The sequence below is a fragment of the Gossypium hirsutum genome, chromosome D05 (genome assembly GCF_007990345.1).
Source record: "Gossypium hirsutum isolate 1008001.06 chromosome D05, Gossypium_hirsutum_v2.1, whole genome shotgun sequence".
Lineage (NCBI taxonomy): Eukaryota > Viridiplantae > Streptophyta > Magnoliopsida > Malvales > Malvaceae > Gossypium > Gossypium hirsutum.
In genome coordinates this window covers 46,683,891-46,755,979 of record NC_053441.1, presented here as the reverse complement: position 1 = coordinate 46,755,979, position 72,089 = coordinate 46,683,891, and the positions used below count along the sequence as shown (strand labels likewise).

The following is a 72,089-nucleotide window of genomic DNA, read 5'->3' as shown; positions in this document are numbered from 1 at the left end:
ATATTGTTCAAATGAGGAGAAAGAGAGGATTTTTGCAAAAATGAAAGACAAATATGTGTGCATAGCCTTCAAGGGTTGGACAACTACCTAGTCAACACTCTACTTTTTGGAATGAGAATGAGACAAAAAGAGTAGAAAGGGGAATGGAAAATATGAAAGAAAAACAATGAATGTGGATGGTTTCATGTGCTAGGGGTGGCATACATTAGTTCAAAGGCAAGTGAGGAAAATATGGAAAAGAAAAGGAAATAAGGGAACACATGGAGTTAAAAAGGGGGCAAAAGATGGTAGGTTAACTAGTTAAAGTAGGAAAGCAACCATTACCTATAAGACAATGTTGTGGACAGTTTTTGGGGTGCTTACCATGGTTTTATGAGCAAAAATTAAATAAAAATCATAAGGATGTTGAGAATTGAACATGAGACCTAATGGAAACTAATTAAGCTCTTAATCATTAGAGTAACTCACTTACTTGTTAACACTCCTACAACATTTATTTTAAAAATATGGTGTGACCTTTGCTAAGGTTTGAAGCAAAACTCCACCACATAGAAAATATTGTGAGGGAAGAGATTCGAACAAAAATCATCAAGGACATCTCCATCACCACTTAATCACTAGACTTTATACTTATTTATTATCAAATGAGCAAAAATTCATCTAAAAAAATTTAGACACGACCACTCTCTGTTTATTAACCCAACTTCTACTAACCCAATTTTTGGGATGTGACAAGGAACGTAGAAATAAAAAAAAGATTGGCCAAAATAGAAATTTGTAATTCAAGTAGAATTAAATTCACTTTCTAAACGTGAGGTTTTTGGACCTATAGTCCAAACACCTAAAGATGTAAAGTCGGTAGCATATAAATGGATATTTGTGCGAAAACGAAATGAGAAAATAAAATCATAACACATAAACCACGACTTGTAGCACAAGAATATTCTCCTATGGTGGAGGCAATCACGTTTAGATACCTTATTAGTCGGGTAATACATGAAAAACTTGAGATGCGTCTAATGGATGTTGTTCCGGATGTCTTTCCTAATAAGCTATCGCGTTTACCTCTGAATCGTAAAGTGGAGTTTGGGATAGAGCTTCTTCCTGGTACAGCTCCGGTGTCCATCGCTCCTTATAGAAAGGCACCGAAGGAGCTTGTGGAGCTTAAGACTCAGATTCAAGAGCTTTTAGATCGTGGGTTCATCAGCCCTAGTGTGTCTCCGTGGGGAGCATCGATTTTGTTTGTAAAGAAAAAGGATGGATCCATGCGTATGTGCATCAACTACAATAGCATAGATGATCTGTTTGACCAGTTCTGAGGAGGCAAACAGTTCTGAGGAGCTTCGATTTTCTCTATGATTGACCTTCGATCTGGATATTGTTAGAATTAAGTGACCCGAATCCTTATTTAAATAAAATACTGTGGTAAAATAAAATAAAAGTAAAATCCCTATAGAATTACACTTCTTTTATTTTATTTTAGAATAAGGTTTTTTAAACCTTATTAAACTCCATCTATTTGATATTGATTAGAATAAGGAGTTTCACTCCTATTAGAATATAGTTTTACAAGCCTATAATAGACATAGTCTACTCCTCTTCTAATTATTCGACTTCGACATAGTGAATTTTCTCTCCTCTGCCGTGGTTTTTCCTGAAAAGGTTTCCACGTAAAATCTGTGTGTTCTTTATTTTTATTTCTATTTCTATTTCAATTTTCTTTGTAATATATTGTCATTACTGATATTCTATTTTTACAAATTTGTATCAGAGTTTCTAGGTTATTCATCTCAATCACAGTAATGACGTCTTTGAAGTATGAAATTTTGCTGTTGGATCGAAACACCAGATTTATGTTGTGGCAGCAAAAGATGTAGGCAGTTCTTGCACAGATGGACTTAGAGGAAGCCCTACTAGGGGTAGATAAGATGCCTTCAACATTGACGGAGGAATAGAATAAGCGCAAGGATTGAAAGGTGTTAACACAGTTTTATCTGCTTTTGTCTAATGAAATTTTACAAGATGTGATGAAGGAGAATACCGCCTCTGGATTATGAAAAAGGTTGGAATAAATATGTATGTCGAAAACTCTAACTAGCAAGCTGCATATGAAGCAGCGTCTTTATGCTCATCGTTTGGAGGAAGGTGCATCTGTCCACGAACATTTAACAGTGTTTAAAGAAATTCTCTCAAACTTGGAGGCCATGGAGGTTCAGTGTGATAAGGAAGATCTAGGGTTGATTCTACTTTGTTTGTTGCCCCGTCTTATTCAACCTTTAGAGATACGATTTTATATAGTCACGAGTCTCTCACAGTTGATGAGGTTTATGATTCTTTAACCTCGTATGATAAGATGAAGCATATTGTGGTTAAAACTGACTCTCAAAGAGAGGGTCTTATTGTTCGTGGGAGACAAGATCGGAATGCTGATGATGATCGTGGAAGGACACAGGAACAAAATCCTCGCAGTAAATCTAAGGGTAGATCGAAGTCTTCAAACAGAAGTAAAACTTGTAACTTCTGCAAGAAGAAAGGACACATTAAATCTGAGTGCTCTAAGCTACAGAACAAGATCAAAAGGGAGGCTGTGAATCAAAATGGAAAACAACTACAAAATTCTGGTAAAGCTGATGTTGTAGAAAACTACAACGATGGTGAACTTTTTGTCGTTTCTGTCAACAATTCTAAAGCGAGCGAGGAGTGGATCCTTGATTCGGGTTGCACCTTCCACATGAGTCCCAATCGGGATTGGTTTATAATTTACGAAACAGTGTCTGAAGGTACTATTTTGATAGGAAATAATGCTTCATGTAAAATTGCAGGTGTTGGAACAATTAAAGTTAAGATGTTTGATGGAGTTGTCAGAACACTTAGTGACGTACGACATGTTCCAGAATCAAAGAGAAATTTAATTTCATTGTGTAATCTTGATTCAAAAGGGTACAAATACACAGCTGAAAGTGGGGTTTTGAAGATCTCAAAAGGTTCCCTTGTTGTGATGAAAGGGTAGAGAAAGACTACTAAGTTATATGTTTTGCAGGGTTCTACTGTTACTGGTGATGTAGCTGTTGCATCCTCTTCCTTTTCAAACGATGATATTACTAAACTTTGGCATATGCACCTAGGGCATATGCGTGAGAATGGCATGGCGGAATTGAGCAAAAGAGGACTTCTTGATGGGTAAGGAATTTACAAACTGAAGTTCTATGAGCACTGCATTTTTAGGAAGTAAAAGAGAGTTCGATTCACCATAGGAATCCATAACACAAAAGGAACATTGGAGTATATTCATTCTAATCTGTAGGGGTTATCCAGAGTGCCTTCGAGAGGTGGAGCTAATTATATGTTAACTTTTATTGATGATTTTTCTAGAAAAGTGTGGGCATTCTTCCTGAAGTAGAAAAGTGATGTGTTTTCCGCACTTAAGTCTTGGAAAACCATGATTAAAAAACAAATAGGAAAGTAAATAAAATATCTCCACACAGACAATGGCTTAGAGTTTTATTCTGATGAGTTTAATAAACTATGCAAGTTAGAAGGGATCGTGAGACACTTGACAGTTTGTTATACTCCACAGCAAAATGGCGTTGCAGAACGATCATGGAGAAGGTTCGGTGTATGTTGTCAAATACCAATTTACCAAAGTCATTTTGGGTCAAAGCAGCCTCTACTGCATGTTTTTTGATCAACCGATCTCTATCTGTTCCCATTGAGAAAAAGGCTCTACAAGAGGTATGGTCTGGTAATCCTACTGACTATTCTGATTTAAAGATCTTTGGTTGTCATGCGTATGCTCATGTTGATAATGAAAAATTGGAACCGACATCCATTAAATGTGCTTTTCTTGGTTATAAAGCTGGTGTAAAAGGGTACAAGTTATAGTGTCCTGAAAATAGAAAATTTGTGATTAGCAGAGATGTTGTTTTTTATGAAACTGCTATGCTACCTAACTTATCTGTTAAAGAATCTTCTAATAAAGAAAATCAAAAGTAGGTAGAGCATCAGATTAATATAGAATCTACAACAGATTCGACTACTAAAGCCAGAAAAAATTCAAAATAGAGTTGCTTCTTCACCATAATACTCTATCGCCAAAAACAGAACTAGAAGAGAAATTAAATCTCCAAAGAAGTATGTCGAGGCTAATCTAGTTGCTTATGCTTTAAATGTGGCTGAAGATATAGATGCAAATCAAGAACCATCTAATTATTCTGAAGCAGTTAGTTGTGAAGACTCAGAAAAGTAGATCTTAGCTATGCAAGAGGAGATGGAATCATTACACAAAAATAAAACATGGGATCTTGTGAAACTTCCTAAAGGTAAAAAGGTTGTTCGTTGTAAATGTGTGTTTAAGAAAAAAGAAGGGACTCCAAGAGTTGAAGAACCCAGATATAAAGCAAGGCCTGTTGCAAAGGGTTACAGTCAAATTCCAGGAGTAGACTTCACAGATGTGTTCTCTCTAGCTGTGAAGTATAGTTCAATTCGAGCTTTGCTTGGTATTGTGGTCATGCATGATTTGGAGCTTGAGCAGTTAGATGTAAAAACTGCATTTTTGCATGGAGAGCTTGATGAGGATATTTACATGCAACAGCCAGAGGGTTTTACAGTCTCAGAAAAAGAGGACTATGTTTGCTTGCTGAAAAAGTTAATTTACGATTTGAAACAGTCACCAAGATAGTGGTATAAGAGGTTTGATTCCTTTATGACTTCTCATGATTCTAAAAGAAGTAACTTTGACAGTTGTGTTTACTTTAAGAAAAACAATGATAGTTCTTTTGTGTATCTACTCCTTGATGTTGATGACATGTTGATAGCAACGAAAGATAAAGGAGAGATAAGAAAGGTTAAAGCCCAACTAAGTGAAGAATTTGAGATGAAAGATTTGGGACCAGCAAAGAAAATACTTGGTATGGAGATTCTCAGAGATGGAAAAGCAAGTAAATTGTACCTAATTCAGAAGGGGTACATTGAGAAAGTTCTTTGCAGATTCAATATGCAAAATGCTAAGCCTGTTAGTATTCCTTTAGCAGCCCATTTCAGACTTTCATCAGCTTTGTCTCCACAATCAAATGATGAGATTGAGTACATGTCACAAGTTTCATACTCTAGTGCAGTGGGATCTCTCATGTATGCCATGGCCAGATTTATCATATGCAGTTAGTGCAGTTAGCAGATACATGGCGAATCCCGGTAAAGAACATTTGAAAGTAGTTCAGTGGGTTTTAAGATACTTACGAGGTACTACCGATGTTTGTTTACAGTTTGGAAGAACTAGAGATGGAGTCATTGGGTATGTTGATGCTGATTTTGCTGGAGACCTCGATAGAAGAATATCTCTCACAAGTTATTTCTTTACAATCGGAGGTTGTGCAATCAGTTGGTAAGCCACTTTGCAAACTACAATCGCTTTCTCTACCACAGAAGCTGACTACATGGCGATTACTGAAGCTTGTAAAGAAGCTATTTGGTTGAAGGGACTCTTTAGTGAACTCAATGAAGACCTTCAAATCAATATAATATTTTGTGACAGTCAGAGTGCCATCTTCCTTACAAAAGATCAAATGTTTCTTGAGAAAACAAAACACATTGATGTTCGGTATCATTTTGTTCGTGATATTATTCCTCGTGGTGATATTGTTGTGAGCAAAATTAGTACTCATGAAAATCCTACAGATATGATGACTAAGTCACTTCCTATAACCAAGTTTGAGCATTGCTTACACTTGGTTGGTGTTCATTGTTGAAGATAAACCCTTAAGGGGTTTTATGGAAGAGGTGGAGAACTTGTTCATTAAGAATTTGTATCAAGGTGGAGATTGTTAGAATTAAGTGACTTGAATCCTTATTTAAATAAAATACTGTGGTAAAATAAAATAAAAGTACAATCTCTATAGAATCATACTTCTTTTACTTTATTTTAGAATAAGGTTTTTTAAACCTTATTACACTCCATCTATTTTATATTGATTACAATAAGGTGTTTCACTCCTATTAGAATATGGTTTTACAAGCCTATAAATAAACATAGTCTACTCCTCTTGTAATTATTCGAATTCGACATAGTGAATTTTCTTCTCCTCTACCCGTGGTTTTTCCCGAAAGGGTTTCCACGTAAAATCTGTGTGTTCTTTATTTCTATTTCTATTTCTATTTTCTTTCCGATATATTGTCTGTAATACCCAATTTTAGCCCAGGCTCACAAAAAAATAATAAACCCAAAATAATAAAACAAATTCTAAGTCCTGTAATATCATTTGGCCCTATCGAAATGGCCCATTACTTGAAAAGGTTGAAGGTCCATCTACAAGCTTATGGAAACATAATCTTCAAGGATATGCAATCTTAGATATGACATGCAATCTTAGATATGATATATGCAATCTTAGATATGATATGCAATCTTAAAAGATATGATTTTGTAATCTAAGAGATTTAATTTGTAGATACCCTTTAATCTTAGCCGTTGATGTAATTGATCTGTACCGTTGGATTTGGGGAGGCTCAACTATAAATAGAGGCATCTCCCTTCATTGTAAGGGACTAGAGTTGGGAGTAATAATAATTCTTAAGAGTATTCACTTAAATTTCCCTCTCTCTTGCGTTCTTATATTCTGTGGCTTGTTCTTATTTTGTTGATTTGTGTATAATTTATTTATTGATTTGAATATTATTGATTTCAAATCTCTTTTTCCCTTTTTATTCATTTTCAAATTCATTATTTTCAAATTTGTTTACATTTTATTTTGCCTTATATATTTTTTTATACTCTTTGTTTTAAATTCATTAGTCTTTTCTTATTGATGCTATTTAATCCTCTATTTGTTATTTTAGTTTTTTTATTATTAAATTAATTATTTTAACTATTATGTGGCATCATTAATCTTGTATCATTATTATTTACTTTTTTATGCCTTTAAATTTCAAATTTTGTTATATATATGCATGTATACATACATACGTTTTATAATATATACATATACGTACACATTTTTTAATTTTTTATAAATATATATATACACATACTTTAATATATTTTCTATGTTTCATAATTTTATATACATACTTATATTTTTTTACATATTAAAATATGTATATTTATATATTTTTTTATTTTTTCTATAATTCACATACATATATATTTTTCTTATACGTACATATATATATTTTTATATTTTATAATTTTTATCTATTTTCTTTGTTATTACTATTGCTTTACTTGATGTTTATTTATTTATTTATTCACATGATCATTATTATCATTATTATATTCTTTAAATGTTTCGGTTTTATTTGTCTATTTACTTGATATTGAGTATACATGATTGATTTTTTTATTTATCTTTTCATTATTATTATTATTACTATTATTATTATTATTATTATTATTATTATTGTTCTTGATCATGCTATTTATATTTACATTATCACAATTGTTACTCTATTATATAATTGTTACCCAAATTCGTATAAATAGAAAATTTTGAAAAATAAAGGCAATACTCGGTATTTGGAATCTTCGAGAGGATTGAGCCCTAACGTATTGGGTTCCAACTCTTTCGTTGAATCTAAATAATCGAGAATGCTCTTTAATCAAAACATAAATAAAAAGCTCATTATCGAGAATTCAATACGTTGTGTCCTAATGCATTGGATATGACATGTTGTTTTCTCGAGATGAGGATTTTTTCTAAAAATAATAAAGGTAATATTCAATATTTAGAATTTTGAGAAATTGTGCCCTAACGTATTGGGCTGCGATTTCTTCATCTGACTTAAACAATTGAATATCCTTTTAAATTTTATTGCACGAGTTTTTTTTTTGGACAAGCTCGTTTTTGAGGAAGCGAAATATCATGCCCTAACTCATTGGGTGTGGCATTTTCTCTTTTTGAAATGAGAGGGTCTTATCGAGTAACTTGTTTTATATAAGTTTTTTAAACAAACAAAAGATCATATTTTAAATCTCTTCAAAGTTTTCAATTTTCGACATTAAGACATTAATTAATTAACTAGGTACCAATTTTTGGGCGTTACGAATGTGTTAATCCTTCCTCGTACGTAACCGACTCCCGAATCCGTTTTTCTGAATTTCGTGGACCAAAATCATTTTTTTAATAAAGCCAATTTGCTTATTAAAAATAACCACTCTTTGAGGTGACCCGATCACACCTAAATAAAAGGATCGGTGGCGACTCCCATTTTCATTAAATAAAAGGATCGGTGGCGACTCCCATTTTCATTTTTTTTCAAAATCCAAGTCATCCCCGTTTTTCAAAATAAAAAAGGTGTCAACAGCTTGGCAACTCTGCTGGGGACATTTAGAGAGTCAAGCTGCAAAATTAATTGTTTTTTGTCTTATTGTCGAAAATTGAAAATTTGATTTGAAAAATTACGATCCTCTCTTTGCACTTGTTTGTATGATTACTGTAAATCAAGTTTTATATCTTGGCATCATATTGCATAAAGATTGTTTAGTCTTACCCTTTTAACTGGGAGTGAGAAGCTACTCCTTCGTGAGGTTTTCACCTCCGTGCAGGATAGTGGATCACTTTTGGGATACATCCGTACCTATGTCTTCGTGAGATATTCATCTCCGTACAGCCATAGGGAAATGTATTCCCCTGAACCAAACTCAGTCTGTATGAGCCTATAATGGGTGACGATCGAGGAATCTACTAGTTCGGGTACCTTGACTTTAGAGTCAAACCACATGTAGAAGACTTTAGGAACCCATCATAGGTAGAGCCACTCCAAACCCCTAGTGCTTACCCGACTAAGTATTCTTTTTGTTTGCTTTTGTTTTGTACTAACTCGTTTTTTTTTTTGTTTTGATTATGATTGCATTGCATTTGCATCTTAGAAAAGAGATGTTGATTCAAGTTCGATTACTAACTTAGAAAGCTTGTCATGGAATACAAATTTCTTGATAAAATGGAAAATAATACGGCTGCCTGAATATATTCTGAGAAACACAAGAAGGGTGATGGAAGAGTTCGTGACTTTACTTCGTGGCCCAAGGATTTAAGATGATTTTCTAAGAGCTTTTGATGTTCCAATTCCCTTAAAGAAGCTGATGAGCATTACGAGGATAGGAAAACGATGGATCATGACCAGGATCAAGAAAAAGGGAGCTAGCAGTGGCATCTATTGGAAATTTGAGGGATTTATCTTAAACATGTGGATGAAGGAAAATATCGATGTTGTCTCTTAAAATATAAGGGCGAGGCCGTACATGCATCTGCTTTATGTAAAGAAATTCACCTTTTAGTAAAGTTTTCTAAATGTAATTGAATCAAAATCAAAGTCTCTTTAGGAATTTATTTCATGCATCTGCATTACATGACATCATATGCATTAAAATCCATTGAAAGAGTCTAATTGAGTAAATTTATTTCAACTAATCTGGAAAACCAACCAACCAAACACTCTTACGGTACTCGTCGCAAAACTAAGGAAATGGATCAAAGATTAAAGAAACTAGAGCAAATGCAAAAAGAAATGCAAGACCAGCTACAGATGCAAATGAAGGAGCAATTGGAAAAAATTCAACAAGATATGACAGAAAGGATGCTGAAGTCTCAAAAGGATATGATGGCTAAGTTGACGCAATTACTGACTAGGAGAGTAAATAAGGGGAAGGGCCCTATGGTTAATGATGAAGTAGGAGACAATGATGGACCTTTATATCCTCCAGGTTTTACTCCTCTGCATGTGCAAACTCAAGCTAAGGTGCATCCGCGCAGATCTTCTGTTACAATTAGGCCTCAACAGTTTCAGGCTGCTATCCTTGATTTCTATGAAGTAGCTGAGAAAGATAAAGCAAAGGAAGAATTGTCAAAATAGTTTGAGGAAAGGTGGAAATGGATAGAAGAGAAATTCAGGGCAATGGAGAGCACTGAAAGTTATCGTGGAATGGATGCAATATATGAAGAGGTGTTGGGAAGTGTTCACATCAATGACATATAAGAAGACACAAATGAAAAGGGACCTTGTTAGATATGCGCCCTTATAAACTTGGGAGTGTTCTAAATAACTAGACTGCAGAAAAAATCCCTGTAGTTTTTAGAGCTTATTTTGAGTATTGTTCAGAACATTTTTGTTGTTTTTAGCCTAAAAATGATAGAAATTCCTTTGTGAAATAAGCTCATGTCTGAACGTCATTATTCTAATGAAATACATCTTTGCATTCATTTTTTAGTCAATATTCTTTCATTCTTTTCGAATAATTATTCTTTCATTCTTTTGGATTTTCTTCCACATCATTCTTTCATTCATAATCATATTGTACAAATAATTATTCATAAATTCATACGTTCTTTTGTATATTATTTGGCACTTCCTATGACATGAGTGACACTGCTACAGACTCAGAATCCCCTTTTGAGCAAGACACGTATTTAGAGGGATCTCATGACTTTGAAGATGACATAGATTGTAACTTATCTCCAGACTTGTTGATGATGGTAGAACAAGAGGAGCCCTACTTCATAAGGAATCATTAGAAATTGTGAGCTTGGTGAAGATTAGAATTGACATGACAGCAAATACGAAGTGAGACCTCATTGAGTTACTCCAAGAATTCAAAGATGTCTTCGTATGGTCATACCACGATATGCTCAGGTTAAGCACTGACCATGTGGTGCACCGTCTTCCTGAAAAGAAGATTGTAAGACAGTTCAGCAGAAGCTCAAGAGAATAAGGCCCGCCCGATATCGTGCTAAGGATAAAAGAAAAAGTTAAAAAGTAACTTGATGCTGGGTTTGGGTAGCCAACATTGTACTAGTCCTTGAAAAAAGATGGGAAAATACGAATGTATATGGATTACAGGGATTTGAACAAAGCCAGTCCCAAAACTCATTACTTTTCACACTTTAGTGGATAACATGGCAGGCCACTCACTATTTTCCTTCACGGACAGCTTATCTGGATACAATCAGATAAAGATGCACCCTGAAGATATGGGAAGGACTACATTCATCATCTTGTGGGGAACATTTTGCTATAAAGTATGGCCATTCGGGTCAAAGAATGCAGGGAGTGCCTTTTTCTTTGATTTGTCATAGCTTTGCCTATTTAAGTCAATTGCTCCGCAATTTTGTTGGGTTTCATCCTAATTGAAGAGGAAGATCCAAAGTTTATGTCATAGTTAAATTTCACCCTAAAAGGCTCTATGAAAGAAATTTTGCATACAAGATAAAAGTGGAAGATCTTATGTGGGAGACTTTATCGAGAAAAACATTAGTTCTGATAAAAAGGGATAACAAGGACTTGCCTAATCCTATAAGTTCAAGATCCAGTTCAAAAAAAACCTAAAAAAAACAAAAAAAAATCAAAATCACAATTAAAAAATGAAAATGACAAAAAGAAAAGGAAAAATTAGAGGCCAAGGTGAAAACCCGCAAAAGGCGCATTGAGACCAAAGGGGATTTGAGTTGAAAACCCGAAAAGGGTGGCTCAAATATTGATCAGAATGGGGCATGAGGTGATCAGAGCAGTTCAAATTTTGATCAAATTGGGGCATATGATGATTTTGCTATACTTGAATCAACAAGAAAGGGTAGGCGACATCTTAGGGCATCGACAAAGCACTGTAGATATCCTAAACACATGTCAAACTCAAAATGGTCTTCAGAAAGTTTGTACAGAGAAGCTCAAGCTGCGATATCTGGGGCACCCAATTTTCATACTATTTATATTAAATTTGTTGTTCTTGGAATACTTCATTCTTTTCCAAGATATACATTCCCAATCAATTTCTTTGTTATCCTTCTTTACTATTTTTGATAATTTATTCCTTTCGAGCTATGCTCAGAACTAACTTTATTCTTATCCATTGTTATGACCTTTTTGCAAGCATGTTGCATTGGAATAATGATTAATGGACTAATAAAACTTTCACAATGGAGGTTTTGCATATTACTCTAGAAGTTTCTAAATAATACAGGAACCTGAAACAGGACTATTGTTTAGAACGCACAATGTTTAAAGGTTGGAAATCTGAAAAGAAAGAGTCTAAATTAGGACTTTCTCTTTGGATTTTGTTGTCAAAACATTGATTGAACAAAATGACAAGATGTCGTGTTGAGGACAAAGCTTAAATAAACAAGAAAGCAATGATCACCAGACAATAGAAAGAGGTTTCCTCGGAGAAGAAAGCTTTCATTTGTGCATGAGCCTTTGGTATGACACCCTAGGAATGGCGTAAGGGACCAGAGAGATTTAGATCCTGTATCCTTGAATTGTGATAGGAGGGGATTGAGGAAAAGCCATATATTTCTCCTCTTGGGTTACAGTGGGAGAATGATAATACAAATTTTGCGTCCCAGTGGATTAAACTTTGAGGTTTATAGTGGGATTGAACTTTGCGTCCCAGTCCTATCTCCCTGGTCAGCAGTGGAATAGGTTGAAGATTGTAAGTCCTATCTCCCTGATCAGCAGTGGAATAGGTGAGTCCTATCTCCCTAGTCAGCAGTGGAATAGGTGAGTCCTATCTCCCTAGTCAGCAGTGGAATAGGTTGAAGATTGTGAGTCCTATCTCCCTAGTCAGCAGTGGAATAGGTTGAAGATTGTGAGTCCTATCTCCCTGGTCAGTAATGGAATAGGTTGAAGATTGTAAGTCCTATCTCCCTGGTCAGCAATGGAATAGATGAATCCTATCTCCCTGGTTAGCAGTGGAATAGGTTGAAGATTGTGAGTCCTATCTCCCTGGTCAGCAGTCGAATAGGTTGAAGATTGTGAGCCTTATCTCCCTAGTCAGCAGTGGAATAGGTTGAAGATTGTAAGTCCTATCTCCCTGGTCAACAGTGGAATAGGTGAATCCTATCTCCCTGGTCAGCAGTGGAATAGGTTGAAGATTGTGAATCATATCTCCCTGAGCAACAGTGGAGTAGGTTCAAAATTACAGATCTTATCTCCCTAAGCAGTAGTGGAGCAGATCGAAGACGGTAAATCTTATCTTCCCAAGGTAGTAGGGAAGCAGATTTAAGCCACTAGCCTTATCTCTCTGAGCAGTAGTAGGTTGCAAATTACAGATTTTATCTCCCTAAGTTGCAGTGGAGCAGATTGAAGCTAGTAATCCTATCTCCTTGAAGTTGCTGTGGAGCAGATTAAAATAATAGATCTTATCTCTCTGAAGTTGCAGTAGAGTAGATCGTATCAGGTCTTATCTCCCTGAGGTTGTAGCGGAGCAGACTGAGAAAGCAAGTCTTATCCCCCTAAAGTTGCAATGAGGCAGACTGAGAATAGCAAATCTTACTTCCCTGGCGGTGTAGTGGGACAGATTGAAGCTACAACAGTGAATCGTAATTCCCCCATATCACAGTTAAGCAGATTAAAAGTTACGAGTCACCAATCCTATCTCCCCGACGTTGCGGTGGAGTGGATCGAGACACCAATTCCTATACCTCTGAAGATGCAGTAGGACGGAATGTGGCTGCTTGAAGAAGAAGAGCACCAAGATCCAGCGTGACCGGGCAAAAATTTGTCATTTCTAAAGTCTTTGCTCCGTTCCTGTTACACGACAACGAGCAAAGAGGGGCAATTGTAATACCCAATTTTAGCTCGGGCTCACAAAAAAATAATAAACCCAAAATAATAAAACAAAGTCTAAGTCCTGTAATATCATTTGGCCCTATCGAAATGGCCCATTACTTGAAAAGGTTGAAGGTCCATCTACAAGCTTATGGAAACATAATCTTGAAGGATATACAATCTTAGATATGATATGCAATCTTAGATATGATATGCAATCTTAGAAGATATGATTTTGTAATCTTAGAGATTTAATTTGTAGGTACCCTTTAATCTTAGCCATTGATGTAATTGATCTGTACCGTTGGATTTGGGGAGGCTCAACTATAAATAGAGGCCTCTACCTTCATTGTAAGGGACTGGAGTTGGGAGTAATAATAATTCTTAAGAGTATTCACTCAAATTTCCCTCTCTCTTGCGTTCTTATTTTCTGTGGCTTGTTCTTATTTTGTTGATTTGTGTATAATTTATTTATTGATTTGTATATTGTTGATTTCAAATCTCTTTTTCCCTTTTTATTCATTTTCAAATTCATTATTTTCAAATTTGTTTACATTTTATTTTGTCTTATATTTTTTTATACTCTTTGTTTTAAATTCATTGGTCTTTTATTACTGATGCTATTTAACCCTCTATTTGTTATTTTAGTTTTTTTATTAAATTAATTGTTTTAACTATTATGTGGCATCATTAATCTTCTATCATTATTATTTACTTTTTTATGCCTTTAAATTTCAAATTTTGCTATATATATGCATGTATACATACATACGTTTTATAATATATACATATACGTATACATTTTTTAATTTTTTATAAATATATATATACACATACTTTTATATATTTTCTATGTTTCATAATTTTATATACATACTTATATTTTTCTACATATTAAAATATGTATATTTATATATATTTTTATAATTCACATACATATATATTTTTCTTATTTGTACATATATATATTTTTATATTTTATAATTTTTATCTATTTTCTTTGTTATTAGTATTGCTTTACTTGATGTTTATTTATTTATTTATTCACATGACCATTATTATCATTATTATATTCTTTAAATGTTTCGGTTTTATTTGTCTATTTATTTCATATTGAGTATACATGATTGATTTTTTTTTATCATTTCATTATTATTATTATTATTATTATTATTATTGTTCTTGATCATGCTATTTATATTTACATTATCACAATTGTTACTCTATTATATAATTGTTACCCAAATTAGTATAATTAGAAAATTTTGAAAAATAAAGGCAATACTCGGTATTTGGAATCTTCGAGAGGATTGAGCCCTAACGTATTAGATTCCAACTCTTTCGTTGAATCTAAATAATCGAGAATGCTCTTTAATCAAAACATAAATAAAAAGCTCATTATCGAGAATTCAATACGTTGTGTCCTAACGCATTGGATATGACATGTTTTTTCTCGAGATGAGGATTTTTTCTAAAAATAATAAAGGTAATATTCAATGTTTAGAATTTTGAAAAATTGTGCCCTACCGTATTGGGCTGCGGTTTCTTCATCTAACTTAAACAATTGAATATCCTTTTAAATTTTATTGCACGAGTTTTTTTTGGACATGCTCGTTTTTTAGGAAGCGAAATATCATGCCCTAACTCATTAGGTGTGGCATTTTCTCTTTTCGAAATGAGAGGGTCTTATCGAGTAACTTGTTTTATATAAGTTTTAAAAAAACAAAAGAATGTATTTTAAATCTCTTCAAAGTTTTCAATTTTCGACATTAAGACATTAATTAATTAACTAGGTACCAGTTTTTGGGCGTTACGAGGGTGCTAATCCTTACTCGTACGTAATCGACTCCTGAACCCGTTTTTCTGAATTTCGTGGACCAAAATCGTTGTTTTAATAAAGTCAAATTGGTTATTAAAAATAACCATTTTTTTGAGGTGACCCGATCACACCTAAATAAAAGGATCGGTGGTGACTCCCATTTTCATTTTTTTTCAAAATCCAAGTCGACCTCGTTTTTCAAAATTAAAATGGTGTCAATATTGTCATTACCGATATTCTATTTTTACAGATATTATCAATTAAGGGTTAAGGAGGCTGATGTTCATAAGACGGTATTTAGGACTCGTTATGGTCACTACGTGTTTCTAATGATGCCATTCGAACTGACTAATGCACCGGCAAATTTCATAGATTTAATGAATCAAGTGTTCCAACCTTTTCTGGATTTGTTTGTGGTGGTATTCATCGACGACATGCTGGTTTACTCGATGACTGAGGATGAGCATGACGAGCACTTTCGAGTCGTTCTTCAGACTTTGAAGGAAAAATAGCTCTATGCTAAGTTTAGCAAGTACGAGTTTCCTGGTCATGTAGTTTAGTAAGGAAAAATAGCTCTACGTGAGAAGACATTTCCTGGTCAAGTAGTTTCAACTAAGGGGATTCAAGTTGATCCTCGAAAGATTGAGGCTGTGTTGGAGTGAAAGCAGCCTAGGAACATGTCTGAGATCCACAGTTTTCTGAGATTGATGCACAGCAAGGAAGGGTTTTTTCATTGATTGTAGCACCTTTAACTAAGCTGCTACGTAAGGGTGTGCTGTTTAACTGGACTGATGCACAGCAAGAGAGCTTTGAGAAGCTTAAGACTGTACTAACTGATGCCCCTGTTCTAATACAGCCGGAGCCTGGAAAGGAGTTTACTGTTTATAGTGATGCATCACATGTCAATTTGGGATGTGTGTTGATGTAGGATAGTAAGGTGGTAGCCTATGCATCTCGTCAGCTTAAGACCCATAAGACAAATTATCTGATGCATGACTTGGAGTTGGCCGCTGTGGTATCCGCACTAAAAATCTGGAGGTATTATTTGTATGGTGAGAAATGTATCATCTACATTGATCATAAGAGCCTCAAGTTTCTCTCACTTAGAAGGAGCTTAATCTTAGGCAACGCAGAAGGATTGAGCTGCTTAAAGACTATGACTACACCATTGAGTACCACCTTGGTAAGGCCAATGTGGTGGTTGATGCACTGAGCCGTAGGGCTATGACTGATTTGAGGGCGATATTTGCTCGCCTAAGTTTATTTGATGAATGGTAGTTTATTAGCCGAGCTTCAAGTTAAGCCGTCATGGATTGAGCAGATTAAGGGTAAGCAGTTGGAGGATGAAACGTTGGGTCTTCACTTCCGGCAGATTGAGGGTGGTAGTACTACGGATTTTGGACTAAACAGTAATGAGGTACTCTATTTCCGTAAGAGAATCTGTGTTGCAAATGATAGTGATTTGAGACAAGCAGTACTGAGAGAGGCGCATAGTAGCCCTTATGTTATGCATACTGGCAGAAATAAGATGTGCCGAGACCTCCATGAGTTATATTGGTAACCAAGGTTGAAACGTGAGGTTACTGATTTTGTAAACAGATGTCTGACTTACCAGTAAGTTAAGGCTGAGCATCAATTACCTTTGGGTTTGCTGCAGCCGATTAAGATTCCTCTTTGGAAATGAGAGCGTGTAACTATGGATTTCATTAATGGGTTGCCTCTAACACCCACTAAGAAGGATTCAATATGAGTTATCGTAGATCGATTGACCAAGTCTGCCCACTCTATACCGGTTCGTACTGATTATTCTCTGCACAAGCTGGCGAAGCTTTATATTTCTGAGATAATGAGACTGCATGGAGTACCAGTTTTGATCACCTCTGATAGGGATCCTCGTTTCGCTTCCCGATTTTGGAGAAAGTTACATGAAGCTCTGGGTTCAAGGTTGAACTTCAGTACTGGATTCTATCCTCAGACCGATGGTCTGTCTGAGAGGGTGATTCAGATACTGGAGGATAAGTTGAGGCGCTACCGCTCTGGTCCTACTTATATTGTCCCTGCTGAAGAGATCGAGGATAGGCCAGATTTGACCTTTGAGGAAAAGCCGGTTCAAATTCTGGATTGCAACGTTAAGGTTTTGAGAAGGAAATCCATTCTACTGGTAAAGATTCTATGGCGTAATCATAACACTAAGCAGGCCACATGGGAGCCTGAGTATGCGATGTGTTAGCAATGTCCTCATCTTTTCTGATCAGGTAAATTTTGATGACAAAATTTTTTTTAGGGGATAGAATTGTAATGCCCCAAAATTTTAATTTTGGGTATTGTGAATGTGTGACACAAACATCTGTCAGCTTTAGTGGTTATGTGTTCTAGAAGTGTTTGGGAGGTCTTAAGTTCAAACCGGGACTTGGGTAAATTTTGGTATTTTATCTTTGGTCAGTAGGCTTTTAAGTAAAAGTTGGCAAATAATTAACAGAATGGGCTTGCTGGTCTGGTGGATAAGTGGAGTGTTAGTGTGAAGGAGGTCATGGGTTCAAATCTTTGAGACGGAAAAGGTTGTATTTTTGCTCCTAATTTCGGCAAGAATTGTACTGAACTAGGTTTTTGAGTGGTGGATGTGTAGTGGGAAGTGAGGGGGCGGTTTTAGGAGTGAATTAGGGGATTATGGGAGAGAATATCCAAAATCTAATCACTTTTTCCTTTTTCGAAAAAAAAGTCATTTTTCTCTCTATTTTTCTAACATTTTCTCTCCCTCATCTCTACCAAATTTTTTTCTTCCTTGCTGCTTACTCGACTATCTTTTCTTTTCTTTCACTTACTGCCGAAATTCCCTTGTTCCCCCTAAACCATTCTTTCCTCTTGATTTCTTAGCGTTAAGCAACACTTGTGTGAATTCAGTAAGTTATTGGGTATCGTTTTAAGAGATTATTTTGTGTTCAATATTCTAATTCCGGGGTGTTGGCAGCAGCATTTCACGAGGATTAAGGCTCTCCTTGTGATTTTCATAAACGTACCGATTTGAAGTTTTTGCAGTAAGTGTTCATCGTTTTATGAGTAAGTATTTTGGTTTCAGAATTTTGATTAATCATGAGGTAAGACTGATTATGGTGTTATTAGTTCAATTATAGGTTTTGGAGTGCTCAGGGACTGTTTTAGCATTAAACAAAATCAGGTGTGTACCCGAAACACAAAAATAAGGGATTCGGCGAAAAGCCAAATTGCTTGCTGTTTGGACAGCAACAGTAGGCTAACTTTTCAAAATCACCATAAATTTTGGAAATCGAATTAGAGGATGATAAAAATATGGGATTAAAGATATTTGAGTCTAGTTTCTCATAGAGGAAACGAAGTAAGCAAAAGAATTTCATATTATGAGATATTTGAATTTTAGTGAGACAGGGTTAGAATGATTTTAGAATCCCCTGTTCTAATTTTGGAAAATTATTAAAAATTGTATAAAAATAATTATGGGTTAGAATCTATATGTTTAAAATCCAGAATGAGTATACAATAAAAACAAGCGGGAACATCATCCGAATTTTGTATGAGAAGATAATTAATTTTTAGTACAGAATGGTCGAAAGTGTCAGACAGTAGAACAGGGGAAACTTTAAAGAATAAACTGTACTTATTGGCTAAACCAATAATTCTAAAAATTTTATGGTAAGAATATATGTGAGTCTGGTTTCAAGAAAAATTTTTGGATCTTAATTCAGAATTCTGTAGCTTAAGATACAAATAATTTAGTAACAGTGACTCAAGTAGACAGTTTTGAAGGATCATATGAGTAAATAGTGGAAACACATATGAATAATTAACTAGCACGGGTTACATTAAAATGGATCATGAGGCCAAGGCCAATTTGGGTCATGTGGGCCACACGGGCATGTGGGCCTACACGGGCGAACATCATGAGCTTGTAGGCCCATTTTCACTGTTTGACTGATAAGGTTGCACAAGTCCAGTCGACTGTGAACCTACTGTAGGGTCGGTAAGCTTACCTAAACCCCTAATTGACTGAAATAATTGTATGACTGATATGATTAAGCCTGATGATGTCCCACTAATTTGATACTGTATGCCCTGTTTACATGCATGATATTATCTTATAGCATGTCATATATGTATATTGCATTGCATTAGGTTGGGGGATTATAATGTTCAGAGGAAGTTTACTGAAAGGCCTCGAGCCTAATTTACTGGCAACTCAGCTGCAAACTACTGTCTAGTGCCGCATTCAGTACTACTTGGAGTAGGTATAAGTGAATTGATAATATCCTCACATGGAGTGTAGGGTTGGACGGAGATGATGTGCAGAGGCTGGATGGGTAGGATTTTTGTGACTGCATATTTGTTACTGCTACTGATACTGTGATGGGCTAAAGCCCTTCTGCATGACTGTTTTTGTACTGAGATGGGCTAAGACCCAAATTGGACTGATACTGAAAAGGGTTTAAGCCCAAACTGTAATTATCCGTTTACTGTATATTCATTTGTATGGGGATTACACACTGAGTTTACGTAAACTCACCCCTTTTGTTTAATTTGTACAGGTAATCCCCAGATTTAGGCAGATCGGTGCGGCGGAGGACTCAGTGGTGGCCACATGACTTCTTTTACACTGTTTATTACCTATTTATGATTTTACTTTTATTTGGAAGTATTTTGCTGTAATTATGGCCTTAATGGATTTTGGTTTAAATTTGGTTTTTATACGATTTTATGATTTAAATCTGCTAGTGTTAGGTAAAACTCGAGTTTTTAAATGAAATTAATGTTTTATCAAAAATACCACGAATACGCAAACTATTTAAAGCTTCCACAATAAGAAAACATTTTGAAATTGAATAACGATTTGTAAATGAATAATGTTTTGGAAATGAACGACACGATTTGAAATTAACATAAGATAATGAAAAAAAATGGTTAAATAGAAAAGGGGATTTAGCAACGACATATTTTTCGAAAAGCACTACCTTGTGACATCGTCAGATTCAGCCATAACATCTAGGCCGGGTCTGGGGTGTTACAGTAATCATTACTATTTATGTTAATGATCTAAATATTATTGGAACTCTTGAATAGCTTCAAAATGAAGTAAATAATTTAAAGAAAAAATTTGAGATGAAAGATCTTAGAAAAACAAAGTTTTTGTTTTGGTCTGTAGATCAAGCATTTAAAAGATGAAATTCATGTCCATCAATCAACTTATATAGAAAAGATCTTAAAGAAATTTTACATGGATAAAGCACATCTATTGAGTACCCCGATGGTTGTACGATCGTTAGATGTGAATAAAGATCAATTTCGTCCTTGCGAGAATGATGATGAGTTTCTTAGCCCTAAAGTATCATATCTAAGTACCATAAGAGCATTGATGTATCTTGCAAACAACAAAAAACCTGATATAACTTTTGATGTAAACTTCTTAGCAAGATTTAGTTCTTCTCCAACACGTAGACATTGGAATGGAATTAAACATGTATTTAGATATCTTAGAGGGACCATTGATATGGGGTTATTTTATTCAAATGATTCAAAATCCTTATTAGTCGACTATGCTGATGCTGGATATTTATCGAATTCACATAAAGGTCAATCTCCAACGGTATATTTATTTACATGTAGAGGTATCGTCATATCATGGCGTGTAGTTGTTGCCTTTTCAAATCTGCTGAAATAATTGTAATGCATGAGGCAAGCCAAGAGTGTGTTTGGCTAAGGTTATTAACCCAACATATCCAGAAGATATGCAATTTGTCTTTACAGGAAAATATGTCAACTATTTTATACAAAGGTAATGCAACATGTACAGCTCAATTGAAGGGTGGTTACATCAAAGGTGACAGAACAAAACATATTTCACTAAAATTATTCTTCACTTATGATTTTGAGAAGAAATGTGACATATAAGTTCAACAAATTCGTTCTAGTGATAATTTAGTAGATCCTTTTACTAAGGCATTGCCAACTTCAATGTTTGAAAGACCACTGCACAAAATTAGAATGCGTCAACTGAAAGATGTAATGTGATATTGTCATTAGGGAGAGTCAAAAACACGTTGCACTCTTTTCTTTTAACTAAGGTTTTGTCCCATTAGGTTTTCCTAGTAAAGGTTTTTAACGAGGCAACTTGTAATAATAGATTATGTATTCTTTTTCCTTTATTAGGTTTTTATCTCATATGGTTTTTCCTAATAAAGGTTTTAATGAGACACATTTTTATTTAAAAGACATCCAAGGGGAAGTGTTGTAAATACATTAATAATGGATGTCTATAACCCCTTTAAACCCTTATTAAAGTAATGAGATAAAACCCCCTAGTTCATTTATGACCATGAGAGTAAATTAGATGTTTCAATTAAAAAATTAAAAAGGCTTCATTTACATATACTTCATTGAATGTAAATGAGCTTATAAATAAAGTCCCTTGAAGTGAAAGTGGAATAAGAGAAAATTCTCTGTTGATTTGATATATTATTTATTTAAGTGTTCTTTTATTTGATTATTTTATAATAATATATAAATATTGCATATATTATTAATTATTATATTATAATAACAAAAGTAATCTAAACGGGTTTTTAACTTTCACGTTTCTTTTCAAATAAATATAATAATATATTATTAATAATAAATAAAAATAAAAATAATTATTTAATTAATAGTGTTTTAAATAAAATATAAAATAAATAATATTATTATCAGATTTTGGATTCATATTAAAATTATATTTATTATTATAAATTGTTATCAGATTTTGGATTCATATTAAAATTATATTTATTATTATAAATTGGTTATCATTTGATTATTATTATTGTTATATACAAGTTAAAATTAAGATTTAGCATTATAAATACTATTTTCAATCAAGATAATCACAAGATATATAGTTTTTAGTATTATTTGAATGTTTTGTTTTCATCATAAAAAATTTGTTTGATTTTCATTACTATTTGATATAGTTAGTTTTTATCATGATTTATTATTTGATATTTATTAATACTTTTATTATTTAATATTAACAGTTTTTTTTTTTGTGTGTGTGGGTGTAAAATTGAATGAAGGGACGGAAGTCATAATGCAGTTGATTGCTTTAAAAATTAAATAACCTAACAAACAAGAATCGCTTATGATGGAGAGAATGATAATTGAAGATCAAGATTGAGAACAAAAACATGTCATTGTAATATTTTTAATATTTTTAAATTAATCTTTATTATAATTGTTTTGAGGAAGTTGAATATTTTAATTTGTCTTAATATAATTTTTTTTATAATTTTGAATTGTTAATAAATTTATTACTTTTTATTTAATTACATTTTAATTTTTTTTAACTTAATTATGGTTTTACATTGAATTTAAAAATGTTAATCACCTTACCACCACCTCTCTTTTTCTTGCCAAGGAAGAATCTAATCCAACCAACAATAATGATTTTGTTTTAAAGCTGACGCACTAAATTTGATCTAAAGTCGGTCCATTCCCAAACCAAAATTTAACCAAAAAGTTAAAAGTTCATTAATTGAGTATTTTCCGGCTAAGTTAAAGGCTTGTCAACCTTAAACCCAGTGGTGGAGCCAAGGGATCGCAGGGACTTCCACCGAAATAGAAAATTTTTTATTTAGGTCCTTTATAATTTTATAAAATTTTAAATTAATAATGATAAAATTATATTTTGATCCTTAAAAATGATAAAAATTTAATTTAATTCTTTAAAAATTATAAAAATATAGGCTATTAAAATTATGAAAAATACATTTTTACTATTAAAAAATATACAATTTAATTCTGCTCTCAAAAAAATTTCTAACTCCGCCACTGCCTAAACCTAAAAGTCATCTTTCATATAAAATTAACCATTAAATCTCATTAATTAATATAAAAGTTTGTATATATATAAATTTAAAGTACACCAATTTTTATGGGTCCACTTTGGGTTTTTTCCACATTCATCCAAACCTAATATATATATATATATACACACAAGTAATGTTAGAACACAAAAAAGGAAATTACAGTTTTTGTTAGTATAATTCTCTTCTTGCCAAAGATGACACATGTGATGGAAATCCTTAACCAATTTGTTAAACGTATTTAATTCAGAATTTTCTAAACATAATTAATTATCAATAATTATTAAATAAATGTTAACGTTATTAATCATGAGATTAAGCATTAATTTATGATCTCATATTGACATAAATGAGAATAGATTGTCCTTATTCAGACTAAAAAAATTAGGATATGATTTTGTTGGAAATAAAATATTCTAAAATATATTTTATATTTTACCTTCTAAAAATTATTTAAGTTAAATTAAAATATCTAATTATTAATTTAATTAAAAATTTCAATCTGAATAAAAACAAATCTAAAAATTTTCTTTTAATTTTTAGTTTTTTTTCCAAAAAGGCTCAAAAAGCAAAGGCATTTTAAACCAAAAATATATATATATATATATTTAATTTTTATTGATGCGCTGGATCAATGGTGGAGCGAAGGATGAGAATGAGTGATTTTATTTTTAAGGAGCAGAAAGCCAGAAACAGAGGGGAAGCGGATCCCCATTTCCGTGTTACTATTGAATGTATTAGAAACCTATTTTAACACTGCTCAAATCAGTGTTAATTCAATTACATGTATTATCACATCAAATACCACATTTTTAAATTAAACAATTTTAATAAAATATATTTGTCTTATCGATTAAGTCTTAACTCAATTGGTTTGAGTATTGTTGTCAATACAGGATTATGTGGGTTCGAGCGTGCTGAAGTGTATTATCCTTTTATTTATGAGTTGGAGAATATGTAAAAAAAACATATATGATGAAAACTTATAATAAAATTGTTCAATATATTTATATATTTGTCTTAATATTTGAATAAAAACAATTATTTTTTTTGGTAGTACAATACGGAGAACATTTTTTCAGCCCCACTTAAAAATATATTAGAAATGAACCGATAATGGTTTTTATCTTTTATTCAACAATTTAATACCCCACTTTTAACTTATTTGGTTTTATTAAAATATATTAGTCTAATTATGATTTATTCTTTTTTGGTCAATTACAATAACATGTTAAAGTCGGAATAACCAATACAATTAGCACGATTTGAACCTAAGCCACACCTAGAACGCTAAACACCTTTAAACATCAAGTCATTACATGAGTTTAATCTAATTATGATTTTTTTTCTTTGTAGAGTGAAAAATTACATTATTAAAAATTAAGAATTTTAAATTAGGGAAATCGAATTTCAAATCACATCATATTAATTTGATACAATATTGTCTGCAATTGAATTTAAGCAATGCGTCTAAACATGGTAAAAAATACATTAATTATTAAAGTAATATATGTTGAATTAAATTTTTTAAAAGGTATTAGTAAAAAAACTTTAATTAAGATGTAATTATGGTAAAATACCATATTTTCATTAACATTTTCTATGAGATTTTTTTTTTGGTGAAAAGAAATGATACTCAAACTAGTTACAAAAATTAACTTGTCCCCCCAAGCGGGGAGACCTCATACAAACACACATCATATTAACTATGGTGAGCAAGTTTAACTAGCCTATCCGCATCTTGGTTTCCCTATCTAGAGATGTGACGAATATGCTAGTGACTAAAGTACTCCAACAATTGATGAATTCTTTGAACCAATGCAAAATTAGAACCTTTAGGCGTCTTCTCTTGAATAGCTTGTACCCCCTCAAGATTATCAAATATGAATAAAACTCTATCATAACCTCGGTCAAATAAGAGAGCCAATCCATCTCAAATGCCCCACAGTTCAACATCAAAAACAGAGCAAATACCCAAATATCTATTGTAGCCGAGAATCCATGAGAATTTGTTATTCCCCCTGCCGCAGCAAAACTTCCATCATTCTAAACGGATCCATCCGTATACAAGCACACCCAGTTACCATCAACGGGCAACCATAAATTTGAATCTTGGGAATTAATCGCAGAGTTTCTATTGAGAGAAATATATTGCTTAGCCAACTATACGATACCTTAATAATGTCATTTCCATTCTAGGTAGCATGCTGAAAAATGAAAAGGCTGTGGTTCTTCCAAAGGCACCATGTGATAACCTCGAAAAGATTTTGCCACTTCAAGTCTCCCAAGTGCAACTTCTGTTGGTTTTGCAAGTTTAAAACTAGTTAATCTTGCAAATTATTGACGTAGAACCTGATATGCCACTCAACATGAATTAAACGATCCCAAATACTTTTAGCAGCAGTACAATCCTTAAGAACATGAAGAATATCCTCAGAAATGTGGCCACAAACATGAAGAATACCACTACGAACTATTTCCTCCTTGGTGCGTAACCGATGCTTGAATACAAGCCAAATGAAGAACTTAACCCTTTGGGGACCTTGAAATTTTAATGGAATGTTCCACATTGGTTCTTTCGGATTCCACAAATCTTCCCTAAGTTTCCTATATGCACTCTTAAGCGAAAAAAACTAATCTCGTTACCCCCAAATGATCTTATCAATCCTAGTTGATGAATAATGAGGGGGAATCCCTACAATCCTTTAGATTACCTCTTCAGGTAACTAAATTCGAAAAAGGTCAAGGTTCCACCTACCAACGCTTAGAACCATATCACTCAGCAGACAATCCATGTTGAGAGAAGAAAGACTTGGAATTAAGTTTGCCAACACCCCCACATTTGGAATCCATCACCTACTGACCAAATTAAATTTACTTTAATAAGTGGCCATGTCTTGGCTAGGGCTTTCCACAAAATGGAACATTTTCCTTGCGATATCGTTTCTGACATTCCACTTGGAGTTCCATACTTAGTCTTAAGGACCTAGACCCAAAGACTTTTAGAATTTGTTGCAATCTGGAAACCCAATTTCATCATGAAAGAAGTGTTGTGGTCTTGTAGCTTCTGAAGGCCTAATCCACTATGCTCCCTTGGTTGGCAAACAGTGTCCCAATTAACTAGAGCCAGTTTCCTTCCCCCACTAGAAGTACCCCAAATGAACTGTCTAACCATATGCTCAATTTCCTTGCAGAGCCTTTTAGGAATCATCATTGACTACATGAAGTAACTAGGAATCTGATGTGGAAACCCGGATCTAAACACAAGAGAAACACAAATTGGAAATAAAACGAGAATAAATAAATTAGTTAATTAATAATAATAATAATAAGAAAAAAATAGATTTGCCCTATGGAACCCTTGGTTAACTTGTAACCAAAAACACCAATGATTGAGCGGCTCCCTACGAAACCCCTAGAAGAAGAACCTCTAGAAACACCGATGAACGGGAAAGAAATTTGAATATTTGTAACTCCGAAATACCCTCGAAAGTAACAAACTCCAAACTAAATAGCAAGAGAAGAATCACTCTACTCTCAAAAATTTGCCTCACACAAATTTGGAAGAAAACAAATACTCTCTTTTTATTCAACCTCCCCCAATGTGTAGAAAGCAAGCCTATTTATAGGCAAAATACAAGAGTAATTGAACCCTAATAAAACTCTTTAAAATTATCTAAGAAAATAAATAAATAATAACCTAACCAATAAAATTACTTAACTCATAAGTGATGTGTCCCAACCAATGAGAATTAAGTAAATAATAATAATAAGATACATAAAAGATTAATCCACCAATTTATGGGCTTGCACTATTCCAAGATTGGTCCAGTGAATTGCATTCCCATATTTGTCAACGTCACGAACATGATGAATTAAATTTGTAGCAACAAAGTCTTGGACAAAAGTATTCATCTTTGATTTTAATTGTCGTGCCTTGCTTCGAGTGATTGGACCACTAGGAAAAACAACCTCTTGAGTGTCACCTCCTTGGCTCGTATCATTCTCCCCCTCTACAAGAAGATTCGTCCTCAAATTTGAACCTACATCAAATTCAAAAGGAGAAAGATCAGAAACATTGAAAGTAGCACTAACACTATACTCACCAGGAAGATCAATGCGATAAGCATTGTCATTTATTTTCTCGAGTACTTGGAATGGTCTATCTCTTCGTGCATCAAGTTTATTCTTTCTCTTAGAAGGAAATCGTTCCTTCCTCATATGCACCCATACCCAATCTCCAGGTTCAAACAAGACTTGCTTTCGCCCTTTATTAGCTCGATGTGCATTGGACTCATTCTTTTTCTCAATGGCTTTACGAGCCTTCTCATGGATCTCTTTCACTAAATCAGCTTTCCTTTCACCATCTAAATTAGCAATCTCATTCAAAGGTAAAGGAAGCAAATCTAAAACAGTAAGTGGATTAAAGCCATATACAATCTCAAAAGGAGTAAAACATGTGGAAGAATGAACAGAACGATTATAAGCAAACTTAACATAGGGTATCCATTCTTCCCAAGATTTAACATTCTTACCTATTATGGCTCTAAGCAAAGATCCCAAAACTCGATTTGACCATCAGTTTGAAGGTGGCATGTAGTAAAGTAAAGTAGTTTAATACCTAACTTACCTCATAACACCTTCCAAAAGTGACTAAGAAATTTTGCATCTCTATCGGAAACGATAGTCCTTGGGATTCCATGTAATCTCACAACTTCACGGAAAAATAGATCGGCAACATGGGTTGCATCATCAGTCTTATGGCATGGAATGAAATGAGCCATTTTAGAAAATCGATCCACAACCACAAAGATGCTATCTCGTCTACGCTTTGTCCTTGGTAAACCTATTACAAAATCCATTGAAATGTCAGTCCAAGGTGAACTAGGAACAGGAAGAGGAGTATATAGACCATGAGGCATCACAGTGGATTTAGCTTGTTTACAAGTAATGCAAGTAGAGAAAATTTTCTCAACAAGTTTTCACATGTTAGGCCAATAAAAATGCTCATGTAAAACATCATAAGTCTTAGTGACTCCAAAATGACCCATAAAACCACCACTATGAGCCTCTTGAACCAAAAATTCTCGCATTGAACACTTTGGTAAACATAGTCTATTATTTTGAAAAAGATAGCCATCATGCTTATAAAATTTGTGAAATGCACCATGTTCACATGCGTCATAAATGCTTGCAAAATCAGAATCAGTGGCATATAAATCTTTGAGATACTCAAAACCTAATAACTTAGTATGCAAAGTACTAAGTAAAGTGTACCACCTTGATAGAGCATCAGCCACAATATTATCTTTACATTTCTTATACCTTATAACATAAGGAAAAGATTCAATGAATTCAACCCACCTCGCATGTCGCTTGTTCAACTTACTTTGTCCCTTTAAGTGCTTAAGTGATTCATGGTCAGTGTGAATCACAAACTCCTTTGGTAAAAGGTAATGTTGCCAAACTTCTAATGCCCTTACCAAGGCACACAACTCTTTATCATAGGTCAAATAGTTCAAATGTGCTCCACCAAGTTTCTCACTAAAGTAGGCTAGTGGTTTACTATCTTGCATGAGGACGGCACCTATACCTACACCAGAAGCCTCACATTCAATCTCAAAGGTCTTTTCAAAATTAGGTAAAACAAGAATAGGAGCATTACACAATTTATCTTTAAGTTCATTAAATGCTAATTCTTGCTTATCTGTCCAATAAAAAGATACATCATTTTTAATAAGTGCAGTCAAAGGCGAAGCAATTGTGGAAAAGTTACGAACAAACCTACGGTAGAAACCGGATAACCCAAGGAAAGACCTTACCTCAGAAGCAGTTTTAGGGATAGGTCATTCTTTAATTGCCTTTACCTTCTCCTCATCCACATGGATTCCTGTAGAACTTATGACAAAACCCAAAAAAACAAGCTTATCCATACAAAATGTGCATTTTCCAAGATTAGCAAAGAGTCGTTCATGCCTTAACACATCCAATACTAATTTAACATGCCCAACATGATCATTCAAAGTTTTGCTATAAATCAGTATGTCATCAAAATACACAACGACAAATTTTCCTAAAAAAGGTCTAAGTATGTGGTTCATTAATCTCATGAATGTGCTAGGAGCATTAGTTAAGCCAAATGGCATGACTAACCACTCATACAGGCCATACTTAGTCTTAAAAGCAGTTTTCCATTCATCACCTTGTTTCATTCTTATTTGATGGTAACCACTTTTTAAGTCAATTTTAGAGAAAATACATGCACCATTAAGCTCATCCAACATATCATCTAATCGAGGAATTGGATATCGATACTTTATCGTAATCTTGTTGACAGAATGACAATCAATACACATTCTCCAAGAACTATCTTTTTTGGGACAAGAAGTACAGGGACCGCACAAGGGCTTAGACTCTCACGAATCAACCCTTTCTCTAAGAGATCTTCAACTTGCCTTTGCAACTCCTTAGTTTCTTCAGGATTGCTTTGATAGACTGGTCTATTCAGAATACTCAAACCAGGCACAAAGTCAATTTGATGTTCAATCCCTCGTAAAGGAGGTAATCCCTTAGGCATTTCAGAAGGAAATACATCCTCAAAATCCAGAAAATGATCAACAAAATAACTAGGCAAATGTGTATTAGGGTTAGTCAAAACAAAGTTTTCCCTAAACCTAATAATTACAAATGTTTGTTTTGTACAAAGAGCAAATTTGATATCTCGAAACCTAACGAATAAACTCACTCTCTCATCTCGTGACTTGTGTGTGCAATCACTCACCAATGTTGGGCCTTTAAGTTGGCTTTTAACACTAAGGGTCTCTTTACTCTCAGCCTTTTTCAATGATTTTACCTTACTTCCCTTACCCATCTCACTAGCAAGTTTGAGTTGATCATTGTAGACTTCTTGAGGAGGAAGTGGAGCCAAAGTAAACTTCTTTCCAAGGAACACAAAGGTATATTGGTTAAGGAAACCATCATGATTTACTCGTCGATCAAACTGCCATAGCCGTCCAAGTAATATGTGCCCAGCTTGCATTGGAACAACATCACACAAAACTTTATCAGAGTATCTTCCAGTGGAAAATGAAACTAAGCATTGTTTAGATACTTTTACCTCTCCACTATCATTCAGCCATTGCAAGCGGTATGGCCTTGGATGCTTCACACAAGGTAGGCCAAGTTTCTCAACAAGGGAAGAACTCACCACATTGGTGCAACTTCCACTATCGATGATCAATGAACTAGGTTGTCCACCAATCAAACATCTCGTGTGGAAAATGTTATCTCTTTGTTCGCACCATTCCTCTTTAAACTGGACATTTAAAGCCCTTCGAGCAACAAGTGCTTTCTCACCATACTCCAAGTATTCTTCATACTCATCATGAGTATACACATCATCAGCATCTTCTAAAGGAGGCATCTCATCTTCGTTATCAGACTCAAAATCAACCTCGCCATCTTTTCGAATCACCAATGACTTTTTATTAGGCATTCTCGAGCATAGTGACCCCTTCCTTGGCATTTGAAGCAGGTAATATCTTTTGGCTGCTTAATGGCACTAGGAGAAGTAGAAGAAGAAGATGGAGCTCGATTAGTAGAAGTAGAACCTTTAAATGAATTAGGCATACCTCTATCTTTGGAGTAAGTTCTAGGCTCATTTGGCTTGAACCGTGCATCTCTCCCATTCCACAATCTATCATCTTGTTTTTGCCAATTTCCTCTCCAAGCAGGATTAGAAACTGAACTAGCACCCCTCGTTGTCCCTTTCTTTCGTAATTGCTTTTCAATGGTGAGTGCGGTTTGAAGCATCTCATCAACATCCATGTAGTGTTGTAACTCAACTGGATTTGCAATCTCAGGCTTTAGGCCAGCAAGGAATCTAGCCATAGTCACCTCAGCCTCTTCAACAAGATTGGCTCTAATTTGAATAGTCTCCATCTCTTTGTAGTAGTCATCCACAGATCTATCTCCTTGAACAAGATGTTGGAATCTTTGCTGGAGTTCTCGATAATAGTATGGTGGAACAAACCGTTTTCGCAAGATACGCTTCATTTCAACCCAAGTAGTAACAGGTTGTTCTCTATAAAGAATCCTGCTTTTACATAATTGATTCCACCATGTTAGTGTATAATCAATGAAATCAGCGACAGCGTATGTTACATTTTTCTCATCAGAGTAATTGTAACAAGCAAAGACTGCTTCCATCTTTTCCTCCCAATCAAGGTAAGCATCAGGATCATTCTTCCCTGAGAAAGAAGGAAATTTTGGTTTGGGGGTGTCATTGTTTCGTTCAAACCTTTCTCTAGGTACATACTCGGACTCAAAGTCATCATCAAAAACATGGTCCTCCCTTCATTTAAAAGTTCGATCTCGCGAATTTGATCGACTTATAAAGGCTTCGTTCAACTTCTTGTAATTACCAGCAATGTCTCTCTCTTGAGTTGTAAGTTTTGTATCAAGATACTCCCTTTGCTCTTGTAACATTTGGGTCATGCGATGTTCGAATTGAGTTTGCAACTTTTTCATCTCTTTTTGTAACAACTCGACCAAAGGATTGTTCTCTCTTTTTTGCTCATCCTCTTCATTTTTACTAGTTTGGGATCTAGTGAGCGGCATGGTATCTGTGAAAGATCAAACAAACAGGAACAAGAAAGAAAAATAATAATAATCTCACTTGTTAGCTCTCAAAAGAATAACTCTCTGAATGATTCAAAACTTTTAAATATGTTTGGAGAGGGTTACTAATCAAGATCAAATAACGGAGGTGCAAACTTCAAAGAAACAATGAAGACCCTAATTGCTCTAAGAGACCAATAAACTTGACGAGGAAATTTGTAATGGAGGCTACATGGATGAAGGAATTGTGCGTGCCTTTAATATCTACTAACACAAGAAGAAACAAAGTGTTAGAAAGCGTAAGAGAAACAAAAAAAACATAGACCTGCAACGATCCCTAACTCTAGAGTCAAAGAAAAGCTTTAATAAGAAGAAAACTTAAGAAAACTCTACCCAAATTTAAAAAAAACAAAAATCGGAAACGTTTGGTGTCTTAAGATTTTCAAAAATTGAAGCTTTAATTATACTTGAGTCAAGAAAAGAAGAAGGAAAAGAAATTCAATTTTGGGAAAAATAAAAATAAAAATAATAACAATAATAGGAAAAGAAGAAACCTACATATGAAAGGTAGGCAACTTTTTTTTTGCGGTTTTTTTGCGCTGTTTGCTTCTTCTTCTTTTTTTGCTGTTTGTTTTTAGCTTCAAAAATAACACCGAATGGCCTGAAACTGATACCAACTGATGCAGAAACCCGAATCTAGACACAAGAGAAACACAAATTAGAAATAAAACGAGAATAAATAAAATTAGTTAATTAATAATAATAAGAAGAAGAAAAAAAAATAGATTTGCCCTATTGAACCCTTGGTTAACTTGTAACCAAAAACGCCAATGATTGAGCGGCTCCCTACGAAACCCCTAGAAAAAGAACCTCTAGAAACACCGGTGAACGGGAAAGAAATTTGAATATTTGTAACTCCGAAATACCCTCGAAAGTAACAAACTCCAAACTAAATAGCAAGAGAAGAATCACTCTACTCTCAAAAATTTTCCTCACACAAATTTGGAAGAAAACAAATACTCTGTTTTTATTCGACCTCCCCCCAATGTGTAGAAAGCAAGCCTATTTATAGGCAAAATACAAGAGTAATTGAACCCTAATAAAACTCTTTAAAATTATCTAAGAAAATAAATAAATAATAACCTAACCAATAAAATTACTTAACTCATAAGTGATGTGTCCCAACCAATGAGAATTAAGTAAATAATAATAATAACAATAAGATACATAAAAGATTAATCCACCAATTTATGGGCTTGCACTATTCCAAGATTGGTCCAGTGAATTGTATTCCCGTATTTGTCAACGTCACGAACATGATGAAACAAAGTCTTGGACAAAAGCATTCATCTTTGATTTTAATTGTCGTGTCTTGCTTCGAATGATTGGACCACTAGGAAAAACAACCCCTTGAGTGTCGCCTCCTTGGCTCGTATCAGAATCGACATTAGAACTGACTAAGCTAAAGTAGCCCTCCTAGTTAACGCTAACATCCTGGCATTTTAGCTTTGCAATCAGCTATGAACATTATCAACGACAAATCGCAGAGTGCTGGCAATTACTCTATTATGAAAGAAAGGAACTCCTAAATATTTTTCTAAATTCTGAACTCTCTGAAACCCAAGGATGTTACAAAGATTCTCTGCTAATGCATCATCAACTCCTTTCGAGAAACAAACATTAGTCTTATAAGCATTGATTTTATGACCAAAATACTCACAGAAGATGTTGAGCACTCCTTTCAGAATTCTAGCTTGGCCCTCCTCAACTTTACAAAAGATAATTAGATCATCTGCAAAAAAAAAAAAGGTGAGAAAGAGGGGGACCAGACTAAGATAAACGAATGGAGCCCAATGTCCAGAATTGATCTCCGAGAGAATATTTTTAACAAAGTTTTCTACAATAGTAGCAATTTCATCCTGAATTTCAAGATTTTAATTTGGAGTTAATTCTTTTCAGAATGAAAATATTGAAATTCAGGATGAAAATGCAGATGTGACATAAAACTATTAAAAAATGGATACAAATGACGTGGCATCACTGTTTCATACAATCCTTTCCCGTAAAAAAATTAAATCCAAATTAAAATCCTGATTCAGGATGAAATTACTGATATAGCATAAAACTATTGGAAAATGATAATATCTCTGTTTCATACAATCTTTTTCCTATACACAAAATTCGCGAATAGAATTAAGTGGCATAGTTTAAATATCATCATTTGACACTATATAATTAAGCATATTATTGGAAAAGAAACTACAAATTCGCATAAATATTGGTGCTTTAATATACAAGTCAAAATTATTTAAGTAAATTAACATAAACATAAATATTTTGAATTCATATTTATGTTAATTATATGATTGTGAAGATTAAATTAAGGAATTGTATTTTAATTTTTAACTTTTTTTTTTGTAAAGAAATAAATCTAATCATATATATTATATATTACAATGTTCTAAATAAATAAGTGTTCTAAGTTATAATCTTTTGACAAGTGACACCCTTCATTTAAAACACTTATTTTTATTTTAGATAAATTACTATTTTACTCCTTACCTTTTTAAATCATATTAGATTTTCATTTTTTTCCAATCAAATTAAACTACAATAATGTAAAAATACTTAAATCATAAAAACCATATATTTAAGTAATGGTTTATTTTTTTGTTATTTAAAATTTAATTTTTTATAACTTTTAATTAAAATTTATATAATATATTTAATACACTTTACTTACTATATTCACATTGTAATGGAATTGAATAAAAGACAAGAATCACTTGATTGAGGTTATCAATTTGAACTTAAATGTGTGGAATAGAAGTAGATAACATATACATGAGGTATCCTACAGGGAAGTTGAAGTGTTGTGAGAAACTACTAATCAAGGAGATGAGGATGAACTTTCAAAAACACAAGGGACCTAAGTCGAAAATAACTCAAAAACCTTAAAAAAAACCAGTTTTCCTTTCACGTGAATGATAAAAAATGGGCAGCAACTTTCCCCCATTTCCACTAAAATTAATTATTAAACGTTGAATTTATTTTATATTTTTTCACCACATTTATTTTACATTTAGAATTTATTTTTTCCTTATAACTTCTTCAGTTTAACATGCTAATGTTACACTAAATTATACAAAATATAAAGACGATAATATATTTTAAAATATTACGTCATTCTAATTTATATAAGCATGCATTTTCAAGCTAATTAATTATTAGTTTTTATAAAAACAGATTTATGATAATTTTTTGAAATAACTATTTAGAGTATAAATTGAAGATATAAAATAGCGCCATCATTAGTTTTTTTTTTAATTCTAATTTTTCAATTATTTTGATAACTATCAACAATTAATTCAAATTTATTTTAAATATTATTATTTGTTCTTAATTTATTTTTACAACAATACCAACTACCATAAATTTAAAATGTAAACATTTTATTTATGAGTAAATGTTTAAGGATAGAAAATTACAAATCAAGAGTCTACTCCATAGCACATCTTCATCTGCTTCCTAGCACATCTGGTTTTTTTCTGTCTTTTTTTTTTCTTTGGGGTTTAGTGGCAGTTTTATCAATTTTCTAGGTTGTGACTTATGTGGTTTAGCTTCGCTGGTGAATCTGGGTGGTCATGAAAACGGGGATGGAAAATTTACGTATTTCGAAAGAGGTGGACGATGTTATTCAGATTGAAGGCGTTTCGACTAATGCCAAGGATTTATATGATCTCTGTTTAGTGGGTTGTTTGTCACAACAAGTGTTATGCATTTTCCTGTTATGTAAACTACTTTAGCGAATCTTTGGCATTCTTTGGGGGGTATTCAAATTTTGGATCTAGGAAAGAGGCACTGTTTAGTGGGTTCCTCTTTCATTTTTTCCATCGGGTGAACATTGAACGAGTGGTGAAGAGGCTCCGTGGGCTTTTAATAATCATCTGTTGGTGTTTCAATGTCTACAGGGCAAGGAAGATCCGATGCTTGTGTCGTTGGTTTATTTCTTTTTTGGGGTGCAAGTTCATGATTTGCCACCAATGTTGTTTTCAAAAGCAGTGGCAAGACAATTAGAGAACTTTACTGGTCTATTTAAAGAGTATAACGCAAAACAGGTCAGTGGTGGATACACTTCTTATTTGTGAATGTGGGTGAGGATCGATATTCGAACTCCTTTGAAGTGTCGGAAGCAGATCCAATCATCTTATGGTAATTCTATGTATGTCGGATCCCGATATGAGAAATTGACAATATTTTATTTTTTATGTGGTTGTTTGGCGCACAGGGATAGTTTCTATCATATACGACTAACAAGGGAGGTCAATGAATCTGATATGGAGTGGGATTTGTCTTTATGGGCAGTTGGTAGGAGGGCGACTGTAGTGGAAAGTGTCTAGTTGCGGAATGAAAATGATGGTGGATTGTTGGGGAAAAGGGTTCCTCATCCATGATAGGTAGTGGTATTCTTTGGGTTCCTCTTCCGACTTCTACTCTAGGCCCAATTAATCCAATATTGGGGATCAATTTGGAGGGGGCTATTTCTAGTGAGAAGGAGAGTTCTATGGGTATAGGTGGCTTACTTCCAATGGTGCATGATTCTTAAGATAACTCACTTGATGGATTTGATAGTAAGAAGCGACAACATATAATTGGTTCATCTGGTCATGTTTCTGAGAATTCAGTTTCAACAGGGGTTAGCGATGAACAAATTTTGGCTTGTCAAAACACTGTATCAACGACCACTAATGGGCAGGTCAACCGGCAGCATGAAAATTCTAAGTTGGAATGTTCGTGGGTTGGGAGTCCATGGGCTATGTGGAAACTTCAGCATATGCTAAAACTATATAATCCCTATATCGTCCTCCTTATGGAGACAAAGTTGGATCGTGTTCGTATGGAATCTATTTAGAGAAATGGTGAGTTTTATCATGGTATAAAAGTTGTGGCTGATGGCACAATGAGGGTTATGTTTGGGTTGGTGCTCAAATGTTTTAGTAGATATGTAAAGTTTTTTCTCAATTTCATATCAATGTCGAGGTTCAGAATACTATTGGGGTGATGGGATAGAGGTTCACGGGGTTCTATAGCTCTCTTAATATGTAGTTTAGGGTTGAGGCTTGGGGCATTTTACGATTTTTGGGTAATGATCAGAATCTTCTTTAGCTGGTTTGTGGGGATTTTAATAAAATCTTATTTTATTTTAAGAAGAAGGGTGGAGTGTTATGGGATGACCGACGTATGGAGGAGTTTCGCCATGAATTGTTAGATTGTTATTTGGAAGATTTAGGTTATGAAAGGCTGTAGTTCACCTGAGAATGGGGCAATTTTGTGGAGAATAATATTAGACAATGGTTGGATAGAGGGGTTGCTAAACCGATGTGGTAGGATAGTTTCTCTGCTTTTTTTTAAAGTATTTTCCGCATTCAATTTTAGACCATTTCCCTTTGTTGATTGATATGAAGCGCCCATTGCTACGGAGAATGTGAATGTTTCAGTTTGAAGCCTGGTGGGTGTTAGAGGAGTCTTGTAAGAGGAAAATCTGCCAGCTTTAGGATAAAGGTGTGGGATTTCTTCCACAACATTTGGGAACGCTATGCCACGACTTAAAAGTGTGGGCTACTGGTTTACGTGGTGTTAGGGTGGAGGATGCAGAGTTTGCACAAACAGGTCATGGATCTAAACATGGTGGATAGGGACGATGAAAATTTGATGGAGCTTTTGGGTGCAAAACTAGATCTGAATTTGGAGATTGACAAAACTGAGCTATTTTGGAAATAATGAGCCCGTGCTAATTGACTTAAATTGGGGATCGAAATACGAGTTTTCCCATAGGTTTGTTACTCATAAGAGATGGGTTAATAAAGTGAGCGAGCTTATTGAAAATTATGGGAGTTTGGTTCGAGATAGTGAATGGCTATTTGATGTTGCAAATGATTATTTTATGGATTTGTTTACTTCCCAAAGGCAAAGGGATTCGAGCCATATTTTGGAGGGGGTTCATTCTTGTATTACTAACGAGATGAATACTTCTCTCACGGCTCACTTTATGCATGATGAAATTTACACAACTTTACAAGCAATGGCTCCGACGAAGGCTTCGAGTCCTAATGGGCTCCTTGCTTTGTTTTACTAGAAGTATTAGCATATTGTGGGACATGATATTGGTGCATATTGTCTTGGTATTTTGAATGATAAGTTGTCCCTAACTAATATTAATAAAACTCATATTGTTTTTACTCCTAAGATAACGAACATTGTGAGAATGCAACAATTCCGTCCTATTACCCTTTATGTTATTTTCTAGAAAATCATTTCAAAAGTTGTGGTTAATAGATTCCAGAAAGTGTTACATTTGTGTGTGGATGAGGCCCAGGGTGCTTTTGTTCCTGGTCGTTTAATTACGGGTAATATTCTCTTGGTGTATGAAATCCTTAATGTGTATCTTTGGAAAAAAAAGAGGACAGAAAGGGCACTTCACTTTGAAGTTCGATATGAGCAAGACCTACGATTAAGCAGAGTGAGGTTTTTTGGAACCTATGCAGCTCCAAATAGGGTTTTCCCATCGTTGGGTGGATCTTATTGTACATTTTATTAGTAAAGTCTCCTACTCCGTAGTTTTGAATGGTGGTAAGGTGGGTCGGTGGTTTTCTCCGAGGAAAAGGCTTCAACAGGGTGATCCTCTCAGCTCGTATCTTTTCTTTATCTGTTGTGTAGGGTTGTCCTCCCTTATGCGATTGTCGCTTCGAGATAATTTGGTTAGGGGAGCAACTATCAGTAAGAGGGTCCTCAGATTTCATACTTATTGTTCGCGGATGATTAAATACTTTTTAGAGAAGCTACGGTTGGGGACTTTGGTGCTAAAGCATATCTTGGAAGAATACGGGCAAGCCTCGGGGTAATGTGTTAATTTTGATAAGTTATTTATTTCCTTTAACTCCAATGTCAAGTAGTCTCTTATAGTTCTGATATCCTATTGTTTAGGGCTCTAGATTTCTACGGAGCCTGAGAGGTATTTGGGTCTGCCCAATTTTTTCGGGCATAACAAGAAGAGGTCTTTTCAAAGTATGAAGGATCGTATGCAGAGTCGGATTGAGAGCTGATGTGTCAGGCTTCTATCTCTTGGTGGTAAGGAGGTTTTTATTAAAATTGGTTTGTAGTTTATTCCTACTTTTGGGATGTTGTGTTTTTGGTTACCAGTTCGCTTTTGTTCAGATTTGGAGCACCTTATTAGTCGATTTTAGTGGGAAAAACATGGGGGTTATAGGGGAATTCATTGGTACATATTATCTGTAATTTGTGACTCGAAAGACAATAGGAGACTTAGGTTTCAGGAAGTTAGCTCAATTCAATATCGCGCTTTTGGCTAAACAAGGTTGGTGTCTGTTAAAACATCTCCACTCGTTGGTGGCGCGTGCACTTAAAGCTAAGTATTATCCATGAGGTGATTTCATGAGCGTGGCTTTAGGAGCTTACCTTTCTTACTTTTGGAAAGTATCTAGGTGACGAAGGGGTTGCTTAACTCAGGGATGAGTTAGCGAGTGGGTATGGGCTCCAACATTTGAATATGGGATGATGTTTGAATCTTGGGCCTACCTGGATGAACATTACAGGATATGGAGATTATTTCGTCACATTTGTATGTCTTAGATTTGATTAATCATCAGACTAGACAGTGGGATGTCCAGGTACTCACTACTATTTTGGGGAGTGACATTGCAGACTAGATGCATTGTATTCCTCTTGCTTGAGACTTGTATGACGATGTCTTGGTTGGAGGCATAGAGGCTTCTGAAGAGTTCATTGTTTGAAGTGGTTACCGATTGCTCAGTACTTCGGGATCTTCTGGGACTCACGACATTTATAGACCTTTTTACAACAAAATATGGAATTTAAAACTGCCTAAGAAAATTAAAATTATAATTTGGCTATTTTTTAACAACTTTATTCCTAGTTTTTCTAATATATAAAATCGGAGGCTGTGCTCGAATACTTTGTGCCCTCGATGTTTGGTGGCTATTGAACCCCTCAAACGTATCTTTCATGACTACCTATCTGTGAGTGGAATTTGGATTGACCTACACATCACATGGCCTAGTGAGTTACCAGATACTTGCTTACAAGACTAGTTATTTTATATTCTGCAAGTGTACCCTACTGACATTTTTAAGAAGGTTGTGTGTGTTCTCTAGTTTCTTTGGCATGCGAGGAATCGCAAAGTTCACGAAAGTGTTATTATATATATTCAAGTTCTAATATACAAGGTCAAGTCTTATCTATTGGATTTGGATGCGATACAAGAGAAATTACCTGGTCGTTTGATTGGGGCTGAGCATTGGAGGCCTCCGGAGAACTGCTGTCTAAAAATCAATTTTAACGCGATGTACCATGTTCATTAACGGGCATCCTGTGCAGGGATAGTCATTAGAGATAATCAGGGTATTGTACTTGGTTCGAAAACTGATATGAACATGCACATACCTTCACCTTTTACAGCGGAGGCCCTTGCATGCCTCCAAGCTATCACCTTAGGTCTGGATCTAGGCTTTCGCTATGTGATTATTGAAGGCGATTCCCTAACTGTGATTCAGAAGGTTCTTTCTCCTCTGCATGATAACTCAACCATTAGTGCATATATCCGGAATATTAAGGAGAAGGCTGGTTTTTTTCGCCGCTGCTCTTTTACACTTTTGCTTCGTGTTGGGAACACAATTTCTCATTTGTTGGCTAGAGAGGGTTTGAGAGGGGGAGTACTACTTACCTGTGTGAGAGAGTGCTTGATTTTGTGCTTCTTGCAATGAAAAGTGATCGCCGGACTTTAGGGGTGTGAGAAGATTAGGGGTAACCTAAAGGGTATTGAATGGATGCATTCACTACACCAAAACAGGCTTTTAACGGCGTTTTGAGTGGCGTTTGGATAAAAAAACGCCGCTAAAGATCGAGCATTAGCAGCGCTTTTTGGAAAACGCCGCTAAAGATCGAGATTTAGCGGCGCTTTATAGAAAACGCCGCTAAAAATAAGCATTAGCAGCGTCTTTAATAAAGCGCCGCAAAAAATCTAAGCCTAACGACACCTTTTTTGAGCTTTCGGGGATTTAGCGGCGTTTTTAGGAAAGCGCCGCTAATGCCCAAGGCTTTAGCGGCATTTTTGGGAAAGCGCCGCTAATAATGCTCAGGGATTTAAAATAATTTAAAATATTTGTTAAAAATGGAAAAATTAAAATACTATTATTTAAAATAATTTTAAAGTTTTTTGGGTACATTACTAATTTTTTAATTTATATGTTAAATAATTTCTTATAAAATCATAAAAGAGATAGTGTTAATTTTAAAATATTGAATTAATTATCACTAAATAATTTCTTATATAATCGTAAAAGAGATAGTATTAATTTTAAAATATTGAATTAATTATCACTATAGTTTAGGGTTTTCGGTTTAGGGTATATGGTTTAAATAGGTTTAGGTGTAACCATTTTAAGGTTTATGGATTTTGGGTTTAGGTCTTTGGTTTAGGGTATATGCATGGTTTAGATAGGTTTAGGTGTTGCCATTTTAAGGTTTATGGATTATGGGTTTAGGGATTATGGGTTATGATTTATGGTTTAAAGGTTGGGGTTTAAGGTTTAGAGGTTATGTGTTAAGGGTTTATGATTTTAGGGTTTTAGGGTTTAAATTTATGGTTTAGGGTTTAGATTAACTAGTGTTTTTTAATTTATATATTAATTAATTTCTTATATAATAGTAAAAGAGATAATATTAATTTGGTTCTTCAAAATCGTGTGAAGATTTGGTTCTTCAAAATTGATATAAGTTATATCCAAGGATATCCCCATCTTATCCCTTCCCGGTTCAGTATTTTTAGTGCTCGGTTCATTTTTTTATCTGGTTCAGTTTTTTACGTGTTTTGCCTTGTCCCCGCCATGATCATCAAGTAAGAATTGATTGAATAGATTAAACTTTGCAAAGGTTTTAAAATATCGAATTAATTAGTGGGCCAAGCCAGACCAAGCTGTGCCAATGCCCAATTTAAAAACTTTTCCAACTTCAAGCTCGTTTTACCCGAATCACCCATTTCATTGTTTAAAAACAATAAAAATATTTTATATTTAAATTTAATTATTAAAAATAATGTCAATATAACTTGTTAATATTTTTATTATTTTAAATGGTAAAACTGGCTAAGTTCGGCTAGCCTAAGATTAAAAAATATAAATCTAAGCCTAACCATATTTTGGACTAGGTAGGTTGTATGGGTAGTGAACATTTTTAATTATCATTTAAAGAGTAAATAACATATATTTTTCTAAATTTTGAAAGGTTTTATATTTTTCGTGATTTAAAATTTTAAAATCAACTTTAAAAGATTTTAAATTTTTTTAGAAATTTTAAAAAGATTTTAAACTTTTATTTTATAATATTTATGTACTTTCAAAGAAAAGACCAAATTAATAAAAATTACAAACATTAAAGACTACAAAATTATTTTACCATTTTTTAATAAGGTGCCTTAAAAATGTTGCATTGATTATATATAATAATATTATAATTTTCCTCAAAATATATAAAATAATATTATATATTTTATCATTTTATTCAAAATAAAATGATTTTTTGCGGAGTTTTATTAAAACGCCACAAAAAAATAAGCAAATCAAAATCCCGCTCAGTCCAAAAAATGAATTTTGGTTACCCGCTCGTTAGTCCCTCTTCTTCTCATCTCCGTCGTGCGCCCTAAATCCCCAAATAAAAGTTTGTCTTTCTTCAGCTGAAATCCCCCAAATTTCCCATTTCCTACAACACCAGTCAATAACACCAATCACACTTCTTTTTCCTTTTCATTTCACTGCACTGAATTCACTCACCATCGCTACTCCTTTTCTCTCGATCTGTTAGGGTTTTTGCGCTTTGTTTTCCCCCTTTCTTTTACATTGCCTTTACTAAGACGCCATTAGCTGTTCGCTGAAATAAAGAGATAAAAAAAAAGATTGAAGAAGGTGAAGAATCTCTGTTTCAATTTCTTTTTCTGTCTTTGCTTAAAAAAATTCTTTTTTCTTCTTCTTCTTTTTTTTTGTTCCAGATCTTCAACAGTAGGTAGTATATAGGTTTTCCTTTTGATGAATACAATAGTATTGCATACTGAACATCTGTTTCTCTTCTTTAGGTAGAGCAATTAGAGCAAGAAGTTGGTGAGCTTCGTAAGGCACTGTTTGAGAAGACTGAACAAGAAACTGCAATGCTTCAGGCACCATTTTCGCTTATGGCGTGACAAGTAGCGGGAAGACTCATACAATGCATGTAAGAAATAATTTGCTACTTCTTTTCCTTATCTTTGTATGTTCTACAGTGTAGGGTGGTGTCTCCTATTTTAATTTCATCTAAAGCTGTCATTTAATTTGCATTATAGAGAAAAAATGTTCGATTCTTTTGTTATTATACATTAATGAATAATTGGTTTATTGACTACTCTAAGCTTGTCAGATTGGGATGCAGTGAATAGGATTAATGATTATTTGTTTATATAGGAGCTAGAAGGGATTGTGTGTTGGTTATTTAACCTTATAAGTAAGTGCAACAAGGATTGGAATTATTTGCTCTTTAAACAAAATCTATTTAATTCTATATCTAAAGCTCAGAAGTAGCATTAATTTTTTAACTAAAGCAACAGTATCTCGATTTTTACCAATGTCATGTTAATTTGCTTCCACATTTGTGCCTAGGTCTTACTTACTTCTAGCTTTCCAAATTCCATTTTTGGAGAAATGTACTTGTTATTTAAGTTAAGTTAGTGCAGCAAGTGTCAAAATCATTCTTTAAGTCAAATCTATTTAATTTTTGCATTTTCCACTTGTGACAAGCTTAGAAGTAGCAGTATTTTTGAACTAAAGCAACAATTTCCTGCTCTTCTTCTACTAGAGTTTATAAATTTGATTTCCTTCACATTTGAGTCTAGCTACTTTATTAATCAAAAGTTCAATTACCTTGCAGCAGTAGGCTGAAAACATGTTCCTTGTTTGTTAATTCCTTTCTAGTATTTCCTATTGTTGTCTCATTATTTACAAGTCATTTTTTAATTTCAGAGCATTTATGTCTTCATATCATATCATAATTTGTTGTCATAACTTCTTTATTTAAACTTTACTTATTGTGTCTAACATTGTTAGATGTATATTTATTATGTCACTTTAATTAGTTCATTTCAATTTTCAAATGAAAAATATCTAAAAGATACATAAACTATGGATGACTAATGGAAATTCAAACATTTTTTAGGGTTGAAATCTAAATTTCCATTTTCCTCACCAGGGGCAGGAAAACTGGAAATAGGCATGGCAAATAGTGGATCTGAAGCAAATGATACTCAGGTTTTTCACTTATATAACATATATTGTTAGTTTGAAGTTCTTTTTGTCTTTACAAGCATTCATATCAGTAACGAGTCTAATTTGATGCTTGAATTTATATGTATAGGTGAAGCTTGTTTGGTATTATAATAATGCACTTGGAAGACCAGAGAAGAAGAAATTTATTGCTAGAGCCAAAGCGTAAAATTCAAAAATCCTAACCTTCAAACCATGTGTCATTATTTAGTTCACTTGCATAACATAATTTCTCTTTCTTTAAATTTTTTCAGATACCATGGTTCAACTTGGATATCAGCTAGTCTTTTAGGGTAAAAATGGTACTTATTTTTATTGGTAAAAAATGGTTTTACTTGATTGTTTAACAGATATATATAGATTTACCATTACAGACTTCCACCTCTGTATCAAAACTTCAACCTGCCACATCCATTTGTGTTGCACACTGATTGCCCTTATTACAGGCCTATATTGATAATAATGAACATGGCTTTACTAATGTAGCATTGTCAAATACCATGCAGGTACAAGCTGTTGTGAAAAAATACGACATACTTTTCATTGCAAACGAGGTATTTTTGCTAAATCTCGATCTCCGGCTCTTCATTTTGCTTGAAATATTTCCTATAACCATTTCCTCCGACACTCATGCTCAAGTCCAAGTAACATATGAGAGATGATTGAATGGTTTGTTCATAAGTGAGGTTTTATGCATTGCATTGTAGGTTATTTCTGCATTTGGAAGGCTTGGGATAATGTTTGGATATATGCCGATTGGAGTAGTCATGGTGAGCCCTCAAGTAATAGAAGTCGTTTATTCTCAAAGCAACAAGCTTGGTAAGTTAAAACCTGTATCCAACACTCATGAGTGTTGAGAAAATTGGTAACTCTCATTCTTGACTTTATTGAGCTCACCTTGAGGCTCTAAGTACCAACTATTTCTACTCATCCTTTAGCTTTCAAGTAACTGATGCACAAAAATTATATGGTTTCTGCATGCTCCAAATTCCTGAAAAAAGGTTGAGAACATTGGCAAGTAAATTTTTAGAGAAAGTTCTATGAAGTTTTTTATGGATTCTGTGGCGCAGACCCATATTTTTTATTTTGGCATATCATGTAATTGTTATACTAAGTAAAGTAAAAAGTAGACTGAAGCAGTTTACTATGAAGTTTTTAGAGAAAGTTCTATGAATTTTTAATCTATGCTTGCTTTCCCATGGATTTCCATTCCAACTAGCTTCGATACGGATCTCCTGCTTTCAGTTTCATGTGATCTCCTCACTGTTACTTGTAATTATCCTTTTTCCATCTTTTGATGAGTGATTTTGTTGCTGCTATTGTTGTTATTAGGCTTTGATAGCCAATGGCGTTGAAGCGGGGACTATCCAGTGTGGGCGTCCAAAGGAACAGAAGTTCTGGATCTCGTTTGCGTATCGTGATTCTTTTTTTCTTTTCAATTCTGACGCTCATTGCTTTGAGTTCATTACAAGATTTCCTTGATTAAATAAATGTATTATATTTTTTATTACCAAGATTTACATTAAGAAAATGCATTGTATGTTTTATTACCTTGCATATGTATTATTTATTTTAATTTTGATTCTAAATTTTTATTTTTACTTAAGAGTTTTAACTTTTGGATTTTAATTGTATTATTAATTTATTATTTTAAATTCTAAATTTAAATTCATTAATTTTTTATATTTAGTTTTAAAGTTAAAATTTTCGTAGAAAATTTAATTTAAATAATATTTTTTATTTATCCTTAAAACATAATATAATATTTATCATAGAAATAAATATTATTTAAAAAAAATTATTTTTTTAAAAGATATGTTTTTAGCAGCGTTTGTGTGAAAAGCGTCGTTAAAGGTCTGTTTTATAGCGGCGTTTGTGGGAAAAGCGCCGCTAAAGGTCTGCTCTATAGCGGCGTTTGTGGGAAAAGCGCCGCTAAAGGTTTGTTCTATAGCGGCGTTTGTGGGGAAAGCGCCGCTAAAGATCTTGAGCTATAGCGGCGTTTGTGAGAAAGCGCCGCTAAAGGTCCTGATCTATAGCGGTGTTTGTGGGGAAGCGCCGCTAAAGGTCCTGATCTATAGCGGCGTTTTTGGAAAAGCACCGCTAAAGGTCATGACCTATAGCGGCGTTTATAGAAATAAACGCCGCAAATGTTTGCGGCGTTAACAACAGCGGCATTTTTTGCGGCGCTTTTAAAAACGCCGCAAAGACTTTTAGCGGTACTAAAAAGCGCCGCTAAAGGCATAAAAAAACGCCGCTAAAAACCTGTTTTGGTGTAGTGATTGTTTCTATGTTTGTCAGGGGGTTTGCTTGGATCTGGTTCTTTTTAGGGTTTTTTGGCTATTGTTTTCTTTTTAGTTGCTACTAGATTTCTTTTGTTTAGTGGTGTTTCAAGTGCCTCTTTTGCTGCCAACCAGCAGATTATAAAGAACAGCTTAGCATTGGAATTTGTTCCTGTTTTATTGCATGTCGTTGCTGAGTTGTTTTGTATTGGGCTTATTTTTGGGTTGTTTGTCAGGTTTTATCTAGGTTGTTTGTTAGGTTCTTTAGGCGGTTTCTTTGTACCGTTTCTTTTTGGACTTTAGGGGGTGTTGGTTTTTTGCCTTTTGTTTGGTTTAATGAATTTACGAGCGAAGTTTTCCTTCAAAAAAATTAAACATTTATATTATTTTGTTTTTAATTTCTCAAACATAGTATTATTGAAATGTTACAATTTTTGTAACAATTTTTTTCATCAAGTAAATATAAATTATTAAAGTTTGATATATACAACTTAACCCCATGCATCACAAGAGATAAAAAAACTAGTTATATATATTTGTTTCGTACCATACAGACCACTAATTTTTAATTAGGTAAACTAGACCATTAGTCTTTAAACTATGGATAAATTTTCGTTTTGGTCACTTAACTAAAAAAAGTTACAATTTGTTCACTGAATTATTCAAAAGTTTTCATTTAAGTCATTAAGCTGTTAAAATCGATGTTATATGACTTTCTTTATTTACACTACATCCACCAATTGAAAGCTCTATCTCCCTTCTCTTCTACAATTCAATTAACGGTTCTAGACATCACAAATCTGCAAATCAAAATTTAAATAACTTTTTTCTCTGATCTTTGGCATTGATTGTCAAATCAACTTAGATCTAAGGTATGTTCTTCTACTCGTCAATGGATACTGATTCACCAAATTGATGTCGAATCATCACTTGAAGCTCGTTGATGAAACACTTTTTGTAAAAAAAATTAACAATTGAGTAACTTAAATAAAAACTTTTGAATAGTTCAGTGATTTAAATAAAAAGTTCCAACTAGTTCAATAATCAAATTGTAACTTTTTTAATCAAGTGACCAAAACAAAAATTTATCCATAATTTAGTGATTAATAGAGTAATTTACCCTTTTTAATTTAATAACCTCAATGGATCCATCCGATTATATTTTATTTCATTATCCAAACAAGCTTTTAAACAAATTATAAATATATTCGAAGTTGTTGTTGGTGTTGGTGCTTTTACCCAATGGTGGGTCGTGGGATTCCAAGGCACATCTGCACAGCAATCCAGGCGATGACTGGCCGTGGAGACTACAAATACCCAACTCTCAATCTCAATAATAGGGTAATAAAACTAAAAAGTTTGCCATTAGGACTTAAATCTTGAGCTGAGTGTGACTTATAATATAAATATCGATTCAATAAAATAGCAGCCAACAATGCCAACTTCACATACACAGACAAACAAACCCCATCACTGCTCACTTTCTCTCTCGTCCATGAGAGAATAATATGAAAACTCCGAGAGCCTTGGAATTCGAGATAGTGGAGTTATTTGCATTTCCCACAAACATGCCCTTAACCCTAGCTTGGAAGGACTATTTCAACATTCACTTTAACCAAATTATTATACCTTTTCATTTTTATTAAATAATTATATTTATTATATGAATTTATACATTGATAATTCACTATATAGTGCTCGTTGTTAAAAAGTTAAATTATGTGCATTGTTTCTAAAAGAAATACTAATATATTTAATTTATACATAGTAAATAACTGATATTGTTGGTGTATAAATATATTAGTACATTAATAAATGTAAGATCTTAATTTTAAAGTGTAATAAAAAATTTAAATATATAAATAAATGCGACACTTATTATATTATTAATCTATTTATTATGTCTAAAAAACTGCACATACGAAATATCAAATAATTATCCTTTTAATAATACCATATTTTGTGATTAATTAATTTTATCTATATTTATCTATACTATTATCAAACTCCTAATTAGGTTTAGAATCACAAGTCACAAGACATTATTTCAATCGAACAAAAATTAAAAATCAAAATTTAAAATTTAAAATTACTAAATATATTATTACACGTGTGTATTCTTTTTAATATTTTTAATAATATTTTACTTTTTTAATCTTAAACATTTATTTTTAAAAAAATTCCTCCTAAAAAAAACTACTAATTTTTTTAAATAACCACCCACTCCATACAACACTACAATTCCCGTAAAAATTACAAAGCAATTTTAAAAAAATTATGAAATCAAAGTATCTTCCAAATTTATTTGACAAATCCACAAAAGATAGATCTTTTAAGAGTTGGTGTGCTCTCTTCAAACAATGTTTTTAATATTCAAATTTCCTTAAAAATATAATATATCTTATTATTACACTCATAATTATTTAAAATTTTCTTTCCTTTTAACTATTAAGTATAAAGCATAAAATTTTACCGTGACCCTCATAATGGATGTCAGGTAAAAAAAAAAAAAGCAAAAAGCTTTGATCTCGCCTTTATATACGACCCACCTTGTCCCCTTATGCATATATCCACACACTCTTTTCCTTACTAAGCTACTTTGCCATATTTGCTTTTTCAGCACAGACCTTCGCTACATATATTTTTCTTTTCATAGCCATTGATTCTATGAAAGATGACTGCCGGAAACACCCAAGGAGTTGCTGATGTCTGCTGGGAACATAAGGGAAATGGCGGTAGGAGCTGGTGCCGGTGGCATGACTGCTTGGTTTTTAAGTACGGGTGACAGAGAATGGCAAAAGAAACAAACAAGGCTTTGCAATTGTGCTGGGTAGCACCATCGTTGCATTGCGGGGAATTGAGGGTAGCGGTCCGATTTTACTTGACTCTAGTCTTAGAACATAACCTTTATTTTTTGTTTCTGCTTTGTTTAATCTCGAGTTATGTACGCTTCTTTTTCTTATTTTCCCTTATTTGAACGTGGGTTGTAAGAGATGCATACGAGGGAGCTAGCTTTTGTTTAAGGTTTGTACTCAAATTATGGGTTTGGTTTTGGGGTTTGGATAGTTTTGAAGAAAAAAATGCTGCTGGGAATGCATTCCTTACACCTATCATGTAATTTGCTTTCTAATGAGCTGAAACTAAAGATAAAAAGATTATAAATATCAGCGTCTCTTTATTCTTTCCATCTTTTCATTGAAAATGTGTTAAGAATCAAATTGGAGTAGATTTCAGGTTTTGCATTTGGTTGAGTTTAGGCCAAATTGCCTAAAAGACACATAGTAATAGCAATCCCCCTTTCTGGTTTTCCATCATAATCATTGGCTGATAAAAAAGATGAAGGAAAAAGAAAAAGGGGTGTGAGTTTTGGCCTGTAAAGCTTGGTGATTTCTAAGAAAGGAAATGCATGGCAGTGAGACTAGTCCTTTTCATAAAGGGAATCACTAAGCAAAGATGCTTGACTTGACTGCTGCTGTCTTCTTTTTTTAAAAACAAAAATTCTGAAACCCTTTGCAGTGAAGGATTCATTTTCTGACCCCTTCTGTCAATCAGTCAGGGATTCTCCTCAGCCCTGCTTTGGAATTTTGGATTTCAATAGCCTTTCTGCTTATATTTCTTAAAGCCCATTTTAGGTCTGCATATAACACTTAAATAAATTAAACCTGTATGGTGTTAAGGCCCATATTTCGGGTGGTATGGTCATGGGTTCAATTCTGCTATTAGTCCCTGTACTTTGTAAAAATTATAAATTAAGTCCATATACTATAATTTGATCAATTTTAGTCCTTGTATTTTTTAAATTGGTCAGTGTTAGTCCCTGTACTCTTCAATTTTGAAATTTTAGTCCTAGACCTAAACAGTAGCAATTAATTTTGTTTGGTTAAACTAAAATTAGTAGTTCTAAATTTTGTCCATATTCTCCAATTGGACTATTTTAAGTCACTATACTTGGTGAATTTTAGAATTTCAATTTTAACGTAAATGATAATCGTTAGTCCATTAATTGTTTTTTTAGTGAGTAATATGTGAAGACAATAAACTAACATGACATTATACATATGATAATATGTTTGACACATTAAATTTTGGAAGTAACCAAACTTAATGAATTTAACAATCATAATTTGTTGAGGAATGAAATTTTAAAATTAAAAAAAATATATAGAAAAATTAGAAATAATCAAATTAATTAAACTCAGAGGAGTAATAAGAAAAGTTAACGGTCATACTTAAAACTGATCGGACCTGGAGAGTAGTTGTTCTCTAGATTGCCTTCCGTTTGTATATTTTCTTTTCAGTGACGTAGTTGAGTAAGAATTCAGATAGAACTAATTATTGGTATAAGCATCATTTAAGCTTTTCTGGTAGTAATAAGGTTATATGTAATTTATGGCGTCATTCATGATTTTCATCCCAAACACTATACTTCCTTTATCCAACTTAAAATTGATAGGATAAATCCTTTTTTTTTAATTTCTTTTGAGCTTAATATAAATTTGGTTAGTTGAGTAAATCAATCTATTCAATTCCAATTAACTAAAATAACCACTTTAATCAAAATAGAATATTTCCGTTCAATCAATTTTAATCTATTTTTTACACACACGCGTGAAGACTAAAACAAAAATTGAAAATGAAATTTTACAGGAAATAACTCCATAAAGATCCCTCAAGGGCAAAACCAGAACAATTTTTAAGAGAATCGAATGAAATTTTAATTTTTTATACAGTATATATCATTATAATTTTTTTAAAAGATTAAATCAATTTTTTATAATTTTAAAGAGGTCAAAGTATAATTTTTAATCTTTATTAATTTAAAAATTTTTTAAAAAAATTAAAAGATTTAAATGACAATTTTTGAGAAGATGATAAAGAAACTCCTATACATGGTAGTCAATTATGACATCAAATATGTTTTTTTCTAATTTATAAAACTCAACCTGTTTTGTAGTTACCATAAATTCTAAATGTTCTTTTCTCTCCCCTATTATCTTAATATTATCTTGAAATCTAAAACAACTTGGGTTCTTATTTTTCTTTTTTCAAACAATATCACATAAAATATGCTTTTTTTTATTTACCTTAATAATAAATTAATAAGATTACCATAAAAGTAAAATCATAAAGCATCTTTACCCTCACTACTTCATGTAAATAAATAGCAATCTGATATTGATAATTTGTACACCAAGATAACTATTTTCTTATTGGACAAAAAAATACAAAAAAGTAAATAAAAAAGGACTATTTACAGCAGTGAAAAAGAAAATTCTTCAAAAAATTTCTAAGGGAAAAAAAACCCTACGATGGAGAAAAAGGGTTCTAAAAAGAAAAAGAAAAATAGTTGTAAGAAAGAAAGTTGAATGACAACCCTCTCAAAACAAATAGTTGAAAACAAAATAATATCCAATCCAGCCGGAACCTAAGAAAGGGGGGGCCAAAAATACCAGAATTTCTAAAATCTTGGTCGGAATCTAATTAACCCAAAGAAAACCAGGCAAGCAAATCTTCACCGACGCGTCTCCGCGTGAAACCGACGCGCTGATCGATTTTGAGAGGGGATCGACAAACCGGGCAGTTAAATTTTAGTTGATCAAGCCAACCATCAAAGCAATCCTTATGAAATACATGGCAGCAATCGAGCTTCCTCACCTGCTCCCCATCTCTTAGGCTGCACAAGCACACAACACAATCAGAGCCCTTTCCTCCCGCGCCGCCACAGTATTTGTAGGAGAAAGCCTTGTTTAAGTTGAGCTGCTCGGCGAGTACGATGAGACTGGCGAGGCCGGAGCCAAGGACTCCAACATCGTCGATGGTAGTGGGCTGGTCTGGGCAAGGGAGAAGGCCAATCAAATGGAGGGAACCAAAGAGGAGTCTTCGGAGATAACCGACGCAGTTAGCGATTATTGCTACGAGAAGAAGCGGGATCGAATCTGAGGACACGTCGCTCAGCTGGCTTTGTAATCCCATCTTTCTTATTTTAGTTTCAGAAAATGTGGAAGTGGATTTGTAGAAAAAGAGTAGTAATATGTAATATGTGTGTGTATATATATTTATAAGCTGAAAGGTGGAATGGAAGAGATTAGATTTTATATAGAGAAATAGAAGCATACAGCGATAAGAAAGAAGAAAAGAAGAAAGAGATGATGTAGGGAAAAGAAGAGGAGAGGAGAGGAGCGGCTAAAGAACGGGAGATTAGGGCCATGTGTGGTGGGGTCCGCTTGTTGAAATTGTTTATTTTCTTTTTCCTTTTTCCTTTTTCCATGCTTTAATACTAACTTCGTTCTATACATCACAAGCTGTGTATTTCTGTATTCCTATTCTTATTCTTTATGTAACTTGGGATTTAATTTTTCATTCATCTATCTATTCTTCTATTATATATTTATATAATATTTTGAAAACCCAACAATTTATGATCTCCTATTTGTATTATTTTTATATTTTTTATGATTAGCAGTTATATTGTCTTTACACTTAACATGGGTCGGGACACCCATTCAGTCTCGAAGGTCCGCCTGAAAAGTGAAAGGATTTCGGCAAAAATATGGGCCCAAAAAATTAGTTTGGATAAAAAATAAGGCCTGTTTCTAAATCGGTCAGGCGTCGAATAAGAATTTTTTGCCCAAACTCGACCCGATTTGTCTAAAAGTTTTTTTTTTGCTGTTGTTTGTTGTTGTTTTATTACCATTTTGCTATTATATTATTACTATCTTATTGTTATTGTTTAGATATTGTATAACTCTTGTTTTATTGTTAATTTTCCTACAATTTTAGAGGCATTTGTTTGTTAAGTTGAAACTATTAGTGTTAACAAGTATCAATACTTTTTCTAATATATTTTAAATTTGTTGTGAAACATTTATTTTAATATTTTTAGTATATTTGATGTATTATATTTTTTAAATTTATTTTTATATAAAAATAATATAAAATTTTAATACGGCCAGGTCAAATTGGACTCAAGTTTAGTATTTTTTATTTGGACTAAGCTTGGATAAAATTTTAGACTCATTTTTTAAGTCAAGTCGAGCCCAAACTTAAGAAATAGACCTAAAATTTGACATCGACCTAACTCGACTCATGATCTAAGTTTAATTCTCTCTGCAATTATTAGGTTTACTTCATTGATGATAAGTTTAACCCACTTAAATTCCGTTTATTTCAATCAAATAAAAGAGAAAAATTGAACTGATTATAATCTTGTAAAATTCCAATTCCAATTTAATATGATATGAAAATATGTTACATGACACAATATTATTGGTCAAAGTATTGGTCAGCTCCATATTATATTGAGATTATTAAATTAGTCTTATTAAAAAATTAACTTTATCTTTTTTTTTGAATTATAATAATAGGGTAAACTCGAATATCTTTTTCTTTTTGAATTACAATAACAGGATAAAATTCTAACAACTAACGCAACTAGCACGACTCGAACCCAGGTTATACTTAAGGTGATGAACACCATTGACTATCAGGCCATCACATAGAGTTTAATTTACTTCAATTTCTAAAATAAAGTATCTTATAAGTAAAATAATTCATAAATGAATTTGGTTTGAAGAGGTATGTTTTGTTTTGATTGCAACTTATGCATTTCAGGTTGGATATGTGATATAAAGAAGAAAACATTTTCAAGCGATTAATTAGTGTGTGTATATATATAATTGTAGTCCTCAAATATGGACATAGAAATGTATGTTGGTGGGAGTGTGACCCAAATAAGTGGGAGATCAGAAGCACATGCAATGCACCATTTACCATAAACATGGTTACCTTTTGTCCAACTAATTGAATATATATAATCAGATGTCATAAATAATTCTAAAACCTAATTCATCAACATTAATTAATATTCATGTGTGTTCACACTTTAGACAACAGCGCACAAAATGCTAAAGGGCTAAGAGAGTTTTAAGGCCTCATTCTCAATTAAGTTCCTTACTATTATTATACTTTTGATGTATTTTTAATATGAATGTCGGCTATTGATAAAGCTTGGACGGAAATGTGGCCTTCAACCCTTTATTTATTCATTAACAGAACTTTCGTGATTATAAAATTGGAGTGGATGGACAATTGGATAGATAATCCAGATTTGATGTAAATAAAAAATCAAATAACCTAAATTATTTATTATTATATTAATAATTAGTTAATTTTATTTCATTATTTTAATTGATATTTTATAACGTTAGTGAAAATCAAATTTGTATGTAATGTGGCTTTAGTTGAATTGATAACATCGAGATAATGAAAATTCTGATGTATTGAGTTCAAATCTCATTTTGTGCATGTATTTTTTTTTTAGAATTTATATAAAAAGATAAAAAAATTATCTTCAAAGCATATTTTGTTGCTTTATAAAAATAAGGGTTTTTGGTAATTTCATAATTGAGTTGAAACCCGATTGATGGGTGACATCAACTCAATAAAAGCCTTAAGAGGTCGACTCATTCAGAAAAAGTCTTCCAAGTGTCGTCTGCCGAGTAGTCAACCAATCCTCCAACAACCAAAGATATTATCCCTCTGTGGGGGCATTTTGTCCCTTGTACTCTGTTGAGAGCCAACGTGTCGTGAGCAATTGCCCTGTGGTCCTAGTTCGTAGAGTCGGGAGTGCCTTGGTGTTGCACGTACAAGTAGAGAAAAAGAGAAAAACAAGTTCTCAACTCAAATGAGAGAATATGATTTTTATTGAACTGATGAATAACTCCAATGGTTCTAGCTTTTTATATTCTTTACAATAGCTAAAATTAATAAGCTCAAAGCTAAAAATAGCAAAACTAAATACAAAAAAATCTTCAACCATATTTGGTAATCCCTAATTTTTAAAGATGATTTATTTACCAAATATAAAAATATCTCAACAATCCCTCCCTTAAACTAAAAGTACACTTTTAGTTTAATACATATTTACTACTTGACGTTAAAGGCCAAGTGTTTTCTTGAACTTTGACAAATGATGCCAACTTGAGAGGTTTGGTTAATACTTTAGTAACTTGATCCTCACTTATGCAATACTCTAGCTCAATTCTCATTCATTGTTAAGATCTCATAGAAAGTAATATCTTACATCAATATGCTTGTTTCTTTCATGCAACACAAGATTCTTTGACAACTTGATGGTTGAGTTGTTATCACAAAAAATTATAGTGGCTCTTTCCGGCTTGAATTGTAGTTGTTCAAGGATTCTCCTAAGCCAAATAGCTTGACAAGCACAAGCTGTAGCAGCAAAAAATTTAGCTTTTGTGCTTGATAATGGATTGCTTCTTAGATGACCATGAATTAGCCCCTATGCCAAGCATAAAAACATAGTCTGAAGTGCTCATTCTGCCATCTTGATCTCCTACATAATCATTGTTAGTGAAGCCAATCATGTTTGAATTTTCACCTTTCTTGTAGAAAATTCAAAAAATCCTTGGTTTCTTACAAGTAACAAAGGATTCTCTTGGCAGCTAATAAATGCTTTTCAGTCGGGCTCTCCACGCACCTGCTAATAAGACTCACAAAATACATAATGTTTGGCCTCGTAGCAGTTAGATACATCAAATTGCCTACAATTTGCTTGTAAAGTGTGCTACCACCTATTTCTCATCTCCTTCTTTAATTAGCTTTAAGCCAAACTCAGTTGGAGTGTTGGTGAGCTATAATTCATCATTTTAAATCTGTCCAAAATTTCATTCACATATTTTTCTAGGGGACAAAAATTTCATGATCAGATTACATCACTTCTAGGCCAATGAAATAGTGCATCGTCCTAAGATTAGACATCTCAAACTCATCCATCATAGATTTATTGAAATCAACAAACAAGGCACTATCATTCCCAATAAAAATAAGATCGTCAACATATAAGTACACAATGAGCACTTTTGAAACCCTAATTTCAAAAAATAACCCTCAATGCGACCATACCAAACATGTGGAGCTTGTTTTAGTCCATTAAGAGCTTTCTTCAATCGATAAACTTTATGCTCATCTCCAACCTTAATATAACCAAGAGGCTATTCAACAAATACCTCTTTCTCTAAGTATCTAAGTAAGAATGTTGATTTGACATATAACTAGAAGATAGGCTAAGAGTTTTGTGCTGCCAAAGCAATCACCAATATGATGGTGTCATGTCTTGCAACTAGGGAAAAATCTTCTGTGTAATCCACACCAAACTCTGGTTTGTACCCCTTAGCTATTAACCATGCTTTGCACTTGTCAACCTCCCATTTTTCCTTCATCTTTATCTTGTAGACCCACTTGACTCCATCAGTCAGCTTCCAAGTATCATTCCTTTTAATGACTTCGATTTCAGCATCCATTGTCTCTTTCTATTTTTCCTTGACAACACTTTCAAAACTTATTGGGTCATAATCTACAAATAATGCAAAATGGGCAATTGCATCATCATTTTCTCTAATTTCGATTACCTCATAAGCTCGTATCCATGCGAGCCTTCTTTGAACACGATGAAGTGTTTTAGCTGATGCACAAGTTTCTTCTTCATATGTAGGCAATACTTCAGCGGCTGGTGAAGAAGTATTCTCGGGCATTTCTTTAACTTCATTATCACAAAGGACTTAAGTAGGTTGCGCTTCATCCCAATCCCAAGTGTTCTCTTCATCAAATACAACATCTCAGTTAATCACGACCTTCTTTATCATAGGATTGAACAATTTGTATGTCTTTGATGTTTTTATAATACCAAGAAAGACTTTCTCACCTCTATCATCAAGATTTTTCCTTTTTCCTCTTGGACATGTGAATAGGCAATTGCACCAAAAATCTTTGAAGTGATAAAATACCTTTTACCTCCATTAGAAATTGGATCTATTGGCCCACAAATGTCTAAATGCACCAATTCCAATACCTCTTTTGATCTCCATGACTTGCCTTTGGGAAATTGAGATCGATTTTTTTTGCCAACAACAAATTCTTCATAAACTAGAAAGGGAGTGTGATATCCTTAACTTACTATTGAGTTAGGAACAATACCAAGTCAGGTTAGGTATACTTGGGAATTTTAGAAATAGATAAAATAAGAATTTTTAAGTGTTAGAATACAAAGTAGTTAGAGCAATAGAAAATTAAAAATACTCTTGAAATAAGAGAAATTAATCCAGGGTATTGACTTAATTGTAAGAGAAAAAAAAGTCTTAGGAAAAAAGTAAGAACATTAAAAATTTCATTTTACCAAAATAAAATATGATTCACGGATCATATTATAGAGAAACTTGGAGGATTAAATGGTAATTACTCAAACAAGATAATTATGGAAAATGTAATGATTAAGGACTATTATGTAAAAACATGATTGGTGGAATGTTTTGATATTTGCTATTTTAATTATTAAACTAATAAGACATTATTATAGAATAGTTGAGAAAGATGATGAAAAATCATTCATCTTTCCCCATTTCCTACGCCACTTCCATTTTCTCTACCTTTGTATCTTTTGTTTTTTTTATTACAAACAAGTCTTTTCCACCATTTTCAAGCCTTTCAAGCTTAACTCATTCAATTTCTTTCATGAATACTTAGTGAAATCAATAGAGAAACCTAGTATCCACCTTAATTTCATGAAAAGAGTATCAATAGTTATCTTGGAAGAGAGAGGAAATAAAAAATAGGGTTTGATTAGAAGAGATCAAGGTAAGAATGATAATTTTTTTATGAAATTCATGTTAGTTTCATTTGAATAGCATACATATATGTTATTTGATTACGATTTTAATAAGTAAATGTTACATTTTTATATGGAAATGAAGGAAAAAAGAAGAAAAATACATGATTAATTGGTGATAAAGGCAAAGAAGTAACCAATGAGTGAAGAAAGAAAAAAATGTTTCCTCTAAGCATTCATTGGCTGTAAGTACTTCAAGAATTTTACTTTGGTTTAATTTTAATCTGGGTATGAATTATGCTAAAATAATTAATTTAATTAAAATATGTTAATATTATGTGTGTAAAATTTTAATAAGTAGCGATAAATATAATTAACTTTAATTATATGAAGAATTGATTTGATAAGCTAAAATAATAGTAAAAATTATTAAATTGTAAAGTGTACAAAATTGTTATAAGAATTGAACTTATGATGAATTGGATTGGACTATGAATGAAGTGTAAGGAATTAATGAATGTATGAATACTGAAAATGGGGTTGAATTACAAAGTATAATGAATTTTATGATAATAAGGACTAAAAAACTAAAAAATTTAAATTGTTTTCATTTGAATAAGTGGATGGAATAAATTTATTAGAAGCCCATGTAAACGAGATGGGAACTAGTAGGTTATGAATGGTATGCCATTAGGAAATCCTATGCACGCAAATGAAAGTGGCGCTTCGGTGTAATTAAAATGTGATATTTTAGTGCAATCCAAATGTGGAACTTCAGTGCAAATGAGTTGTGGCACTTTGGTGCAGTATTGTGATTGTTCTGTATATAATATATGTTCTATTTAGTCTACAATGGGCTATACAAATGAAACATGGTAAGAGGAAATTATCAACGGGTTTGGTAAGTGATTTAAGCCTTGCAAATTAATCCTTATTTATTAGTGTTGGCTTTATGAAATTATACATTTTCTAACATTAACTAAAACTTAAATAGAAAGTTTAATTCTTGTAATGCATAGGTAAATGTTAGACTTGAATTGCTAGAGTGGAGAATCGACGTTAGCTCATCGCATCACATCCCAAGCTTGAAAGAAAGTATGTTTTGAATATTTTGGTACTAGCTATGGCATGTACATAGGTAAAGCTTAGTTGTGAATATAAGTCTTTTGGTGAACCTATTGGCAGAACATGAAACTCTTTGCTAATTTTATAAACTTAGCCTTAATTGAATGAGTTCATGATGAATTATGTGAATATTGAGTTTGGAATTGAACTTATATGAATGATATGATAAATGAATTGGCTGGAATATGATGCTTGATTAGGGTTTTAGGTGATGAAAATTAAAGTAATGAAAAATTCATGAAAATAGAATGCATGTCGTGAGGTCAAAATTATCATGTCGCAACGACATAAGACAGTAAGTGACGTTGCAACATGGAACCTCCAATGTTGCAACATCAGCTTGAAACTTTAGAAATTTTACAACTTAGTCCTTGATTGATTTTAGATTATTAAAAGAGTTGTTAGAAGCTTGTATAAAATTTAGACATTAGTTTGAATTGTGTTAGAAATGTATAAATATCTTAATAACTTGAATGGAATGATAAAATGAATTGAAATTAAATTGTCATTGCTTCGACAACAAATGTAGCATTTTGATATCTTGACCCAATGATCAGGTTTGGTATGAGGGTGCTACAGGGGGAGATAATTGAAGGAAGAATAATCACCATATATTTTTTTTCAAGTATCTTCAAACCATCAAAGTTTAAATGATGATAGACAAAATGCCACAACCATTAAAGATCTTTAACTTCTGCCATCAAACAAGATTAAACAGCCTCAATGTTTAATGGAAACAACCTGTTCTGACTTATTTTCACAATAGCAACAACTCTTCTAGAAGGATCACAAATCTCACAAGCACCATTCCTAAGAGTGACAACATACCCTTTTTCCAACAATTGACCAACACTTAACAAATTGTTTTTTTTAATTAGATATGGTTTCTACAAAACTATTCTTGATTTTAATACTAATGTTACCTTTTCTCATGACATCCACAGTGGAATAATCACCAAATTTGACTATTGAAACAAAATCATCATTTAAATACGGAAAAGATGATTTACTTCCACACATGTTTTTATTGCAGCCTGTATCCACATACCAAACATCTGGCTCAGGTTCCTTTCAACTTGAACCACCATCAACAAGGTCTCTCCTTCCTTGTTCTCTGAAGCATAACATTCAAAATGATAATGACCAAAATTTTGACATATGAAGCATTTTATCTTGGATTTATCAAAATCTCATCCTTTGTCTTTACTTTGGTCATCATTGATTCTATAATTCTTGCTACCACCATCTCTACTACCTCGATCTCCTTTTCATCTATCTATACCTCTACCTTTACCCTTCCTCTAAAATTGAAAGAAGAAATAAAAGTAGAAGCCTTCAAAGCTTGTTCCTTGGAGGCTAAATTACGATTCATCTTCTACTCATACACCAACAAAGAGCTTTGCAACTCATCAAGAGACAATTCATATATGTCTTTTGACTTTTCAATGGCACAAACGGCATAATCAAACTTAGGCATCATAAAGCGTAAAATCTTCTCCACCATGGTGACATCCTCTATTTTCTTACCATGAAATCGCATTCTGTTACAAATCTCCATGGTTTTTTCACAATAGCTAGTGATAGATTCCCCTTCCTTTATCTGTAAAGTCTCGAAGTCCCTCCTCAAGGCTTGAAGTTGTGTTCGCTTTACTTTGATAGAGCTTTGATAATCTTTTCTTCATGGAATCCTATGTATCCTTGGAAGTTTCTTTGCAAAGAATAGTTTCCACGATGGGACGACCAATAGCCTGTAAGAGATAATTTTTTGCCTTCAAATCTTTCAGCTTTCTTGTTTCGAACTCTACTTTTTGGGCCTACATCAAAGTTTCTCCTTCCATATGCTCTTCGATACCTACCTCAATAATTGACCAATACTCTTTTGACTATAGGAAATTCTCCATCAGCATACTCCAATGGTCATAGTGACCATCAAAACAGGGAATGGCTGCTTGAACAAAACTACTATTTAATGCCATAAGTAAAATCTTTTCTAGGCTAACGAAAATAAACTTGGGTTTGATACCACTGTTGCACTTACAAGTAGAAAAAGAGAGAAAAATAAGCTCTTAACTCAAATGAAAAAAAATGATTTTTATTGAATTGATGAATAACTCCAAATGGTTCTAGCCTTTTATAGGCTTTACAATAGCTAAAATTAGTAAGCACAAAGTTAAAAATAGTAAAACTAAATATGAAAAAATCATCAACCATATTTGGTAATAACTAATTTTAGGGATGGTTTATTTACCAAACATTAAAATATCTCAAAACTTAGTTGGTGGACCTGCAAGACTCAAGGGAGAAGTGTCAGTATAGGGCGTATGAATAATTATAGAGCTCACCTAGGTGTGTAGGGACTTCAACCATCAACCAGCAGTATATAAGCTACTTACTTGCAACTATGGTATCATTTGGGCTACACCCGGGTGAGCTTGATGATTATTCACACCTTATACTAACACCTCCCTTAAGTCTTGTAAGCCCATCAACCGAGGTACTCCCGATTCTACTAGGTCCACCAAGTAGCCACTCATGACACACTTGCTCTTTGCAGAATGCAAGAAAGAATATCCCTATCTGATGATAATACTTCCGATTATGAGGGACCAATCGACTACCCAATAAACAATACTTCGAAAATTTTCTATTAAAAGAATCAACTCGCGTATACAATATTAACTCAACCAAATTTATTAATTTGATGAGATATGGAATAAGCATAGAATCACTTTATCCGAAAAAAAAGGGACTGGTGTAACGACTCAATAGTCATGGGTGTTAGAAAATGTATTTCTGAGACTTTGTTATTTTAAATTGGACTTGTAAATATTTTTAATAAATATTTACGAAGCTAGTTGTGTGGTTAATTAGGTTTGGTTAGGTGAATTTGTATGAATTATGAGTAATTAAATATAAGGATTAAATTGTATAAAAGATGAAAGTTAAATTATAAATTAAAGAAAAACTAAAAGGACTAAAGAAGCAATTATGCCAATGGTCATAATTGAGGTGGCATAAGTGTATATATTATGAAATTTTAAAGTTAAAATATATATTATAATATTATAATATTAAAACTTAAATATTAAGTATATATTAAGTATATATTAAGTATATATTAAGTATAAATTATATTATATTATATCATATTATATTATATTATATTATAATAAAAAAAAGAAATAGAAACAAACAAACAAAGAAAGCCAAACGAAACAGAATAGAAAAAGGAAAGAAAAAGAAAAAAGGAGAAAGACGAAGGGCCTTAGGGGCTTCAAAGTTTCAAGCTCAATTGGTTAGTCAATTTAGTTCTTTTTTTATTGTAATTTTTATGTTTTTGGAATCCCGATATTAAATACTACCCGACCCATGTCAAAATTTTAGAAATTATTAAGTTTTTAAGTGATATTTATGTTGAATAATTTTAGTATTAGGGACTAAATTGATAGATTTTTAGGTTAGAAATGAAAAAAAAGGATTAAATTGTAGAGCAAATTGTAATTTTTGAGTAATAAGGACTAAATTGTGAAAAATTTGAAATTTAGGGATTTAAGTGAAATTAGAGAGTTAAATCTAGTTTAAAGTGGAAATTGAATGAAAATATAGGATTCAATGTAAATAAATAAAGTTAGTCTCGGTTTAGGGACTAAATTGGAATTTAGACAAATGTTGAGTAAAAATTGAAATATGCAATATGAAATTGAATTGTATTGTATTGATGAATTTTAATTGTTTTAATTCCGTAGCTAACATCGTACTAGATCCTCGATTAAAAAGGGGAAAGATAAAGTCGACGTGGAATAGCTCGGAATTCCTGGTTTGTATTTCTATAATCCGAATCTAATTATTAATTATTGTATCTTGATGTAATGCTTAGGGTAAGTGGTTAAGGTGATTATTTGGTATTTTGATATTGAATTGAGTTAAAGTTGATGGAAATTGGTTGAATTGGTTTACATATATTATGATTGTATTGATTATTTGATTTGAATTGAATTTATGTGATTATATGAAAAATTGATATTGGTTATTGGTTATTTTTGAAATGTGAAATTTAAACCCTATTAACTGCATCGGGTTGAATCAGATATAGATGGCATGCCATAGGACTGGAAGAGTTCAGGGATTTCTTCGACTTCGAGTCGATGAGACATTTGGTGTCAATTTACTACTTTGGATTAATTCGATGAGGCACTGGGTGCCAATTTACTCCGGTTTAACCGATGAGACATTGGTTGTCAATTTATTACTTTGAATTATCCGATGAGGCACTGGGTGCCAAACTGGTGTGTTTTGGTTGGATCCGTGGATCCGTCCGAGTCCGAGTCATGTTAATAGGGGTAAATGAATAATAAAGTTTTATAATTGATATTGAAATGGTATGGTATGAGAAATGGAAGTGAAATAGTGAATTGAAAATAGAATGTGAAATATGTTGCAAATATATGAAATATATGAGTTATATACTCATGGAATGACTATGGAATGGATATTACAATTGTATAATGAAATGTGAAATAAATTGTGAAAAGCTATTTATATAGAAAATATGAGAATTGAGATATTTGTGAAACAAATGAAATATGATATGGTTGTTGTAATAATTAAATATTAATATGTGTTTATATTTCAATTGTATATTTGTAATTTCTTATCTTTAAATATTCGGATTATAGAAATACCACTGAGTTTTACTCAGCGTATGGTTTTGTTTCCTGTGCGCAGGTTAGGTACTTAACTTTTGATCGCCAATTCAACATCCAACAACGATCTCGAACTCAAATGTGGTGATGTTTATCCTTTGTGTCGGCATGTACCTAGGGTGTCTAAATAATAGTTATGTTGTGGTTTGATTGTAAGTAGGTTATAAACTTAATTTTGGTTGGTTTTAAACGTATAAATATGTGTTTGTTTTTTAAATTATATTATGGCATGGTAAATTGAACTAAATCTAGATAGGTGCATGTGAATTTAATTCTATGTTTAAGTGCTCATGAAGTAGGCAAATTGATTTGGATTTGGTATGTTTATAATTTGGATTAAAATGATGCTTTGATGGCTTGTTTTGATGATATGAAATGTTTGAAATTTCTGTCTGTTTGATCTATAAACTTCGGTAATACTCCCTAACCTGATTCTGGCAAGGGATACGGGTTGGGGGTGTTACAACTAGTTTCATAAATTTTTTAATTAAATAAATTTAAACTTTTAATCAAATAACTATATTAAAGATAAAATCAAACAGGCATTATTATCAATTAAAAATTATATTTAGTATTTATTTAACATTAAAATTATTTTTAAAAAAATTACAAGTATAATAACAATAAAAAAAATACAATTGACTATTTATAATTATAATTAACGTTATATGCTGATTGATAAACAAAAGCATCTATTTGGAACCCTACATGGTGAAAACTTAAGCAAGATTAAATTTGAATTAAAAATCCTTACATAATTTACTTATAAAACTTAAATATCAAATATCAAATTTTTTAACCAACCCTACCATTTAGTGAAAACTAAAATATTTGGTACACTGGCAATGTATTTTTTTTATTCCACAAGCACCCTTAAAAAATTGTTATGTATCTCTCTTTTTTAAAAATATTTATTTTTTAATATTTTACTATACCTCTAAATGACAATTATCAATCCCCTGACTCTATTTGTACAGACTAAAAAACTCTACTGATAATACCAATATTTCCCTATTTTAAGTATTTAATTTTTTTATTTAATTGATTTAACTGATTGGATAAAAAAAGAGAAAACTATTAACTCTTTAACCTTATGTTTCAAAGTGTATTTTAAAGGAGTTCCATTGTTTCTATTATTTCATCTTAGTTAGATTTGGTTCAAATTCTTAAGTTAATTGGCATGAGTATTATTGCCAATGCAGAAAAACGTGGGTTTGAGTGCACTGAAGTGCATTATCCTCCTATTTATGGGTTGGGAAGGGGCTATGAGTAGTTCTAGGTATTGTGTCAAAAAGATTTGGTTCAAGAAATATAAGATTATAAGATTATTTTTGTTAATAGGATTATTGAAATATAAGATTTTTAGTAAATTACTAAGAATGTTATATACCTTGTTTGGTTCATTTGGCTGGAATATAATATTTTGGTATTTAATTGACAGAATATGAGATTATCTAAAAGCATATTTTACTAAATTGTCTTCATTATAAAATTTATTTTTTAGCATGATTAAGTCCTTTAATTTTTTAATTTCAATTTTCATAAAAATGTGATAAATTATAATAATTTTTTATTACACTTTATATTTATTAATAAATATATGATATTGGAATAAATTTATTAAATCATAACTATAGTAATTTATGAAAATGATTGCATGACCAAATAACTTGTCATTCCATAATGACTTGTGGTGCAAGTTGTACCCACATGACCAACCACAACTCGTTTATAAATCGATTCTATTGGTTGACAGTTTTTTATATTTATCCTTATGTTTTTACTTATCTTATAAGCAATAAAATTGTAAGATTTTTATCTGTAACAAAAAGGAAATCTATCTCTATCACATGAGGAGAATTAGCGCCTTGAAGAGCGTTATTCCAAATATGATTCTTGAAGAGTTCTTATCCTTATCTTAGCAACAAGTTATGAACAAATCTTAGTCCAAGCATGATATTTGAAATTAAATATAGACCTTGAAGATAATATATTTGACAAGGCTTTTGGAGATAAATTTCATGATAAAACTTTTGAAATTAAATGGGTTTTATCCCAGTTTATATGGAAGATATTTTGAACTTAATCAAGGGAGATTTCATAATCCATATGTAAAGGATCTAATTTGTTGGAAGGAATAATATGAGAGACAAGTTATATGTTCATGGTAAGAACCTTTTTTGAATGCATTTTTATTGTTTATCCACCTCTGAGTGACTAGTTAGCAACCTTTAGTAGGAGAGGTTATCTGAAAAGAGTTCATACTAAATGTGCTAAGGTGCACTACACCAGAACAGTTTTTTAGCGGCGTTTTTTAGGCATTTAGCGGCGCTTTTTAACGCCACTAAAGGCATTTGCGGCGCTTGAGGAAGCGCCACAAAAAAATGCTGCTAAGGATAACGTCGCTAACTTTTGCGGCGCTTACAGAAAAAAACGCCGCTAAAGGTCATGTTTCTTTAGCGGCGCTTAGGAAAAAAACGCCGCTAAAAGTAATGTTCTATAGCGGCGCTTAATAAAAAAAATACCGCTAAAAGTAATGTTCTATAGCGGCGCTTAATAAAAAACGCCGCTAAAAGTAATGTTCTATAGCGGCGCTTGGTAGAAAACGCCGTTAAAAGTAATGTTCTTTAGCGGCGCTTCATCTACAAACGCCGCTAAAAGTAGTGTTCTTTCGTGGCGCTTATTTCACAAACGCCACTATATGATATGACTTTTAGCGGCGCTTTTTTAAAAAACGCCACTAATTTTGGGATTTTTTAAAATAAAATTTTCTGTTTTTTTCCGCCCTCCTGCAACAACAAATCAAAAAGCAACCAGATCTAAACTAACCAAAAACAATAAATTTATATAATATTTCAAATTAAATGACTAAAATAATATTAATATCAATAAATAAAAGTGAATTCATACTTTTCTTTACAAAAATGTTAAAAGTTAAAATGATAAAAATATTTATACAATATACACTATGACGGCGGAAGTTGCGACTGCTAAAACATCTTCATCATAATCTGAAGCTGCTGTTGAAGTTCGTCGTACTTTTTGCTCTGCTCTGCTTCTCTCGATGCCGCATCTGCTTGAAGTCGTAGCTGTAGTTGTTCATATTTCTTTTGAACCTCTGCTTCTCTCGCTGCTTCTCTCGCTGCGGCCTCTGCTTCTCTCGCTGTAACCTCTGCTTCCCTCGCTGCCGCCTCTGTTTTAAGTTGTTGCTCAAGTTCTTCATATTTCCTTTGAACCTCAAATGTGGTCACTTGCATCTGAGCCATCTGGTCTTTTAACCTCTGAACTTCAACTTGAGATTGACTCCCCGAAGCCGTGTATTGGTGCGAGCTGGATCCAAAATATTGGGTTAGGCTGATAAAAGATCCTTGAAATCGAACCCGACCATACCTTTCGGGACCCAAAACTTCAGTAATAATCCGGTTATCAATGTCTTCAAGATGAACAGAACTATCACTGAAGCAATCGCTTCGTACACCGTCTTTTTATCCTTTAGTTTTTCCTAATAAATAAATCACATAGTTAGGAACGTAATATATATTAAAAAAAACAAATGCAATATAACAATAGTCGCATTACAAGTAATAAATTAAACCATTAGAAAATAAACACTATAAATAACTAAAACATGTCAAATCGTATTAAGTAAACGTATTATAATTTCACCAGCTTCAGGAGTCATAGCAGACCCGTCTTTCTTCTTATGTGTAATTTCAAAAAGTTGAAGGCATCCAACTTTTTGACCGAACGACCATTCCTACAATATAGTAGTAAAAATATTATTTAATAGAAAGTTGTACATATTTGAGAATATTAAAAAATTAAAAATACCTCCGCCTCAGCTACACATGCAAAACTTCTCGACCCGGCTGTGTGAGTGAATTTTTGTTGCTGTCGGTTACTTTTTTCAACTCGTTCACGATCCTACGTTATAAAATTTTTAGTACGTAAATAGTAAATACTATAAACCAAAATAATTACAATGGTTTGGAAGTACGTCGTACCTCGCTTTTCTTCGAATGCCAAAATCTAACCGCATCTTCCCATTGGTACCTCAACATACCCGGCGGGACATTTTGCAATTTCTCATCGAGGGTTGTTTTTGTCTTATAATAATTTTTCTTCAAAGTACTTTTATTGTCTCTCCATCTTTTTCCCAATGCCTTCTTTACATAAGCATCCGAGACCTCTAAAGTAAACCTCGCCTACAAAAAACACAAGTTAATAAAGTAAATATAAATGAAACTATTTCCCAAGCATTACAGATGACATTAACATTTTGTTACCTTAATATTATCGAGGGCTTGGTTTTTATTGCTATCGGGCATTTGACGCCATGACTCGTAGTTGATAGGCAACATATTCGCATTTCGTGCTAAAATGCCCATTTATCCTGCTAAAAGTCGAGCTTCTGATCCAACAGGCTGACCAAAACTATTTCTGCATACCTTGACACGCTCGACTGGATCTAACTCGGATAACTCTCTAAGTAGCGTACGTCCTCGACCTCTGCGTGTCCCACCATTTTCAGCTACAAATGGTATATTATAATATAAGAATTTGAAAAATAAATCAATTATAAGTCAACACGCATGTAAATTAAATGTAAAATTACTTTGAACTTCCGTAAGATCCTCAGGTGTAATCGGAACATTCGAAGATCCAATTGCTGTCTGTTGTTCAGTACTATTTGTTTCTGTCGAGTTTAGATCATTTTGAACAATGCTTTCCCTTAGAATTTTTCTTTTAGGCATTTTATCTGCAATACACATAAAATGTAAGTAAACTTAATAACTAATTACAACAATAACAGCACATATAAAATTGTACTAATATATAATAAGACCAAGATTTAAATTATGATATTACAGATAATTAAACAATCGTAAAATCTTACTACATCATTACTCATAAATATCTTCATCCGTATCCTAACGAACCCATTGAAATTGTACACTAGTATTAGGGATATTATCGTTTAAGTTTTGTTCTGGAAAGGGCAAAGTTTCTGATCTGTCGTCGATGTTATCTCTACTTCCACTGCCCATGTCAAACAAGTCTCTAGGGATGTTACGGAGTACAACGTACCAACCCTCATCAGTTGAATCTTTTGAGTAAAAAACTTGTTTGACTTGAGATGAGAATACATACGGCTCATCTATCAGTTGTTGTCCTGTGTGAATCAATCGGTCAAAGTTCACCATTGTAAAAGCAAATTGATCTTGCTTAATTCTACGAGCTGTATTAACATCAGCCCAATCACCACGAAATAAGACAACTTTCCATTTGCCGTAGTAATCCAACTCAATTATGTCAGTAAGATGTTCGAAATATTCCACATTTCCCTCGACAAGATTATTGTCCCTAGCACTAGCATAACTTGTAATTGTAGAATTGACAACTATTCCACAATTTTGCGTTCTCCTCAACCTCTCGCGATATTTTGTATGAAATCTGAATCCGTTGATGAGGAACGCACTATATCTTTTAACCACTCAATTTGGACCTTGGGAGAGCCATTTAACTTCGTCGTCTACGTTCTTCCCACTCCAAACCTATTGAATGGAAAGTAAACTAAGTAATAAAAATGTTATGAAAAAACATTATTATTTGTAAGCGGAAGCTCCAACTGCATACCGTTTGGCTTAACCATTCATAAAAAGATTCTGTAAACAACTTATTGATATCTCGATGTTGTGTTCTTCGGGAGCACGAACGAGATCTCAATATTTGTTTGTACTCACTGTGTTAAAAAAATGTTCACTTTGTTAGAAGATAAACAATTATTAGTTTGATAAATATTTATCAAATTTGTAGAACTTACTTCCGTAAAGGTTCCAATGATTCGTGGTGAAACAGAACATATCGATGTGCTTGTACCCATGATAAATGATCTAATTCTGCAATTTCAACTTTGCCGATTAGTTCTCCAAAACTTTGGAACAAATAAGTATCGGCTAAGTTATGGTCCGCGAGTCCAGCATTCCTATTTGGTCTGTTCAACCTTGTTTCAACATCTTCCAAATATCTTAAGCAGAAGGTCATACATTCCTCTACCAAGTAGCCTTCAGCAATCGATCTCTTTGGATATCGCTTGTTGCGGCAGTAAGACTTTAATTTGGATAGGAACCTAAACACAATATACAACATTATCAAAAGTTGTAACTAAAGGCATAGAGGTGAATGAAGGAAAATTTTAAAATTTTTAATTAACACCTTTCTATGGGATACATCCATCGACAGAAAATGGGTCCACCAAGAATTGGTTCGTGCGGGAGATGGATTATCAAGTGAACCATAATGGTGAAGAAGGAAGGTGGGAAGATTTTCTCCATGTTGCATAAAGTCAAAACGGCTCGATCCTGTACCTTCTGAAGTTCTTGAACATCCAAAACTTTGCCACAAATGACTTTCATTATATTGGATAGTTTAATTATACAAGACGTCACCTTCTTGGACATACAACATCGTAGAGCAACTGGCAGTAAATCTTGCATTAAGATGTGATAGTCATGTGATTTCAGCGAATATAATCTTCAATCTTTAACACTAACACATCGAGATATATTTGATGCATATGCATCTGGAACCTTTATATCCTTCAGCACCATGCAAAAAAGTTATTTCTCCGTCTTGGACATTGAGAAAATAGAAGGCGGCAACCGATATTTCCCATTCAGAAGTGGATTGGGATGAAGATCAAGCCGAATTCCCATTTGGACTAAATCAAGTCGACTCTGCAGATTGTCTTTTGATTTTCCGTCGACATTCAAAATTGTACCCACAATGTTCTCGCAGACATTTTTCTCAATGTGCATAACATCAAGATTGTGTCGTAAAAGGTGATGCTCCCAATAAGGCAACTGAAAAAAATACTTCTTTTTTTCTACAACTCCGCCTCATTAGGATCGTTCTCTTCGTCGGAGTCATCATCAGCTTCATCATTTGATCTTTTGTTTCTTTGCGTGTTTGGCGGTTGGTTCATCTTCCCATAAATGAAATTCATATCTTCCAACATGAACAAGATTTCAGAGCCACTGGTCTGCGAATGAGCTTCTTTGAACTCTTCAGTGCCGTCAAATACAGAACTCTGAAATCTAAATCTATGATTTTTCGATAACCACCGACAATGCCCCATGTAAGAGAACTTCTTCCCATTGTACAACCATCGCGAACATGTTTGTGCAGCACAACAAGGACACGCATAACGACCCTTGGTACTTCAACCGGATAAATTGGCATAAGCGGGAAAGTCATTAATGGTCCACATCAAAGCTGCACATAAATTAAAGTTCTCTTTTCTCAGCACATCGTATGTCTCGACACTAGCCCATAATTGTTTTAACTCTTCAATAAGTGGCTGTAAATAAATGTCGATATCATTCCCGGGCCCTTTCTCCCCTGGGATGATCATAGATAAGATAAGAGAAGATTGTTTCATGCAAATACACGGAGGCAGATTGTAAGGAACAAGCACTACTGGCCAAGTGTTGTACGCAGTACTCATGATCTTGAAAGGATTAAATCCATCAGATGCTAGCCCAAGCCTCACACTTCTAGGATCGCTTGCAAAGCTTGGAAATTTATTATCAAATGATTTCTAAGCTAAAGAATCTGCCGGATGCCTTAATAATCCATCATCGGTTCGTCCATCATGGTGTCACGTCATAGACTCCGTTGTCTTCGACGACATGAAAAGTCTTTGAAGCCTCGGTATCAGTGGAAAATACTGTAAATCTTGACTTGCTTCTTTCTTGACTGTGCATCATTTTCATCGTCGTTCCCATCTTCTGCGTTTTTACTTATCCAACGGGAGTGGCCGCATACATGACAACACTGTTGGTTTCTCCGATCGCCCCAATACAACATGCAGTCATTTGGGCAACTATGGATTTTGTTGTACCCAATGCCTAAATCTTTTATCGTTTTCTTCATATCTTTGCATGATTGAGGGATTTTTGCAAACGGAAACATTTCTCTCAAGAACTCTAACAGCATTGTCAAAGAGTTTCCGGTCCACTCTCCCAAACATTTTAATTGTAAAAGACGAACACAGAAAGACATTTTTGAAAATTTTGATCCCTCATACAGTTCTTCGTTCATGTCATTAAGTAGCGCGTAGAACTTCGCTGCTTCTTCATTTGGCTCT

The 72,089-nt window shown here is 33.2% G+C and overlaps 1 protein-coding gene and 1 long non-coding RNA gene across 4 annotated transcripts; one reads left to right on the top strand and one right to left on the bottom strand.

The window, feature by feature from the left end:
* Window positions 1-42,540: 42,540 nt before the first annotated feature.
* Window positions 42,541-45,693, top strand: LOC107902977 (uncharacterized). 3 transcript variants are annotated; one of them, XR_005913431.1, is made up of 8 exons: window positions 42,541-42,827; window positions 42,995-43,128; window positions 44,137-44,195; window positions 44,302-44,375; window positions 44,465-44,503; window positions 44,717-44,764; window positions 44,918-45,029; window positions 45,543-45,693. It is a non-coding gene; the product is annotated as an uncharacterized lncRNA (long non-coding RNA). The 3 variants fall into 3 exon arrangements; XR_005913429.1 differs by having other exon boundaries at window positions 44,465-44,512; XR_005913430.1 differs by lacking the exon at window positions 44,465-44,503.
* Window positions 45,694-51,643: 5,950 nt separating this feature from the next.
* LOC107903974 (E3 ubiquitin-protein ligase RHA2A) lies at window positions 51,644-52,847 on the bottom strand. The gene has a single exon (XM_016830211.2). It carries the CDS (start codon window positions 52,601-52,603, stop codon window positions 51,971-51,973), a length of 633 nt encoding a protein of 210 aa, XP_016685700.1. The 5' UTR covers window positions 52,604-52,847; the 3' UTR covers window positions 51,644-51,970.
* Between the last annotated feature and the right edge of the window lie 19,242 nt (window positions 52,848-72,089).

What these genes read in the sequence shown, in the direction of transcription:
- LOC107903974 (XM_016830211.2), bottom strand. Translation starts at nt 52,603, where the DNA reads ATGCTTCTATTTCTCTATATAAAATCTAATCTCTTCCATTCCACCTTT.